This window comes from Humulus lupulus, chromosome 6 (assembly GCF_963169125.1).
Source record: "Humulus lupulus chromosome 6, drHumLupu1.1, whole genome shotgun sequence".
Taxonomy (NCBI): domain Eukaryota; kingdom Viridiplantae; phylum Streptophyta; class Magnoliopsida; order Rosales; family Cannabaceae; genus Humulus; species Humulus lupulus.
The window spans coordinates 219,355,107-219,427,195 of NC_084798.1; the positions used below are offsets into that span (position 1 = coordinate 219,355,107).

The window sequence follows — 72,089 nt, forward strand, 5'->3', positions numbered from 1 at the left end:
ACTCAGGCCACCACCGAAACATTACTCCGGTGATGATGTTTTGAAGCAATTAGAGAATTTGCTGATTAGACATCCTGGGAAACACAAAGAATTTGGTGGTGTGAAACGCAAAAGGGCTCCGATTGAACTTAATTGGTCGAAGAAGAGCATATTTTTCGAGCTTGATTATTGGAAGGAGTTATTGTTGAGGCATAATTTGGACGTAATGCACATTCAGAAGAATGTTTGCGACAGTGTCTTGGGAACTTTGTTGAACTTAGAGGGAAAATCTAAAGACACTGACAAGGCAAGACTTGATCTAGCAGACATGAAAATTAGGGAAAAACTCCACCTCCGCAAAGAGGGAAACAAGTGGAAGAAACCGCACGCCAGTTACACCCTCAGTGTCCCGGAGCGTCGAGTTTTCTGTGAATTTGTGAAGTCAGTTGAATTCCCGGACGGTTTTGCTGCAAACCTTTCGAAGAATGTCAATGTCAATGATGGCAAGATAACTGGGTTGAAATCACATGATTGCCACGTGTTGTTTCAGCAGTTGTTGCCCGCCGCACTTAGGTCGTTTTTGGTTCCGGAAGTTCGGAAGCCAATTATTGAGTTGTGCGGTTTTTTCAAAAAACTTTGTGCACGGACTTTGAATGTGAAAGACCTTGAGAAGATGGAGACAGACATTATCACCATTTTATGCAAGTTGGAAATGATATTTCCTCCAGCATTTTTCGATATTATGGTGCATTTGGTTTTGCACCTTCCGAAAGAGGCAATTCTTGGCGGTCCCGTGCACTTTAGGTGGATGTATCCCATTGAACGTTCGATGGGAGTTTATAAACAATATGTAAGAAATCGTGCACGTCCTGAAGGTTCAATCGCAGAAGCTTACGTGGTGAACGAGGCTTTAACCTTTTGCTCAATGTACCTGCGGGGGGTTGAGACTCGATTCAATCGACCTGAGAGGAATGACGATCGCGTTGAATCCCAACCAAATCGGGAATATTCTATTTATAAGGCTGTTGGTCGTCCATTTGGTAAGAAATCAAGTATGCTCCTCAATCCGCAGTTAAAGCAAAAGGCTGAGTGGTATATCTTGAACAATTGTGCCGAAATTAAGGAGTACCTTAGGTGTGTTTTCTAGTATTTTTTCAATAATGATGTTTGGTTTATATACCGAGTAAATGCCAAAATCATAGTTTTTTTGTTCATTTGTAGTGAGCATATGGATGAATTAAGAAGACGGGGGGGCTTGAATCTTGAAGTTCAACAAGAAACTGATTTTCCTCAGTGGTTCAAAGAAAGAGTATGTATATTAGTCAATTCTTTTCTGAAACCTCACTTAGTCAATCCAAAACTAACTTTCAATGTTAATGTTGATAGGTGAACGGTTTGCATGAGTCAACACCTACTGAAGTGAATAATGAATTGTATGCTCTCGCAAACAAATCAAGCGGCACCGTGTATTCATATCCAGGGATGATAATGAATGGTGTGAAATTTGTGACTCGTGGTCGTGATATGAAGCTTAAAACACAAAATTGCGGTGTAATGGTGCCAAGTGAGGAAGGAGTGAACTACTATGGAGTTTTGGAAGAAGTAATTGAATTGTCCTACTTGATGGGTTACAGTGTTGTCCTATTCAAGTGTAGATGGTTCAATACAAGTAGAATTAAAGTGGAATCCAATTTTACGAGCGTATATGTGAAAGAAGAATGTTATAAAGATGATCCTTTCGTTCTCGCATCTCAAGCGAAGTTGGTGTATTATCTTCGAGATGTGAAAAATGGGGATGATTGGAGGCTCGTTAATGAATACATTCCAAGGAATGTATGGGATTTCACAAATTCCGATGTTGATGATACTGAGACCACAAATGATATACCAATATTGCAAGAAGTTAATTCTTCTTCATTTCAGTTGTGGGTAGAACTTCCAATTTTTGATAATCTTCAGTATGATCGGGTTGATGTCAATGCCACTGAAGTGCACAACGTTGATGATTTGGTTGGCGAAGGTTCAGATGAATTTGTTGTCGATGATGAAGTTGAATTTGAAGACGACACGTTGGTCGAGTATGAAGACGATGAGGATGACGATAATGTTCTAGTCGATAGTGATAGTGATAGTGATGTTCGTAATGATGTTGTAGTTAGTGATGACGAGGACAGTGATATGTAATTTAAACAAGTGTATGTAACTTTTTATTTAATTCAATGAAAAGTTTATTTATTATCATTAATTAATGATAGTATTAGATATAGGTACACATGCACCTATTGGATGCTTTGGGGATAGTCAATGTATTCATGTACTGGTACTCATTTTTTCAATATATTTGATGAAATATGTTGAAAAAATGGGTAGTCGCACATGTCTGCTTACTATCTCCAAGGGATCTATTAGGTCGGAATAGGGTAGGTTGGGAAAGACAATAAGTAATAAAATGTTAATTCAATAACAAAAAATAATAGTGATGCACCTAGTGGATGCCTTGGGGATAGACAATGTATTCATGTACTGGTACTCATTTTTTCAATATATTTGATGAAATATGTTGAAAAAATGGGTAGTCGCACATGTCTGCTTACTATCTCCAAGGGATCTACTAGGTCGGAATATGGTAGGTTGGGAAAGACAATAAGTAATAAAATGTTAATTCAATAACAAAAAATAATAGTGATGCACTTAGTGGATGCCTTGGGGATAGACAATGTATTCATGTACTGCTACTCATTTTTTCAAAATGTTTGATGAAATATTTTGAAAAAGTGTGTAGTCGCACATGTCTGCTTACTATCTCCAAGGGATCTACTAGGTCGGAATAGGGTAGGTTAGGAAAGACAATAAGTAATAAAATGTTAATTCAATAACAAAAAATAATAGCGATGCACCTAGTGGATGTCTTGGGGATAGACAATGTATTCATGTACTGCTCCTCATTTTTTTTAAATGTTTGATAAACATTTTAAAAAACTGAGGAGAAGTACATGACTTCTTACTATCTCCAAGGGATCCACTAGGTCGGAATAGGGTAGGTTTGGAAATACCATAATGAATAAATGTTAATTTTATAACAAAAAACAATAGACATACATAATTTGAATTAGTTAATTAATGAATATTTTAATGTAGAATGGCCGAAACAAGTAATGACACAGGTGGTGGCTCCAAGAGAGGCAGGGGAGCTTATTACGGTGCCAATATCGAGAAGGAGCTGGCCATCAAAAAAGTTACTCATTTGAAAGTAGAGTTTGATAAAGAAACTGGAAAAGCTATTCAAAAGTACGGCAAGTGGTTCAACAATTCTATGGCTCGTTATTTGCGTAGCACCGTACCCCCAACTACACTAGCTTGGGAACAAGTAAAACCAGCTGATATCGAAGTTATTCGAAAGAGACTATCTGTAAGCATTCTTTAAACCTTTAATAACTCATTATTAAATATTTTGTCTATCTTCAAAATATTTTAACAAATTCCAATTTTAATTGTGATTTTAGGAAAAATTCATTTATCCAGAAGACAATCCAGTAATCAACGATGCCATGGTAAGACAAATGCAAAAACATCTGACTGATTGGCGCCACACGATGAAGAAACACTGGGTAGATGTTGGAGGAGAGGTGGACAATGAGAGAGCGAAGTCAAAACCTTTTGTGTCGATCACTTCTTCTGATTGGGCAGTTCTGTGTGATTTTTGGGTTTCTGATTCTCACCAGGTATGCCGTACATTTTACATTAATTTTTAATTATAAAATTACAATTTAGATTAATGAGTACTGTTTTCTTTTTGAAGCGTATATCGAAGAAAAATAAAGAAGCTCGAGCTAAAATGACCATACCAGGAGGACACGGTTCCAAATCCATCGTTGCCCATGTTTATGATCACGTAAATTATAATAACTTATATCCTTACATTTACGAAAATATTATAAATGTCACAATGTTTAAATAATTTGCTTTTTTAGATGGACCCATCTACTGGCCAGCTCCCGAGCATGATCGACACATTCGAGCACCTGCACAAGAAGAAGGATAAGTGGATTAGTGATGCAGCGGCGACAAAACATGTAAGTTGCATAACCTTAACTAATTTATGATCATTTAACTTTAAAAAAGTTTAGTAAATAATTAATAAATATTAATTATTAATTGTTGTTGTCAATTAGTAATTATTTATTAATTATTAATTAAATTTTTAACAATGAAATCTTTATAATCTATGTGCCAATATTTTTATGATTAATGATTGTGGACTAAGATAAAAAAAGAATGTAATTAATGTTGTCCCCGTATCAGGGAGCTTGTGGACTAAAGTAAATTTGGTCATGAAAATCCATATCTGAATCAAAAACATGTAAATATAGTTGATGTATATGTTTGGAGACGTAAATTCCTCATTAATGGAATTAACTGCACTTACCGTATATATCAACAACATCTTCATGATTTTGATTCAGATATGGATTTTCATGACCAAATTTACTTTAGCCCACTTGCTCCCTGATACGGGAACAAAATTAATTACATTCTTTTTCAGTCACTGGTCTGCAGTCATTAATGATAGGATGTTGGCAGATAGATAATAAAGTTATATTTTATATGTTGTTATATTAAAAATTTATAAGTTAGGTTTTCAAATAATGTTATATTGGAATTCGAAATACGTGCTTTTTATTGTGCAGAATGAGATGACCGAACGTCGAGCATCGCAGAGTACGGCCCCTGCATCATCTGCTGCTTCTTGTGTCGGCGATAATGTCGACGGTCATTTCCCGCCTGATATGGATATTGTCACGGATGTCCTTGGACCCCGCTCGCGTTATAAGAAAGGGTTTGGGGGGTTGCCTAGGTTGAAGGCAATTGGCGCAAAGAGGGCAGCATCTTCGTCAACTTCTCAAATGTCCGGGCAATTGCCACCTGAAGTGGACACCATTTTGCAGCAAAATCAGGACATTATGCTAGAAAATCAGAACCTAAAGAAGCATACGACTAAACTTGAGAGTCGTCAACGGCGTCAAGATCTCCTGCTCAGTGCTTTGTTGAAGCAGGTTGGTCAATTGGCTCCTGGTTTTACTGTTGACTTACCAGACCAGGATTCGGACGAGGACGATGATGCTGATGGGGGCGGGAATGATGAGGCGGCCAGTACTCATTTGTAGAACTTTTTTTCTATTTATTTAAAATTTAATTTATGAGACATTTATTTTACTAAATTACTTTTATATTTTAATGTTTGGTGGAGACAATAAATATTAATAGTTGTAATTTTTTGTTTATTTATTTATAAAATTTTAATTTTATTTTTATTTCTAATTAAATAATATTACTAAAAAATTAAATAATTATTAATATATTAAAATTGAAAATTATTAATTAATATTAATATATTGAAAATAATATTAATAATTTAATACAAATTATTATTTTAAAAATACTTTTACCGGCGCAAAATTACGTCGGCAAAGAGTTTCAATCTTACCTTCACATATACACTTTTACCGGCGCAAAAATGCGCCACTAAAAAATTAAACTATTGCCGGCGCATTATTGCGCCGCTAAAAGTGTTTTTCACAATATCGTGACAGATTTTTTTACCGGCGCATTTATATTTTCACCGGCGTATTTTTTCGTCGCCAAAAAAGTCCATTGCCGGCGCATTATATTTGCGTCGGCAAAAGTGACATTAGCGACGGAGATACGACGCAATTCTTTGCCGGCGCAAAATTGCGTCGGCAAAAACTCCATAGTTTTTGCCGGCGCAAAACCATACTTTTGCCGGCGCAAATTTGCGCCGGCAAAAGTCTCCTTTTTTGTAGTGATTTGTTAAATTCTTACAAATTAATTATGTTATTAGTATTATTATTTTAGAAAGTAAATGTTGATAGGGATTTAAGCATAAACTTATTACTCTTTTATTTATTTTATTTCATGTTTTTGAAAGGCTCATTGGGATAAAACTCTTCAGCTCAAATTTTTGCTTCAGAAAGCAATCTAAAGTTCAAATAGATCATCTCAGCTATGTTATCAAGTATGTTTTAATGGTTAAAACTTACTAAGTTGGATTCTAATTGTTTAAACATATTCAAATGTATATTCTTTTATTCTTTTTAATATTATACAAGTGTATGTTAGAGGAGTTTGAATATCTTAAATATTCATTCATAGTGAAGTAGGTTTTGGGATTATAATTGTGTGCTGAGGTGATAACGGAAGGTTGAGAACTTGCATGTCATAGTGAAGTAGGTTTTGTGATATATATAATTGCGTGTTGGGGGAGATATAAGAAAGAAAAATTGTTTGTTGTTTGAATTGATTGAATTATTTGAATTGATATTTACAGATGGTTAGGTTACAAATATAGAAGAAGTGTTGTCTGTTTTAAATCATAAAAAATAGTATGAATGATTTAAATTATGAAAGATTAAGTCAGCATTATTCATAAATTTTACTAATGGTGGCTCTTCTTTTTATCCACACCCATGCCAGACGAAGCATTTCCCTATATCAAACCCCATATAAAAAAAAAAAAACAATAATAGCTTTTTCATAACAACATTAACATAACAGAACATAACATAACTACAAAACAACCTATTAACATTCTGCTCATGAGGCTTAAATCAAGTGATGTTGTGATGTGTTTCATACTCATGAGTGATTTGAGTGTAAAGTCGATCCTTAAATTCTAGTTTCCATCTTCTAGTGGAGGATTAATTATTTGAATCTAAAAATGATACAAATTATACATGTGTATATGTATATATAATATGTATTCTACTCTCTACCCAGTAAAAGTCTAATGGTAAAGAGGCTAATGGTAAATAATGATTTTTTATGTTATACTATCATATGGGATCTTGCTCTTCCTGTCAGATTAGGCTCACTTTTTGGTTCATAGTAATATATAAATTATATGCCACGTTTTGTGAAATATATCTTTTTTCTGGTTTGTTCTATATTATTAAAGGAAATGCAGTATTATAAAATTAACAAGAAAAAATCAGCTATCACTATTGTGGACAACGAGGAGTACTTGCATTGAATTTTCTCATCAGTTTGTTTTAGGAAAAGTGGTGCCTAAGAAGGATATTGCTGAAATAACTAAAAGGTTCAACATCCAAGTCAGCAATTTGACTCAGGTGCGTTTCTTTATCACTCAGTGATTAAAATATGAATTAGTACCAGTGATAAGTTCAATAACACATCTTTTTTTTTTCGTGTGAAATCTTTTATAATTTTCTTGGTATTTATCTTGAATGAAGTTTATTTTTCTATTTAATAATTTTTACTATGCAAATATTGTTTGTTCTCTCATTCATTCGTTAGTATATTATGGTAAGATGTACTATTTACTTATAATTTGAAGTTGTAATTCATTGGTGCAGGGAATATCATAAGACTGACTTTTAACGTGGATGCCTAGATTTATTAGGAATAATATTGAGAAAAGAAACATGATTGAGTCTGCAGTGATTTGGAGAAGAGAATTATGTTGTCTTGTTGAGATTTGTTGTATTATATATTTTAAAGTTAATGGAATTATAATATTATAATGAATTTTTATTGAGAATTATTTAGTCTCATGGGGATTTGATGTATTATTTACATTTCAATTGTATGAATAAATGTTGTATGTATATGAATTTTTATTATGATAAATATATATTTTTTACAAGTTATGGTAATAATAATTAATTGTGTAAGTAATTTTTTATATTTAAATTTATATCAAACTTCAATTGTTAAAAATATAAATAAAAGTTTTAAAAAATATCTATTGAAAAAATATTATTTATATATATAAATTTAATGTTACGACGACACTTATTAACTGTTGGCGTTGCCAGCAATGGCGACACGTATTAACTGTCGGCATTGCCAGCAACGGCGACACGTATTAACTGTCGGCATTGCCAGCAATGGTGACACGTATTAACTGTCGGCGTTGCCAGCAATGGCGACACTTATTAACTGTCGATGTTGCTAGCAACAGCGACACATATTAACTGTCGGCGTATCCAGCAATGACGACACTTATTAACTGTCGGCATAGCTACCCCTACGCCGGCATAGGCAAATACGACAGTTAGTCGACTGTTGTTATTGCTCAATAGCGATAGTTAAAAACTGTCGGGAAAGCCTATTTTTGTAGTAGTGTTAGTTTCTCTCATGCACAACTATGGTGGCAAGTTATACGTTGTCAACACAACTGGCCACATACTATAAGAAAGACTCATATTACCAAAGGGATGGAATCCATCTGCAGCCATTCCAAGGCGCACATTCTTGGGCTCCATTGCAAACGCTGGATTATTTTGGTTAAAGTCCTTCCAAGCTTTCCCATCAGCAGGATGACGCAAAACACCATCTTCTTTTATACGTTGCTCGTGATGCCATCTCATATGTTGAGCAATGTGCCTCGATGCATATTTTTGCATTAACCTAGGGGTTAAAGGAAAATAACGCATCACTTTATGAGGCACTTTCTTGCCCTTGGTGTTCTTGTCCACCCACCGATCCTCCCCACAAACAGGACATTTGCTTTTTCCAGCATGTTCTTTCCAAAACAGTGCGCAATCATGCTTGCAGACATATGCTGACTCGTAGCCCAATCCAAATTTATACAACAACCTTTTTGCTGCATAATGCGATTTTGGAAGTTTATTTGGGGCTAGAAATACATCATGTAACAACTCCAACATTCCATCAAATATATTGTTGGGAATATTGCCCAACACTTTGAAACGCATCAACTTCACTAGGAAATTCAATGATGTGTAATATTGACAACCAGGGAATAATGGAGCCTCGATCTCAACAAACAAATCGTTGTAATGTTGCCCACCCCTGTAGTCTGTTGTAGGTATGTAACATCCCAAATTTCCTAATAAGGCTTAGTGCCTGGACTAGGGAGCTTTGAGAGCAATTAAAGAAATTATGTGAATATATGATTATATATTTGTGACTATATCAGTTATATTATTATATGACTAGTATTGCATGTTTAAGTGTATTAAATATGTGTGTAGGTCGTTTCTTATCAGAAAGACATTTTTGTAATTTTGACTCGTTAAGGGTATATTTAGGGGAAAAGTCACAACGGGACCAAATACCCGGCTTGGGGTGAGCCTAGGGGTATTTTGGTCATTAAGTGCATTACCGGGGTAAAGGGTAATGGGCATAAATGTTTGGTGATACATTTAGAGATAGTTGAGACTTATTTAAAGAAATGGTGAAATGAAGTGGGAAAAGACCAAAATGTCATCGAGGGCATTAAGTGGCAAGTTAGGGGCATAAGGGCAATATGGTCATTTTCCATATATATATTCAGAAAAAGACTTAGAAAAGAAAAATATTCACCATTTCTCTCTCTCTCTCTCTCTCTCTCTCTCTCTCTCTCTCTCTCTCTCTCTCTCTCTCTCCCGTAGCTCTCCCTCTCTCTTTCTTCTTGGGTTTTTGAAGAAGAAAAGCTTGGAAATTGGAAGCTCGGGACTAGGAATTGGTATAGCAGCAACCTAAGGTCGTTCATAGCAACTAAGGTAACGATTTAAACCTTGAATCTTTGAGTTTTCTGTGTTCTTGGTGTGTTCTTGAGATTGAGAGTTTGAATTTGGTTTTTGCGGATTTGTTGAGGGTTTTGAGGAGAAATTGATTGGGTTTTGTTGCTTTTAATGAGTAGAACTGATTTATGTGGCTAATTCTTGGTTTGGGAGTATTGAGGAATGGATTTTTGGAGTATTGGCTCGGGGAAATTCGTAGAGAAAATCCCAGAATTTCGAGTTTCTGGTATTAGTGCTATAGCTAGGTTGGAAGCGCTACAGCGCTAGGCTGTGTTTTTGGGGGATAATGTTTCTGACTATAGAGTTGTAGCCCAGTATGTAGTGCTGTAGTGCTATACTGTTTTCAGGACTTGATTTTTGATACTTTTTGGGGTATTTGCCTGGGGGATCGGGGAACGATTTCACCACCCCGTTTGGTGAAATTGGTGGTCCCGAGAGTACGGGATTAGTCCAGGGGCTCGATTATGGAATTGAATGTTGATGAAAATATTTTTATGGGTTGTGACTAGGTGGCCGTTAAGACTCAGGACAGGATCGTGCTCGAGGGTTGTGTTTATTTAAGTGCTTGGACATAAGGTAAGAAAATTGCACCCAATATGTGATATATGTGAATAGGTGTATGATTAGGGTTCGGCCCCGTTAAGGAACATAGTTATTACTGTGTTTGTACTTAATTGATTGAGGTATGATAAATTAGGTATGCATACTTGTGTTATATGGAGTATGGTTATTTGTATCCGATTATCTGAATATCTGATAAAAGCATTGACGTATTAGTCAATGGCGGCAATAGCGCATTGAGCATTGGTCGATATGGCTGGGCCACCCAGGAACGTACTATTATGTTTGTCCAACTCTATGGTCGTTGGAAATTGAGCGCCATATTCGCTCGGCTAGAACTATGGCTAGTTATTCAGGGCTAGGGCAAAGGGCCCCTGGTGGCTCTATGGTCACTTAGCTAGTGCCTAGGACATAGGATCCAGGTGACTCTATGGTCACTTAGCCAATGTCTAGGGCATAGGATCCGAGTGACTTTAAGGTCACTTAGATAAGAGCATAGGGCTCGGGTGACTCTAAGGTCACTTAGATAAGAGCATAGGGCTTGGGTGATTCTAAGGTCACTTAGATAAGGGCATATAGCCGGGGTGACTCCATGGTCACATAGATAGGGCATAGGGCCCGAAATGACTCTATGGTCGTCTATATAGGGCAATGGGCCTCAGCATGATTATGTAATCATTTATTTATAATTGTATTTGATAAGGGCTAACCAGGGCGTTACAACTTGGTATCAGAGCGCCAAGGTTTAAGGGTTCCTGAAGACTGGCCAGGCATGTACATTCGCCATTAAAGATAAGCTCAACTCAGGGTTCAGTAATTTCCAATGTGGTTAAGTGTTTTAGCTGCTTAAATGAATGTATATCCCTTATCTGCATGCTTGATTAGGAAGCATGAGATTATTTGATAGGACCATGCCCCTTGACTACAGTATCCATGTTAAAGACGTGCTTATTAGCACTATGAATGCTAGTAAATGCTAAGAATCCACTTATTAGCGTTGTTATTTGTATATATAGGCCAAGAAATGTTTATTAACACTGTTAGAACTGGCAAAGGTTCACGAGCATGCTTAGTAGCATTGCTAATTGATTATAAAATTCGGAATAGACTTATTTGCATTGGTAATTTTCTAGGAATGTCAAGAAAATGCTTATTAGCATTGATTATTTGTTGATGAATGCCAGGAAGTGCTTATTAGCGCTATGATTGAATCTAAACTGGCATGCTTATAAGCATTGAATTTGGATGTTAGATCGGTCGTTGACCGTTAGATGGCAAGAGGTATAGTGATTACTTACTTGACGGGTCGAATTAATTAATTACTGCAGTTAGAAAGCAGTTAGGCTGGAAGTATGCTTCCAGGGTCGTTAGATGAGTCAGCTAGCCAGGAAATGCAGGCTAGGGAAGACGATAACCAGGACCAGGCCCATCCGCCAGTTCCTGAGATCTTATAGCGATTGCTCGCTGATATGCAAGCTAGGTTAGAGAGGCAGGATGAAGAGATGCGCCTCTTAAGACTGCAACAGGTTGCGGAAGGGAATGTTCTGCCAGTAGTACCACAGGTAGTGGTACCGACAGTAGTGCCTCCACTAGTGGTTGAGAATAAATGAGAGCCTTTGTACGAAAGGTTCAGGAAACAACACCCTCTAGTATTTGAGGGCAGTTTAGACCCAGGAAAGGTTGAACAGTGGATGACAATGATGACCACTATCCTGGATTTTATGAGGGTAGGTGGGAATGAGATAGTGGCCTGTGCCACGTACATGTTTCGGGAGGATGCCCGAATATGGTGGGAAGTAGTTTCCCAGACTAGGATTGTGAACACCATTGAATGGGAGGACTTCAAATCTCTATTCAATGAGAAGTATTACAATGATGCATTCAAAGCTACAAAGGTAGAAGAATTTGGCAGATTAGTTCAATGGAACATGTCAGTGACGGAGTACGCACTGAGGTTCGATAGATTGGCCAAATTTGCTGTGGAATTAGTGCCCACTGATGGGACTAGGAAGGAGAGATTCCTTCAGGGGCTACAGCCTATGATAGCCCAGGATATTCGCATCACTACTGTGCCAGGAGTAACTACTTATGCATAGGTAGTGGATAAGGCGCTTACAGCTGAGAGCGCGGAGAATAATATCTGGCGCAAGAACGCGACCAAAAGAGATACAAGGAGGATGGGACCTCCATTTATAGGTTTTGGTAGGGGCGAAGGCCCTAGTGACCAAAATAGGAAGGCTCCAGATGCCTTTTCAGCTCCACGGCCAGATAGGAGGCCACGGGGCGTGCAGATTGGCCACCAGGGTGGCAGTGAGACTTGGAAATCTTTCCCAGAGTGCGCTTGATGTAGGAGGCACCATTTTGGGGAGTGTAGGGTGAAGGCTTGCTTCGTCTGTGGGGTCGTGGGGCACATCAAGAAGGATTGCCCGAAAGCTAAGAAGGAAGAGCCCAAAAAAGTGGACCGCTTGACACTAGCACGAGTGTTCACTTTGGCTCAGGCAAAGGCCGAGGCTATTCCCTCGGTAGTTTCAAGTCAGCTTTCTAGTGCTGGAACCTCTTATACAGTTTTGATAGATTTTGGAGCTACGCAGTCTTTAGTTGCTAGTAAAGTTATTGATAGACTGTGTAGGTCCTGTGAATATTATAATCTGAGATTTGGTACCTTACTGCCTACTAGGGAGTTAGTGGTTTTCCAGAGATGGGTTAGAGCCTTACCAATGTCAGTGGAGTGCAGAGAATTATCATTAGATTTGATAGAGTTAGCTATGAATGATTTTGACATGATATTAGGTATGGATTGGTTAGCCAAATATGGGGCAACAATAGATTGTAAGAAAAACATGGTAACTTTTGAAACTGAGGGTGATGATCCATTTGTATTTGTTGGCACTGTGCATGGACCCCGTATACCTATGTCGGGGTCCATGCAATATATTTTAAAATATATTTTCTATTTCCACTAACTATTTTAAAAAACGGTATGCCATATATTTTTAAATATATAGTGTATATGTGTTTAGATGCCAAGTAGCACATATTATAATTCTCATTATCATGTTTGATGGTTAAGTAAAAAATTATATAGTAAATTTAAATAAAATAAAACTTTTACAATTTTCAAGATAATTACACTAATTTTCATGCCCCTTTCAGAATTAGATAGTACCATCATAGTTGAATTACTTCTAATGACATTGTCACAATGTAATCACTTTGTTAAACAATCACGTCTAGCTTGGCAATTCTCTCTAATTACATCTAATTCCAATTATCATGTGGCTTCTTAACACACTCTAAAGAGCTCATTTTCAAGGTGATAGCTTTTCCTATTTGAAGTAAAACGTTTAAATTTTCTTTTATAATAATTAAAAATATATATCTAATTATTTTGTTCTATTAATTAATTGAAAAACTATGTAAAGCATCCTTCTGAAAGAATTATTTTTAATAATAATATTCTTTAAACAATTTATACAACTATTATTCTAATGCCTAGAAAAAATTACCCATGATTTATAGGAAACATTGCAAATGTGCCCTTTCTATAGCATTCGGTTCACTTTTTAAATATTTTGTTGACGTAACATTGATGTGGAGCTTATGTGATGTGATTTGAGAGTCTAGAGGGAAAATACATGCATAAATAGTGGGTCTAATGACAAATTCTTGGGTAAATAAATGGTTATATTACAACTTTGTTTGTAGCGTGTGACCACAACAACAAATTGTTTAAAAACCCGAACGAAATGTAACAGAATGAGCACATTTGTGATTGTTACTAAAATACGAGGGAATTTTTGCTAGACAAAAAAGTTTAGGGGGAAAAAATCTACCAAATTTATAAATTGGGGGAAAATTTCTATTCACCCTTAAAAAAAATATGAAAGACTTATTAAAGCAAAATTGACTGACATTGGTAATTCGAGAAAATTAAATCATTCATTCTAACTCATTATTATGCCATCATCCTTGATCAGTTCCGTTTATATATTTCACTCTCAACCTATCTTGGTTTTGGATTTTGGCTAACGTAAGCATGGGCGGAATTTTTTTTTCCCTTTCAATAGAAAAAACTAGTGTCGAGCCCTATCAGTGTTCATATTCAACTTTGCCATCTGTCAGCCTCAATTCATAATCTCATTTATTAGCCTAGTCAATAACCTTATCTATTATGAATTAATCAAGAACAAGAGATCCCAAAGATCGCTATGAAAATTCATTTACATGAAATAATTTCTTTTGATATATTTAAAAGTATTTATAAAACACACATTACATGCATGCATAGTACATATAACACATTTAAATTGCAATGTATCTAAGATTTATCTTGCTTATGAAAAGGCTTGATATCTCACTGTCTATCACTACGCTCTAAACCACCTTTGTTTAAAAGTGGAGGAAACTGTAGATTATTCCTCTTTTTCAAACCAAAAAGCATTATTTAGATAAAGAGAGATAACGAAAGCGAAGGGCATGGGACATTGTGTAATTTCATTTTTACATAAAGTACATGAATTATATATACCACTAAAGATAAAAGAAAATGTACTTTAACGACTAGGGTGAAGTTTCTAATCAATGAGAGAATTGCTAAGGGGCACCGGTGGTGCCCAACACGACAATGAGGTGACATGTCGCTATTGTTAAAATTCAATATTGAATCCGACATAATTTAATTTACTAATTATTATAAAGTATCTCTAACCAATTAGAAGGTGACACCTCTTGTGGTGTTGGCCATCTTAATGTGTCAAATAGAAACACTCAATCAATGAATACTATAAAGTGGAGCAAGTATTAGTTGGTAATTAATGATAAAATATATAGTAGTAATTAATCAGAAGAAAAAGTAGTAGCACATGTGACTTTATTAAAAATAAATGCGCTCAATAATTGAGTTGTGGTATATATTATTCTGTGTCAAAAAGCGTACCTACCCGCTTATTACACTTTTAAATTAATTATTAAATATCATTCAGAAAAGTTTTTATATTTGATTTGTATAATCAGATTTTTGCCGGAAACAATCAATCAAATAAACATGATATAACTAGTATGAAAAGTTATGCATGATTTGATTAGTATAGTTCCATAAAAAAAATAACAGGATCACAACTTATTAAACTTTATAATCAGACTGTTACTTGGATCCAATCAAGCCATTCTCATGGTTGTGAATGCCCCCTATCCAATTGATATAATGTCCCCATTAACTTTTCATACGGTTCTTACAAGTCTTTTCTTCTTAAAAATACAACTTTTTATTACAATAATATAGCCTCTCAAACATATACTTTACATGCCCAATATATACCAAATACGCTAAACATATACTATACATCTATCAAAATCTTATAAATATATAAAAAGGTATAAAAGACATTTTGTTAACAAGAATCATAATTTGTTTGGGAGTATATTTGCAGCAAAACTTCCTAAATACTTAAACTTTTTTTTTAGGAGAATTGTACCCAAAGTCCCAATGGCAAAAGGTATAATATATATATATATATACATATGCATGTGTGTGAGTGGTCGATAAGTTTTTCAACATGACGTACATTCCGTTTAAATCCAAATTCGATCTGAAAGGGAATTATTCAGCTAAATTAAAATTAAATCAATCGAGAAAATTTAGTATTAATTGGTCCGTGTAATGACTACTCTTTCTTAGCCTGCACTAATTGAATTCACAATAATACATTTCTAAAATATTTTGATGGATATTAGTTATGATTTCCCGTTATAAATATTATATATAAATATATTTATATGAATGAATCTCTATAACAATAGAGAATACCCTTAATTAAATATCAAAATAATTGAGAATCACTGTCCAAAGTTAAATTTTATCATTAATTCTTGATTGTATTTATGTTGGTTACTTAATTTTCCTAGATCATATCTCTATGTATAAAAAAGGAGTTCAGCACCGCCAGGACTCTGTACGAGTTGGACTGGAGTTGGAAGGGAGCGATATTGACGAATTTGGTGAATTTCTTGAAGCACTCCTTCAAGGGGAGGAGTACTCTATATGTTTTTCTACATCATTTAAATATTATATCTTTAAACACATTTTATTAATAAAAGTAAAATAAAATAATTGAAAAAGAAAAAAGAAAAAATAAATATATACTAAATGGGAGAGAGAAAACATATAAAGAAAAATAATAATATTAAAATATTATATAAATGATATGTAAATGTTATGTAAATGTATATATATGGATTAATTGAAGTTTGTGCATAACTATTATTAATATATGTATAAAAGAGCTGATGGAATATATTTTTGTGAGTTTTAGCTAAATATTATAGAGAAAGTGTATTACAAAATACATCACCAAAACATAATTTTTTTATAATTTACCACAAACTTTTACACTATACCATACATTAGTTTCTCTATTTTTTTTCCTACATCATTTAAATATTATATATATATTTTATTTATTTTAAGAAATAAAATAATTAAGTATAATAATATATACAAACGTTTATAAAAAAATAATAAAATAATTATAGCTTGATGAATAGTGTTTCACTACATATAAATAAATACTATTTATTTAGGTAAAAAAAAATATAAGTTTACATCACCCATTGAAAGACAATTTATTTATTTTTTTCTCTACATTATAAAGAATAAGATATTTTACCTCATGACACATGTGTCCAAATATTTCAATCAGAAAAATATATAGAAAATGAGCTTGCGAGAAGTAATTGGAACTTAGTTAGTGAGTGGCCTCAATTATAAGTTGACAAGTACTCACTTTTAAATAACAAAAACTTTAATTGAAATAATGTCACTAGAGGTACAATAGATCGTTGCATTAATTGCTTTTTAGTTGATTGAATAGACATAATTTTATTGATTCTTCATGACAAAAACATATATCAATTATGAGGATACATACAGAGAATTATGGTGATTTCATTACTAGAACAATAAATATTGGTGGCTTCCACCATATATATATTCTTTATCTAGTTATTTATTACTTGATGTCACGTGATGCTGATATGCAAGAGGGGTTTTTGGTTGAGATTTGTTTAGTTTAATTAAGTTGTTTATTGACTTTTAATATTAATATTAGTGCCTATTAGTTATTAAGCATCTAGGCTGCCAATTGATGCTAGAAGTAGTGACTAGTAATTATTTATTTTTTAATACCAATATTAGTGCGTAGTTTTGTAGATTAAATATCTAATAATTAAAAATTACTTAATTAATTTCTCTCAGTGAGAAAACATACAACAAAAAGTAAGCTAGAGGTAGACAGAATTAATGTCTAATAATTAAAATTTACTTAATTAATTTCACTGATTTAGTACCTGCCGAAGGCCTTCCACATATCAATAACCAAATCTTTTCAACTTGATTTAGTGCATTTTCTTGAGCCTTTTATTTGGGTTATCGGTGTGTAACTGAAGTGCTCTATTTTTCTTGTTTTCCAATAACAGAGAAGGCATGATGTTGTGTGTGTCTCACACAATCAAGACTTGTATCAAATTTATATTTACTTTGTTCTCTTTAGTCTTTCAAAAATTCAACTTTATTTATCATTGTTATACATTCTTGTTGTTGAAATCTCTGCACTGTAAAATGGCTCTTAGATGATGGGAATTTGGCTGTTTAACTTTCTTTTGCATAAAATTTCACATGTAAAATGGCTGATTATGAAATGAAGAAGCCACTACAAAGCAAGAGACGCACTAATTAAGAATCACAGTGTCAGCGTTCCTATATATGTATCCCTACATCAAAAGATAAAGAAGTTGAAAAAGACAGCGACAGCTCCTCGCCTCATGTATTGTGGTTAAACCTATAAAGACAAGAGAAAAAATTATATTAAAAAACATCACATTTAAGCATGGTAGAACAAGAAATTTAAAGGTGAAAAATGCAATATTTGATGTAGTAATCAAGAGACTTACAAAGGCAAGTTAGAAATAACCAATACCCCAGATAATATACATTGTCTCGCATTAAACCAAATTAATAGTTTTATTATCACTTGTAAAAAGCCAAAGTTGATCATAAACTTTTACAGTATTTTTTCCAATGAAGTTATTTATATATACCCACCTCGATATATATGAATTCATAATATAATATGGATAAATACCCAAATTTCTCTAATCTAATTGCATGGCTGCATAGTTTATATATAAAACAAAGGAGATGGATTACAAACATCATAATTCTACAAACCAAAAAGAAAACATTTTCATAATGACATCTAGACGACTTAAAAATAAATCAGCTAAACTAGTGACAAGTAAAGACCAGCTGTCTAGACAAAAGAATAATAAAAAACAAGATATTGAATCGAAAAATAATAAATTTTTAATTTAACTAACTCCTTATATAATACAAAATATTTATTAGTCGATTAATAAAATGTTAGACTATCAAATTGATATATATTGCATATAAATCAGCATCAGCATCATAGAGAGTTGAAATAGTATTGAGGACAAATTAACAAATTTGTACAAAAGAATAATGACTTTTAGAAAAAACAGACTTTGAGTTAATCTATAAATCAAAATATATTAACTGAAATAAATTGAAAAAAAAAAGAAAAGGCTACGTGGCATACCAGTGATCTGTGTTTAGGTTAGGTATGTGTTGAATCTTGGGCCAATCTTCCCTTGTTCCTTCCTTGCACCTAAGCTCTAACAGAGAACAACTTGCTATCATCAAAGCAGTAAGAGTCTGGGGCAATCCTTCTGCTGGCAAGCACTCTAGCTTTTTCAAGTAATAAAGTTTCAATTGTCGAAGTGAGGTGAGGTGGTGAAAACTTTTTCCGTTTAGAGCTGTAAGCTTATCAAATCCATGGATCCAAAGATGAGTTAAAGAAGGTGGGAGAAACCATTCTTCTGGAAATGAATCCACCACTCCTCCATAATTCTTAAGATCTAACTCAATCAACGATGGGAGTCTTTGTAAATTCCATTTCATGCGATTTTCCTTGAGCATATTACATGATATGATACGTAGACTTTTTAAAAAAAAGGGTAATCCCATTTTCGAAAATGACTCTAACCTTGAACAACCATCTATGTTCAACCATTCAAGAGAGGGATATGCAACGTCAATATGAGTACTTAATGGAAATATAGTCACCAAATCACCACATTTCCTAATGTCGATATATTCCAAAGATGGAAAATTACCGATAGGTAATGCCACATTTATCTTCCCACAACTTCTTAAAGAAAATTGCTTCAAACAAGGAAAAATCTCACACTTTTGGCCATCTGTATTGGTAAACGACCAATCCAGTCTACTTATTCCTTCAAGCTTTAGTACTTCTAACAGTGGAAATGGCATGTTCAAAGAAATACCACAAAACTCATCATGCATATCAAGACATGAAATATAAAGATGTCTTAGTGAACTTAGTAGTCGAAATGATAATAGGGACAAGCAACAGTTTTTGGAGACTAGATGAAGTTTTTCCAAATTAAAGTAGGATGGATGTGTTACCCAATCTGGTAAGTTTGTGCCGTTATAATTGAGTATTTCGAGTTTCTTCAAATTTTCATGTGGTTGGAACGCATTAAGTACTTCTCTTTCCTTTATTGAATCACTTGCTTCATCATTCCATCTTAAAATAAGCTCAGTGAGATTCCTTCTGTTCTTCAAGTTGCCTTCCAAAACATCACTCACTTCCTTCACATATCCAAGGCCTGAAATTTGCAAGCTTCCATGCAAATTCTCCGACTTACCCAACTCTTTGATCCTGGACCCATCATTTTCATACAAAACAAAATCACTTAATGTCTGAAGATTGATCATTTAGAAAATCCTGGGCGACATCTCCTTTAAACTTGTTCCTCTTATCATAAGATGACACAGGTTGATTAGCCTAGAAATGTTGGTAGGCAACTGTGTGAGTTTTCCACAATGTGACAATACCAGTGTTTCCAAATTGTACAACACACAAATTGAAACTGGTAATTCTTCAATGTTTGTACTAGATATATCCAAATACATGAGATACTTTAAATTCTCAATCGAAGAAGGCAATTTTGTGATATTAGACTCAGATAAAGAAAGTGCTCTTAAGCATTCTCCATCTCTTACCACCATTTGAAGTGTTAATCTTGCATCAGAGAGTGAATATATATTTGATAATGGTAAAGCCAACAAGCTACGCAAATACTTCACTCTAGGTAAATTATCAAATTCTATTGTATCTTTTAAGTCTTTCATGTATGATAGATAGTGAGTCTTGCTACTAAGTTTGTGCAAGTCTTTACAACTATCATACATAAAACAACACCGACCTGATACATACATAGCTAGATCATGCATAAGATCGTGCATAGAAAGAGAACGATTCCTTGTGTTTCTTTGAAAAAATGATCTTGCTATTAAAGCCTTCAAGTACTTTTCTCCAACATCTTCAATTCTTTTTCTAGGTTGAGATTTCAAAAGACCTTCTGCCATCCATATTAATATTAGTTTTTCTCTATCATCATCACCAAATTCATAATCTTTGGGAAATATTGAAAGATAAGAAAAACATGGCTTTAAGTAAGGAGGCAGAAATCGGTAGCTCAACCACAATGCTGGAACAATTCCGATATCGCGACAGTTGGGTAACTCCCACACGTCACTTTGCAGTACATGCCTCCACTCGTCAAGAGTTGAAGTAGATCGTAAAAGACCAGCCATCGATTTTACAGCCAAAGGAAGGTCCTTGCACTTCTTAACAATTTGTCTTCCAATTTCTTGCAACTCAGACAATACCATTTTATTAGAGCCTACATTATCAAAGGCATGATCTACAAATAACTTCCAACATTCATCATCAGACATGTTTTTAAGCTCATAAGTTTGAACATTCCTCGTCTTCATCTGCAACGCGACATCTCCATTACGTGTGGTGGCAATAATCTTGCTTCCTTGTGCGCCAGATTGAAAAGAGCTTTTCAAAAGATCCCACAACTCGTATTTTTCGTTCCACACATCATCGTGAACAAAAAGAAATTTCTTCCCTGCCAAAGAATCCTTCAAGTCTTTTTGAAGTTGATGTTGCTCATTTGTTGCGCATCTTTTTCCTGTGATCTTCTCCAAAATAATCTTTATTATTTTGACAACATCAAAATCATCGGATACAGTTACCCATGCTTTCAAGGCAGAGTGTTCTTGGACAATGGTATCGTAAAATACGTTCTGCGCAAGAGTAGTTTTGCCAATGCCACCCATCCCTACTATAGGAATAACTTAGATCCTAGGGCCAGCATCATCATCACACAACAATAACTTAAGAATAGCCTCTTTATCACCCTCTCTTCCATAAACTTGTGAATCATCTAGCAAAGGGGCATGTGTTCTATGTAATGTTGTTTTCTGGTCAACTTTTTTCAAACCAAGGTATTCTGTCTGTTCTAAAAGATCCTTTAGAGTATCAAGGATCTCTTCTATTTCATATTTCACAGCACTTATTTCAAATGGATTATTAGAGGCAAAGTTGAAGGGCTTACTTCCTGTGCTTTCGAGTTCATCTTCCTCCATTTTGAGTCGCAGAGCTTCAGTACTGAGCTTGTCCATCATGTGATCTGCTTCATACAGTACTTCTTTAAGCTCATCAAGCCAATTCTTCACGTTGTTGTCTCCAAGCTGCTTCTCCTCAGCATCGTTCAGCAGGGCATTAGCTGATAGCAACACAATCTTCAACCTTTTGAGCAGCTTAAGATTGAGTTTGTTTCCTCGAAAGAAGTCAAGGACCTCTTTGGAAGCAAGTCTGTCAAAGAGGACATTGATGAAACTTGAGAGAAGAGCTCCCCCCACCATTAAGTCAACCATGGTTTCTGTTCTTGAGGGAAAGAGAAAATGAAGAAAGATAGAATTAGCGTATGGCAAAGAAGGTTAGAACAAAAGGAGTAGTGGTAATATTTGATATGGTGTTTAAATTTAATATTCTGACAAAGACATTTACCTAATTAGCACGATAATTTTTTCTCTTACCATTGGTGATGGTTCCAAGAAGATGCCAAGAAAAGTTTACAATGCTTTTCATAAATAAATATAAACACAGACACAGAAAATAATACACTTTTGTATATTTGTATCATTAGTTGATATAAGATGACAGGTTAGGTACGTTGTTGACCATTTTATAGTGAAGATAAATTATTATTATATGAAATGATTCCCTTCCTTTAACAATATTGTTTAGTTCGACATAAATAAATGATTATATATCCCCTTGCTGATATGCATTATTAGAATGAGAATGAGATTTGAATTGGGGGTCTTTGTATTTTCTATATAAAGAAAAATGAAATTATTTGAATATGTAATCCATTGTTCTAAATGGTTCCAAAGAGATGAAGAAGGCAAAGACTAGAGTAGAAATTGTAAACCAAATCTCTACTGTTATTAGATTATGGTATGCTATAAGAGAGAGTGCTTGTGGCTTGTAAAAAGGAACAAAAGAAGGTGCTCTTTCATTGTGATCATCCTAAACTTGGATGAACAATTTATACTTGTTTATACAAAATGATTACACCACTTTAATCTCAAGTGTTCCTGATTGCATCAAGATCAGACTGTAGTTTGTTTACATCATCACTATGTTCATATTGCAGGAATTTCTTTACCTCTTTTGAATTTCGGATGATATGGTTTTTATTTCTTGTTCACTCCCCTCAGCATTTGAAGATTTTCCTTGGTTTCTGGGGTATTTTCATAACGAGAATCTTGAAGACTTTCCTCTTCCAAAGGGATTTTGAGAACTTTCCTGTAAAAAATCACTTATGTGTTGATATATCCAAGTTACATTCATTTATAATGCTGGGACCAAAATGAGTCATGTCATAAATAGTTTGAAACCAAATCTATAGCTACATGCCTTGGCCAAGTACACAGAATTAAGCCAAGTGATTTAACATTGACATCTTACCATTGAGAGTTCAACTCTTTAAGATGATTCACTACAAAAAAACCTCATCTTTGCCGGCGCAAATTTGCGCCAGCAAAAGTGAGGTTTTGCGCCGGCAAAAGTCATATAGTTTTTGCCGGCGTAAATTTGTGCCGGCAAAGGTCGGCAACGTATCCCAGTCGCTAATGTCACTTTTGCCGACGCAAATGTAATGCGTCGGCAATGATATCTTTTGGCGACGAAAAAATGCGCCGGTAAAAAATTTTGTCACGTTGTTGTGGAAAATACTTTTAGCGGCGCAAAAATGCGCCGGTAAACGTTTTATCTTTTAGTGGCACGTTTTTGCGCCGGTAAAGATGTATATATGCAGTGAGGGTTGAAACTTTTGCCGACGTAATTTTGCGCTGGTAAAAGTATTTTTTAAATAATTTTTTTATTATATTACTAATTTTATTTTCAATATATTAATATTAATTAATAAATTTCAATTTTAATATATTAATAATTATTTAATTTTTTAGTAATATTATTTAATTAGAAATAAAATTAAAATTTTATAAATAAATAAAAAAAATTACAACTAATAATATTTATTGTCTCCACCAAACATGAAAATATATAAGTTGTTTAGTAAATTAAATGTCTAATAAATTAAACTTTAAATAAATAAATAAAAAGTTCTACAAATGAGTACTGTCAGCCTCATTATCCCCGCCCCCGTCAGCATCATCGTCCTCGTCCGGATCCTGTTCTGGTAAGTCGACGGTAAAACCATGAGCCAATTCACCAACCTGCTTCAACAAAGCACTGAGCAGGAGATCTTGACGCCGTTGACAACTCTCAAGTTTAGTATTATGCTTTTTTAGGTTATGATTTTCTAGCATAATGTCCTCAGTTCGTTGCAAAAGGCTGTCCACTTCAGGTGGCAATTGCCTGGACATTTGAGAAGTTGACGAAGATGCTGCCCTCTTTGCGCCAATTGCCTTCAACCTAGGCAACCTAGGGAAATGATAGTCAAAGTATTTCATGACTGTTTGTCTCCCTAATTATTACTAACTGATAATAATATCCTATCTCTCGCAAAAATAATTATTTATAGGGATATTTGTGGCTAAATTACTCAAACTTACAACTTACCAACACTTAAATGACACGTGGCACCACATGATTGGTACACATTATTATTATTATTTTAAATAATTTTTCATAAAAAAATCATTTTATATTTTTAATTTTTTTAAAAAAATCTAATTTATTGTTTTTCAATTTAAAAGTAACAAAAAATAATTTTTTCTCATTTTAAAAAAAAAAATCAAATTTGTTGCTTTTAATCAATTATTTAAGATTAAGTAAAAAAAAATTTAATGTTAAATTATTGCTTGGATTTTAAACAAAATTACTTAATCTTTAATTGAAAAAAAGTAGACAAAATGATAAATAGGAAGATAATAATAATAATAATAATAATAATAATAATAATAATAATAATAATAATAATAAATTAAAAAATTTGAGGATATTAACAATAAAAAATTAAATTTAAAAAAAAAATGTATTTTTCATACTTAATCTTAAATTGAAAAAATGTTTGATTTTTTTATTAAAAAAATGTAAATTTTATTTTTTGTTAAATTGAAAAATAAATTGAAAATTATTTTAAGAATAATAACAATGTGGACAAATCATATAGTGCCACGTGTCCTTTGACCAGTCAACTTTAACATTTACTTATTTATTACTTTTATTTTAAAATTAATTTAATTATACATTAATTTCATTTTGTAATTTTTTATTAAATTCTTCAATTTGTATTAGATTATTTACTTAATCAATAACAATTTTATAATATTTATATTTTACTTAATTATATTTTATTAAATTATTTAAATTTTTAACTTTTTCAATTATAAAACATCTAATATTAATGTTAAAATTAATTATTAATTATTATGATTGATAATTTTATTTTATTTAAATTATAGTTAAAAATTAATTTTTTTGATTAATTTTTAATTATTCTTAAATTTTTATTTAATTAATTATTAAACTTTTATTAAATTTATTAACTCTAACAAAATTTGGGGAGCATAACGACAATATATTCAAACTATCCCAAAAATTGAAAAACCTACAAATTAAACACATATATACCCAGAATATTCCCATATCATACAAAACATATAATATACATTAACAAATACATCAATTTACATATATAAAAATATTTAACCACAAAAAAACATATACCAAAACTGATTTTTTTATTAATACAAAAAAAAATTATTAAATACATATTTACAAAAATATCACATTTAATATAAAAAAATTTAAAAATATAAGCATACATTATTAATCTGGTTATTTTAAGTTCATACTTTTACTAAAATACATATATCGCAAAATACAATATAATAAATATTAACAAGCAAAATTAAACAAATACATATAACACATTAAAATAAAAAAAAATACACATTCAAGTCTGTTTTTTTAATTTTACAAAAAAAATTAATAAATATAAAATACATATATTATAAAAGTAACTTAAATATAGTTATTATTAAGAGAAACAAATACATATAAAGCATTAAAATAAAAATTAATGTTAACGGCTATATTTTTTGTAATTAATGTTCATTTTCCTAAGACTAACAAAATTTGAGCAGCATAACAGCTATATTTTAAACTATCCCAAAATTTTATAAAACCTGCAAATTACACACAAAAATATGCACAACATAAACGCATATTTAAAATTTCTAAAATATTTTAAAATTTGATTTTTAATTGCTAAAATTTAATCTTATTATAGTACCAAATCTAATCTCATAATCTTAAGATTAATCAAATACTAATTAAATTAATTTTTAATTATGAGATTATATTAGATCATCTAATGTAATGATTTTTACTATACTATCATGCACAACATAAAATTTGATTTTTTCTTGTACCTCTTTTTCTAAAATTTAAAACAGAAAATAAAAATAAAAAAACAAAAATTAAATCATATATAAACAGAAATAAATAAATAAAAAATAAGAAAATACAAAATAGAAAAAAAACATAAATATAAATATAAACATATACATATACATTTTAAAACATAAAAAACATATATAAATATATATATACCGGTTTAAATATATATTAGTTTAAATATATAATATATAATATATATCAGATTATATATAATATATAATAAATCTTAGTTTATATATATAATATATAACATAGATAAATATATATATATATATATATGTTAGTATATACCTGTGCAGCGTGGTGGTCCGGTGGTGGTGGGGTGGTCCGGTCGGCCGTGTAGTTCGGTGGTGGCGGGGTGGTCCCGTTGGCGGCGTGTACAACTTAGAAAAAAAAATGAGAAGAAAATTTATGGGCAAAACAAACTAACAAACAAAAAAATAAAATAAAATAACTTACCCTTGAGAGAGATGGAGCCGTTGAAGAAGAGAGGGTATGGGGAAGAAATGATAGAAATGAGAGAAAATGAAAAAAATTGAGAAGAAGACTCGGGCGGCTGGGTTATAATGTTATGACTTTTGCCAACGCGTTTCGTTGCGCCGACAAAAGTATAAAATTGTGCCGGCAAAAGTCTACCAGAGAAACCCTAGTTCAAAACGACGTCGTTTAAATAAACATACTTTTACCGGCGCAATTTTTGACTTCTGCCGGCGCAACGAAACGCGCCGGCAAAAGTCTGGCCACCTACCTCCTTGAAAACGTGCACAACATTAATTTCACGTTCTCTTTTGCCGGCGCATTAGGTGAATTGCGCCGGCAAAAGTTCCTTCGTAATATATTATTACACTTTTGCCGGCGGAACTCGGAAAATTGTGGGAGCCATTTATATATATAATTATATATTTGTTGTGGTTGAAAGGTTATGACTTATTGAATCAAATGGAACCATATATTCACAAGGTATAATGTTAATTAATAGGGATGGGATGCTGGCTTAAATATTGTGGTTTTTACCATACACATGCATATACTAATAGATACGGTATACCAAGTAACTGTCTACCTTTTTCAAAAAGAACTACATCTCTGTTAGCTTGTATATGTTATTCTTCTCATCACTTGGTAATTTTTAAACTTGTGTTAATTAAATCCTGATATTCCTCAATAAAAAAATAAAATGGAACGAAATTACCGATCAATATTTTCTGGCTGAGTCGCGGACAAAGTCACTCTCTTTAAAACGTTTCGCGGCTCTGCCCTATGTGTGCATGACAGTCTATCAACCACGCCGTCCCCAGAATAAAACAGCCTCTGTACGATTCCTCCCTGCACCGAGAAGATCGTTCTTGTACACCCTTATAAAAGTGCTCTGAGAAAATTCGTAGAACCAAGAAAGAACAAAAAGAACTCTGCTTTTTTCAAAATTGTTCGATCTAACTTATACACAGAAGAAAATCCCCAAAACGTCTAAAAACGTTTTTCCATTAAATCAGAGGAGGATATAAACAGCTAAAAAACGTTTAACTTCATTTAATCAAAATAAAAACCATTTTTGTTTTATTAAAATGAACATTTTAAAATTATTTTAATTAATAAAATGATAAACGTTTAGATACCTTTGTTGAAAAAATTAAAACTTAAAAATACGACACCACACACCCGCCAGCCAGCTCAGCTCGGCTCGTTCGAACGGACGGCAACGCGCGCGCGTGTGGTGGTCAAGTGTGTGAGTCCTCTCCCATGCGCACAAAACTGGGTACCCCTTGGGGCACACCCCAAGACATAGCATTTGCAACTTATATACACTCCAAGAAGAGTGTTTCAATTCCATGTGAGACTTTTCCCATATCACACACAACTCTATAGTTTCAATTTTTTTAATAATTCATAAAAAGTTCCAACAATCCTCCACTTGAATTTTTAAAAAATATTTTCTCGAGCAATTTCAGAATCTATAAGATTGTGCATAAACAAATGTATCTTTCGATTTGAACATTTGCGTAGTGAATACGATTTAGATTATACTCGAGTGACACGTAGTCTTGAACTCTATTTCTAACATCGTACCACGCACCAACCTTTCAAGGGTGTAATAAAAAAAGACCGTGCGTTAATGGTCATGCACGTCTATCCCAGTATAGTGAATGCTCTAGAAATTTGCCCAAATTCCATAGGAAGCGGCCCCACTTCCACATTCACATAGGTGAGTCTATCAAGAGTACTCCTGTAGCTCGGTACTCCACTCCACATAGAGTATAGATCTCATTAAGAGTTTCTATTAACTCATCCTCTCATCGCTTCAGGAATTCATGCTTCTATTTGCTTTAATGGAAATAGCATGATTCAACTCATATCACTTCACAACTTGTTATTACCCATGAACCTAGTTCTTGGGATCTCCAGGCTTTAGGTTGGGTTACCATTATGAGTGATTCATCATTTTAAGGGCAATAGCCTCATTCCCTTCGATGTTTTATGGACTTTCTCTCTAGCCAATCCTTTCGTCAAAGGATCTGCTAAGTTATCATCAGTGCGTACATGATCCACTCTAATAGCTCCTGTTGAGAGAAACTCTTTAATAGTACTATGCTTACGACGTATCTGTCGTCTCTTACCATTGTAATAACGGTTCTGAATTTTCGCAATAGCCGCGATACTATTGCAGTGGATCAACACAGCTGGTATCGGTTTTTCCCATAAAGGGATCTTAGCTAGCAGGCTTCTCAGCCAACCTGCTTCTTCACTAGCTGTAGCTAGTGCTATCATTTCAGACTCCATGGTGGACTGTGCCAAAATAGTCTGTTTCTTAGATTTCCAAGAAACAGCTCCACCAGCTATACTAAAGATATAGCCACTTGTTGCTTTGGAGTCATCAGACAGAGAGTTCCTGTAACGCCCTGGCTACCCCAGAACAGTTACGGTGAACGGTGGACCGAAAATTTGACTCATTGCCTGAGTCCTTTGGTCAAAAACGTGCTCTAAGTGTAATTAACAGGTTAAGGTATAAAACCAATAAAAAGGAAATGGAGATTTTATTACAACTGCTCTGCAGAGCTAAACAAAACGTTTACAAGCTGTTCTCAGTACAAAAGGGTCACTACTGTTGTAAAGTTACAATCCCGCCGACCTAAGCGGCAAAAATAGGGTAAACCCCCTAGTTCCTCTGAGAACACCTTGACCGTGGTGGTCAAGCGGCCGCATATGTACACACCACCACTCAGCTCTCTACTCAAGGTTAGGTGAGCTTTTCTTTCCCTTTACCTGCACCACATAGCACCCATGAGCCAAGGCCCAGCAAGAAAACATAACATTTTATATAAACATTATCAAATGATTATCATTATAATCACACTGAGCATAAAGCTTTCAAACAAATGGGTAAACACCACATGAGGTCCTGATAAACCACACTGAGTGACTGACAAGCAAGTCACTAATTCAGATGGAAGAGTGGCTGATAAGTAAGCCACTAGCCTTCAACAGGTTCTGGTAACCTTACTGAGTGACTGCCATGCATGTCACTAACTCAGATGGGAGAGTGGTTGCTGAGTAAGCCACTAGCCTCCAAGCGCTTATTTCATTCATCGACCCTCGGGGTCGGTCTGGCATTAATGGTCTTTGAGTCATTCAATGCTGATGATCGATCAGATCAAATCTTGTTGGCTTGCGTGACACACGCTAAGGCTGTCCTGACTAATAAGCCAGCTCAACATGATCAGTGCCCAGTACCACCGCCGAACCTGACTAATAAGTCACAGCTTCACAGTTGATACTAGCACCCTTGCCAAACCTGACTAATAAGTCAGTGCCTTGCACAAATGGGCAACATATGCTAAGCATTCCATATACAATCCATGTCCATATTCTCACATTCAACATGCCTCAGGAATATCCATGCATGTCACACTTGGGGTGCAGTTTTCTTACCTCTGGTCCGAGCTAGAACAGATAAAAGAATGACCCTGAGAACGATCGACCTTTTGGTCCTTTAGCAGATACCTGGTCATAACCAAATTATGGGATTCCATCAATAAAATGAATAATAAAAGGTTCCCAAACCAAAACCTAACCTCCGGGACCTCAAACACTACTCAACCGGGTAGTAGGTTCAATCCCGAGGCCTTAGGCTCGCATCCCCGAGCCAAAAAGCCAATTCTGGCCAAAAATGCCTTAAGGGCCGCGGCCCTCCCCTGCTGCGCCGCGGCGCGCCCTTCAGACAGAAGGGGCCTCCCCTGCCAGACGCCAAGGGCCGCGGCGCTCCCCTGCTGCGCCGCGGCGCTCAGCCCAGAATTGCTAAGTCGGCCACACGAACCAGTTTTCTCCCCTGAGATCTTTCCTCTCAAACCAGCCCTTCAAACCCTCTCTAAACTTCTTCCAAACACACAATTAAACCCCCAAATAACACCCAAGGCTCACCCTCATCAAACCCCAATAAAAAACAACATGAGAACTCCCTTTAATCCTCACTTTCCACATCAAATTCTAAAGCTGAATTCCTAAAACGAAAACAGAGCAAACATGGAAACTAAGGGCTACAAACTTACCTCAAGTTCAGGTTATGATGCTCTTCCACTGTGGAACACTCTCCCAAAGTATCAAGGCTTAGCTCCCAAGCTCAAACCTTCAACAAATTCACAAAACTCACAAGGAAGGAGAAGCAAGATGAAGGTACGGGAAGAGAAGAAGCTTACACTCTGTTTTTACTCTGTTTATCCACAGCCTTCCAAGCTTAACATATATCCAAGCCAAAAGACTAAAATACCCCTAGGTCTTTAAAAGTCTCTAAAGCCAACCCAAGGGAAATTTTGGTACTTTCCACCTATACCGTTAATCATAATTAACGCTTCCCAATTCCCGCTAATCTCAACATCCTCAAACACCAATAATTCACATCCCGTTACCCTTTAATCCCCGGTAACACTCTAATCATTAAAACACCCCGAGACTCACCCCGAGCCCCGAGCTTAAGCCCGTTATGACCAAACCGATATTTAACATTTCCTTGATCGTCCCATGCCAAATGGCTCGAACAAACCCACATCATAATGTGGTCTCAATTTATATCACCAACATGCGTTCAAATAACCAATTTACCCTCAACGGGCCAAATTACCATCACACCCCTGTATAAAGAAATATGGACTCACATGCATGCATTTCACATCATATCATAATATAATCAACATATACATGCATTTAATCAATTAATAATACAATTAAGCAAGTATGGCCCTCCCGGCCTACTGTTCACACCGTTAAATACATCGGAGAATTTGGGGCTTTACAGTTCCAGTCTACATCATTATAACCTTCGAGAACAGCTGAAAACTTCTGATAATGTGATCCAAGGTTCATGGTTCTCTTTAGGTATCTCATGACCCTTTCAATAGCATGCCAATGCTCTATACTAGGTCTGCTAGTAAATCTGCACAATAATCCCACGACTTAGGCAATGTCGGGTCTCGTACAATCAGTGGCATATCGAAGACTGCCATTGATGCTCGCATAGTCAGATTGTCTTACACCGTCACCAATGTTCTAAAATAACTTTACACTTGGATCATATGGTGTGCAGGCATGTTTACAATCAAAGTAATTGTATTTCTTTAGAATCTTCTCAATATAGTGAGATTGATCCAAAGAAATTCCCTTTTCGGACCTAGTAATCTTAATACCAAGGACTACATTTGCTTCTCCGAGGTCCTTCATATCAAAGTTAGCACACAACAGAGATTTCACAGCATTCACAGCATGGATATTCGAACCAAATATGAGCAAGTCATCCACATATAGACATACAATAGTGCAAATGTCATTATCAGATTTATAATAAATGCATTTGTCACTTTCATTCACTTTAAATCCATGTGAGATAACTAAATTGTCAAATTTCTCATGCCATTGCTTAGGTGCCTGCTTAAGACCATACAGAGATTTATCTAACTTGCAAACCTTATGTTCCTGGCCATGGATTACAAACCCTTCCGGTTGATCCATATAGATCTCTTCTTCTAATTCACCATTAAAAAATGCAGTCTTAACATCCATTTGGTGTACTACTAGATTGTGAATGGCAGCTAGGGAAATCAAAACTCTAATGGATGTTATCCTCGTAACAGGTGAAAAGGTGTCAAAGAATTCTATGTTTTCTCTCTGCCTAAAACCCTTGGCTACCAAACGAGCCTTGTATTTTTCAACAGTACCATCGGGTTTCAATTTCTTTTTCAAGATCCACTTACAACCTATAGGCTTACAACCAGGAGGTAAATCAACTAAGTGCCACATTTTGTTAGACTCAAGAGACTCCATCTTATCATTTATGCTTCTTGCCAGAGGTCAGCATCTAAAGAGCACAAGGCTTCTTGGAGGTTAGCAGGATCCTCCTCTAATGTATAGACACAGAAATCATAATCATAATCTTTAGCAACTCTAGTTCTCTTACTTCTCCTAGGTTCTGATTCTCTATCCTCAATATTTTCATTATTCCTAATCACAGGAATGTTGCTAGTAGATACACCCCCACTATTTCTCAATTTAAAAGGGAATCTATGTTCATAAAAATTAGCATCATTTGATTCCACAATAACATGCGCATTTAAATCATAGAACCTATATGCTTTACTATTAATTGCATATCCGATAAATACACATTCATAGACTCTACTTGCTAGTTTAATTCTCTTAGGATCAGGAATACGAACATAAGCCAGACAACCCCAAGTTCTAAAATAGGACAGGTTAGGTTGCCTATTTTTCAAGATCTCATAAAGTGAAACTTTACTTTTAGACTTAGGAACTCTATTCAGCACATAACAAACAGTCAAAAGAATTTCACCCCACCAATGAGATGCAGCACCAGAATTCAATAAAATAGCTACAACAGATTCAGTAAAAGTTCGATTCTTCCTTTCAGCTTTACCATTCATTTCAGGTGAATATGGTGCAGTGGTTTCGTGTACAATGCCATGTGAATTATAAAACTCAATAAAGATGTTTGAATCATATTCAATTCCTCTATCACTACGAAACCTTTTAATTTTCTTATTGAATTGATTCACAATTTCAGTCACAAATAATTTGAACATGTCAAGCGCATCACTTTTATTTTTCATCAAGTACACATAAGTAAAGTCAGAACAATCATCAATAAAAGTGATAAAATAACGTTTACCATTCCTAGTTAACGTTCCGTCAAGTTCACAAATATCTGAATGAATTAAATCTAGTGGCTCAGATTCTCTAGTAACAGACTTATGAGGAGTCTTAGTTATTTTTGCTTGACTACAAAAATCACATTTTTCAAAATCGTTATCTGACACTTTAGGAATCAGTCCTATGTTACTCATGTTCATAATAATGCGCTTATTAACATGACAAAGTCTAGCATGCCAAACATTAAAATCACACAACATATAAGCAGAAGGAGAAACTTTATTGGATTCAACATTTAACTTAAACATGCCATCAGTAGCATAACCCTTCCCAACAAAAATACCATTCTTAGTGATGGTGTACAAATCAGCCCCAATAGTTTGAGTAAACCCAGCCTTATTAAGCAGAAAACCAGAAACCCGATTCTTTCTCATCTCAGGAGTATGCATTACATCTTTCAGTAATAAAGTCTTTCCTGAGGTAAACTTAAGCTACACATTTCCAATCCCAGCAACAATAGTGGTGTGGGAAACTCCCAACAACACTTTCTTATCATCAGCAGCAGTGTATGTTTTAAACATAGCACGATCATAGTAGACATGGCGAGAAACGCCAGTGTCTACCCACCACCCATCTGATCCACCAATAAGGTTGATCTCAGAAATCATAGCTGTAAAAGCTTCTTCAGTCAAGTTAGCCTGCGGAGCAGTGCTTGGCTTGTTCCTACACTTACGTGCCATATGACCTAGCTTGTTACAGACGTAACAAAGGAATTTTCCAGAGTCATTCTGTTTAGGTGGAGGCTGCTGCCTTCCATGTTGGTTCCTGTTATGGTTCCAACTCTGATTGTTGTTTCGAGGATTGTTATGGTTGTTGCGGTTGGAATTTGAATTCAAGTTACGGTTGGAATTTGAATTCGAGTTGTGGTTTTGACTCTTAAAAGTTTTGCCATTTGGCTTCAGAACCGCAGGTGTGGGCTTCTTAGTAATGCTGTTAGAGACAACAAGCACCTCTTCTTTCTAGTCTTGTTTCCTTGCTTCCTCCTCGATACGAAGGCGGGTGATCAAACTTTCTAAGGAAAATTCCTTAGTCTTATGCCTGAGAACATTTTTAAAGTCCTTCCAGGAAGGAGGTAATTTGTCAATTAAAACAACAACTTGAAACTGTTCATCAAGGGCCATACCTTCTGAGATAATCTCATGAGAAATTTTTTGAATTTCGTGAGATTGGGCCTCCACAGATTTATCGTCCACCATCTGATACTTCAGGTAGTGACTAACAGCGTATTTTTTAGTCCCCACCTCCTCTGTATCGTATTTCTTTTGCAGCACCTCCCAAATCTCCTTTGCTGACTTGTCTGACTTATAATAGTCATAAAGATCATCAGATAAACCGTTAAGAATAAAATTCTTACAGAGGAAATCATTTTCCACCCAGGAGTCCAAGTCCTTTTGTTGCTTCTCGCATTCAGTCTGATTGTCCTTGTCGGTCGAGGCTTCAAGGACAACCGGCTTCATAACAGTGAGCACAAACGCAACCTTCTTCATGGTCAGATAAAAAAGCATCTTCTATTTCCAACGCTTAAAGTGCAAACCCTCAAAACGAAATGACTTGTTAATATCAACAGAGGTAGAACCAGAAAAATCATCGGTCGTAGCCATAGCAGAACAGAACGTCTTAAAGTTGATATTCCTCAATAGAAAAATAAAATGGAACGAAATTACCGATCAATATTTTCTGGCTGAGTCGCGGACAAAGTCGCTCTCTTTAAGACGTTTCGCGGCTCTGCCCTAAGTGTGCACAGCAGTCTATCAACCACGCCGTCCCCAGGATAAAACAGCCTCTGTACGATTCCTCCCTGCACCGAGAAGATCGTTCTTGTACACCCTTATAAAGATGCTCTGAGAAAATTCGTAGAACCAAGAAAGAACAAAAAGAACTCTGCTTTTTTCAAAATTGTTCGATCTAACTTATACACAGAAGAAAATCCCCAAAACGTCTAAAAACGTTTTTCCATTAAATCAGAACATTTTTCCATTAAATCAGAGGAGGATATAAACAGCTAAAAAACGTTTATCTTCATTTAATCAAAATAAAAACCATTTTTGTTTTATTAAAATGAACGTTTTAAAATTAATTTAATTAATAAAATGATAAACGTTTAAATACCTTTGTTGAAAAAATTAAAACTTAAAAATACGACACCACACCACCCACCCACCCGCTCAGCTCAGCTCGGTCGGACGGACGGACGGCGGCGCGCGCGCATGGTGGTCAAGTGTGTGAGTCCTCACCCATGCGCACCAAACTGGGTACCCCTTGGGGCACACCCCAAGACATAGCATTTGGAACTTATATACACTCCAAGAAGAGTGTTTCAATTCCATGTGGGACTTTTCCCATATCACACACAACTCTATAGTTTCAATTTTTTTAATAATTCATAAAGAGTTCCAACAAATCCAGTCTCAACTAAAATGGTTATTTACTCTTCCTGAAATTAGGTTATTGATATATACACAACAATCTAAAGGGCATGCAAAAGTGGAACAAGATAAACTTGCCAAAAGAATTCAAGACACAAGCTGAGATGGACACTTTACAAAAGTATGGACACAATGAAGATGGGGAGGTTATTGGTTTAAGAAGTTTCTTCTATAGATTAGTCTTGTATTTTTATGAAAAATATTTGCTGGGATCTAGATGACTTATTGAATTCGTATCTATCAATCTTATTTGTATTATTTGATAATGTATTTTACTTGTTTGTTATGTTTTGCATGTTCTTTCTTTTCTTTTTGTCTTGGCAAGAAAAAATTTCATGAGATTTTATGCATTGACACACTGGTTTTTCTATCTTGGTAATTACAAATTTTCATACATTATGTATTCATACTTGTTCATGAATTTTTTTGAAGTTAGCTTGCAAGATGTGTTGTTTTTAGATCTGAAATTGTTAGGCTTCATCATGAAATTCTATCATGCTTATAGAAAATGCTCCACTGAGTTCGCTCTTACTTTTGATCTCATCTTTATTTTTCGAGACTCAGATTTTTGGCTCAAGAAACTCTACCTTGTTTATATTAAATTTAGAGTGCTATGGCTTACTTAATTTACTCTCTTAAATCAATGGATGAAATTGAGTGAATTCCAAAACTTACTTTAGTGCTTCTTAATTTACCCTCTTAAATGAGAATATGTGTGTTTTTTTATAATCTTTTTGATGTTTTTTTTCTTATTATTATTCAGAAATTCTCTTTCAACAACCTAACTAGGTCCTTAAGGATTGCTTCTTACAGCTGATTGTGTGGCAGCTTCTACTTGGCTTATTGTACATTTGAAATTTGTGAAATAACGACCTTTGTTTTTATTTTTCTAAGCGTCTTTGAGCAATACGAATTAGGATTCAAGCAACAAGATTGTAAGGCATATTTGTGTCAAAGGTGGAAGTTATATGAGTTGTTATGATTGTTCTTTATTCATTTTGACGTTTATTTATTGTTCTTCGATAATTTGTTGTGTAAATATGAGTACAATTTGTATATGTAAGTTTAATTTTGGAAAATTAATAAAGATATAATTTTAGGTTTATATATAATTAATTTTTGGTTTGAAATTTATATTATATTTGGAATGTTATGTTTTGGTGTTATCTCATTTGATTCAATATTTATGTAATTTTTAAAATATACATACCATGAGTGACAATATTTTTAAGCAATTTCTTTTAAAATTTTGATATATTTTTTAGTGACACATATTAACTGTCGTTGTAGAGAGCAACAGTGCTAGTTTTTGACTGTCGCCGTAAGCAGCAATAACGATAGTTTTTAGCTGTCGGCGTAGCTAGCAATAGTGACAATTTTTATTTGTTGGCGTATAGCCAGTAACAGTGACAATTTTTAACTGTCAACGTTTTCAGCAACAACAACAGTTTTTAACGGTCGACGTAGCTAGTAACAGTGACAATTTTTAACTGTCAGCGTTTTCAGCAACAACCACCGTTTTTAACTGTCGCCGTACCTACCCCTACGCCGACATAAGCAATTACGACAGTTAGTTGACTGTTGTTGTTGCTCAATAGCGACAGTTAAAAACTGTTGGGAAAGCCTAATTTTGTAGTAGTGTGATGTTTCTTTGTAAAAAAAAAAATTGACTCATGTTAAATTTTATTTCATTCATATTCTTATTAATATTTTATTGTTTTTATTACTCCCAATCAAACCATCTTGGGTTTATGTATTCTTGTTTTCCTATGATTATCCTAAATATATTCCTTGATACTTAGTCCATAACTTAGTTTGGTTTGAGGATTTAGATTTAATCGGAGGACCAAGACTTTGTCATAATACTAGCTCGAACAGAATTATAATGTTTCAAGACTTTTCAATATGAATCTTTTTCCCCATATATATATATATATAAATTTTTTATTGGTTTTAATTTTTTTTATTTATTTTAATGTTAACTTTAACGAAATATTCTTATATTTAACGATAGTTTGTAAACACTTAAACTTAAATAAAATAAAATTAAAAATTAAAAATTTAAAATAAGATATTTTTGAGATATTTTACAATAATAATTATTTAAAAATAATACATAATTAAACAAATTAAAATATGATATTTTTGAGATATTTTACAAAAATAATTATTTAAAAATAATAAATAATTAAACAAATTAAAATATGATATTTTTGAGATATTTTACAATAACAATTATTTAAAAATAATAAAATCATATGTTTTATAACTTAAATAAAATTTAATCAAACTTAAACTTACTTATTAGAATAATATCATATTAAACATATAATATAATATTCTGCAACAAATTGCTTTTTTTTTTTAAAACTAGGAAGAAACTTAAATTTAAAATTCACGTATAATATTTAATATTACATTAAACATATAATATATAATCTTTTATTGACCCTCCCAAATTCAAAAACTACAACAAATATAAACTTAAACAAAAATAAATAATTTATTTAAATAAAATATAATATTTATTTAAAATTTATATGACATTAATATAAATTTAATAAAAATAATTAATATATTCTATAAATAAAACTAAGCAAATTACACGTTGAATATATCTAGTATATATATATACACACACGTAATTCTCCAAAACTTACTGACCACACACACCTCAATCTAATCTTTATGGGGGCATTTGATGACTTTAATGGTCTAGCTACGTTTTTTATGGTACAGGACTTAATTATGATTGTCGATCACAATATATACGATGAAATTAAGAAACTTAATGGGAAAACTTTGTTTTTATGCTTAATGGATGGTATTATTTAAAAAAAATGCTAGACATTTAAATATTTCAAAATAATGCTACTTTATGGTATTTAAATTTTCTTGTCTTTTCCCTATTTTTTTCTCTTTCTTGGTTCACTTTCTCTCACCTCACGGCACAACCAACACCACCACCCACGACAACGACGGCACGACTAACACCAGAAAAACCTTCATAACTTCGGTTACCTTGTAAAGATAAACACAATACCAAAAGTAACATACATTTTGAGGATTCTTGGAATATAAATTTGTGGGTAAGTAATTATTTCTCAAATATACTGATGTTTTTTTTACTTAAGACACTAAAATACTGAATTTCAAACAAATCTCGACATGATCAAGTAACAACCAATTTCTTGATATTCCAAAAAATAACATTGAAATGTCTTTTAAGCTACACATAGTATTGCCATAAATCAATTTAAAGTACCCAACATCACATAATATATCATTTTATATTTGTTTTAGGTTATCAACATCATTTAATAAATTATAATATAAGTAGGACCTTAATTTACAATTCAACCACATATAAAATACTACACCTAATACGGTATTAGTCACCTTAAATTACAAGTCTTATATATCTAAAAACCAAAAACCATATGTGTAATGAATAACATTTTGAAAAGTCTATTTTATATAAGCATTTGGAAAATTCCATTAAAATTTGTGGACTAACTGAGAAAGTGCTAGGTCAATGATTGCAAAGGCAAATGATAGTGTATGATAGGACACACTTTTTAACCTAATCGAAGAAATTTAAGCTTGAAATCAATAATGGAAGCCAATGAACTTCTAGTTGAAGCAGTCAGCATTGCTCTTAATTTCTATAGCGGTCCTGATGATGTAGTGATAAATGTTAAACTTGACTACTAACATATGACTTTGGCCGTGAATAGCACTACTCAAAACAATATTCTTCTGAATACATTTTCTTACAAGGCTAACGACTTGACTGAAAATGTACTTTTCATTCTAATAGGGATATGTACATAAAAGATCTCTCAACTTAGTTTGAGGGAAACAAGTCCATATCCCTAACTACAGTAGAAAAATTGTGTCATTCTAGTCTTTTGTATTTTGTGCTGCCCTTGTTATTACGGAATAATTTATCTACAACATAGAGTGATGGAACAAAAAATAACTATACTAAAACACGTCTCTACACATATTGTCTAGAGTCGGAATAGAATCAACATGTTTGGTATATTTTTTCAATTAAAGAAATTTATAAATATTCTTGTATAAATTGCAAGATTTCAGAAGACCTGATCGTGGATATTTTTCTCAGCTATAAATGCCTTGCCATTATTTTTTTTGTAAAGATTAATTTGTTCACACTAATCATTGTATTTATCCTAAGTGCACTTTTATTTTTGTATCTATCTTGTTCTTTGTGTAATAGGTAGCATCTCTTGTGAATGTGTTCCCAAGGGTCTTCAAGAGAAGATTTCTTCAAGTCTCATCACTTCGGGATGAAGAGAGCATCTGTTGTTCTTTGAAGAGACTTAACATTTCATCTAAACCCGCGATTTGTAGAGAGAATTACAATAAGATTGCAGCAATAGTTTACGAATGAGTCTTCTTTTGTTTAAGTGAATATATTTTTGTACTTGTTGATTCTTTAGTAATTAATTAATTTGACGTGGCTCCATAGAGATAAATTATCCGAATTGATTTCTGAACCACATAAAAATTTCACATAAAAATTTCAAGTGTTGATTATTTATTTTTTTCGTTTCTGGTTCATTACTGTATTGTGACAACTTGTCGAGCGGTAATCATAGAATCATTTTCTGTACAAATAATTTATTCTACATTCCGCAAATATATTAAGTTCTTCTAATTAAATACTAATTGGTAATTATTAAAAAATGAATTTCACAACAGAATAAGTGTATTAAGACTTTTCAATATATATATATGTACGTCATGCTCAAAACCTTACTGACCACACACACCCCAATCTAATCTTCGTGGTGGCATCTGTAGACATGAATGGTCTAGCCACGTATTCGATGGTACAAGACTTAATTAGGATTGTCACAATATATGCTATATGAAATTAAGAAACTCAATAAGACTTTTCAATATGATCAAATCTTCTTATCCATACATTCTGATGCATATGGGAGTGGTCACCGCAAAACTCTAAAGATTACATATCGCTATATATCCTAAGAAAATGTCCAAAACTGATGGCCTCACGACTATCATCTGTTACACTATTTTTCTAGTTGTGGTACAGAAGTTTTCAACAAGCATTTTGAATTATATTTGTGTTTAGGAGGGTAAAGCCAAAAATATATAGAAAAATAATCTACTGGGACAACTTAATATTGAAAATTATCAAAAGAAATTAGAGGGGCTGGTCCCCAAACGTCCATAAAACAAAATTTATTGTATGCTAATTTGGCTTATGCTATATCTTAAGTAAAATTTAGTACAAATTTTAGCATGTGTAAAAAATAACTCACTTTTGAGAACTCTATTAAAGTGATGATTTCTTTTAGAATGTGTTGTAATATAGAAATGCATCAAAGTGATGATTTCTTTAATTTATTGTAATTAAAGGAAATTAGCGGCAGGAAGGTCCGCTGCTAATAAGGTTGGTGTCCGCCGGTAATTAGAATTAGCGGCGGGGATCCGCCGCTAATGTCCTGCCGCTAATAACATATTATTACCGGCGGACAGTAGCAGCGAAGCCTGCTGCTAATACCTATGTCAGAGGCAACATTATTAGTTGCGGGATCCACCCGCTAATAATATTTTTATTATATATTTTAAAAAATAATTTGAAATAAATTAATATTTATTAAATTTAAATATTTTTAAAAATAATTCATAATAAATTTTAACAAAATAACCAATTAATTAATTTAAACATAACTACTATTAAAATCAATATATAATTTTAATATTTATCAAACTAACTAATATCACTATAGTCATTAAAAATAAATAGACTATCAATTTAATCAAAATACATAAACTAAGAACTAAATAAAATCATTAAGGTCAATATTGTAATTATCCGCATCTCAACATTTTGTTGTGGCAGTGGCGGCGGCAGCTGTTGTGTCTGTGGCGGTGAAGGAATATAAGGCTGTTGTGAAGATCATTCAAGCATGAGGTCCCCAAACTGATCCCATGGTTGTGGCTGTATCGGGGTGGGACTCTTCAATGTTCTCGACTCATGAATAATTTTCAGCGGGATTTTTTTTATGACTGTGTATATTGTAGTTGTTTAAAGGATCATGCAAATTTTTAGAAAATTCCGAATAGTTTATAGTACTGAAAACTAGATTCAAACATATTGTTTTCCACGTGCATAAAAAAATTAGTCATGCGTGCAACATGTTTGAACCTAATTTTCGATATTGTACAACTATTTATAATCTTCTAAAAAATGCGCCGATGTTCTAAATATCTATAATATACACGGTCACAAAAAAAAATCGCACCGAAAATTGTTTAAAAGTCGAGAACACTGAGAGCCCCACCATTTTTTCTCATTTCGTTGAAGAAATTCAATTTTGAAATCAATAATTAATGGAAGAAGAACCAATGATCTTTTAGTTGAAATATTCAAGATTCCTCTAAATATCTATACCTGTCCCTGACATGTATATATGGTAGAATACATACTAAATTGACAATTGAAATATGACTAGTCTCACATGCATCAAAACAACTGGAAAAAAATATTGGCAACTTCTATCGTGTAACATTTTCCGATAAAGGCAGATGACTTGACTTATTAACATATATTTTTCATTCTAATAGGGAATTAATTAGTTACTAATCAGTGTCATCTTCCAGTTGCGTTTGAAAAGTAGCTAAAATGAGTTTAAAGCTTTTATCCTATAAATAGAAGAGCACAAGTCTCAATACTTGCTCATCTGAGTGTGAAACATAAAACCACTAAATGGGATCATCAATGCCTTGCTTCAGTTGCAGTAGTTTTGTTTTAAATGTCACATATATCCTTCTCTTTCTTACATTATTTCGTTTTTCTTTCTCGCAACCAGTTTGCCGTGATGAAGAAAGGTCTTCATTATTGCAGTTTAAGGAGAGTTTTATTACTGACTACTCTGCTTCTGTTGATCCTCAGGCATATTCAAAGGTTGCCTTCTGGACCAACAAAGAAGAGTCAAGAAATTGCTGTATGTGGCATGGTGTCGAGTGCGATGAGATCACAGGTCATGTCATCAGCCTTAATCTCAGTAGCAGCTATCTCTATGGCTCTCTTGACTCTAATAGTAGCCTTTTCAACTTGGTTCACCTTCAAAGACTTGATCTTTCAGACAACGATTTCAACTACTCTCAAATACCCAATGCTATCAAACGGCTTTCTAATCTCACCTCTCTCAGCCTAGTAGATTCTTTCTTCTCTGGCCAAATCCCTCAGAAGTTTCAGAACTATCCAAATTGTTAAATCTTTCTTTGTGCGATAACACTGATCCATTCGGAAAAAGTCTTTTGGAACTAAAGAAGCCCATCTTCGAGAGCTTGACTTCAAACTTGACAAGCCTTGAGAAACTTTGTCTCAGCCATGTTTACATATCATCTACAGTTCCTAAATCATTGGCAAATTTATCTTCTTTGACGTCCCTATTCCTGAGGGATTGCCATTTAAAAGGTGAATTCCCCGTTGATATTTTTCAGCTACCGAATTTACAACTTCTTACTGTACGGTTTAACGAAGATCTCAGTGGAAGATTACCTCTAGTACTTAACCAGAGGAGTTCTCTCAAATCTCTGCTATTGAGCGGAACTCGCTTTTGTGGGGATCTACCATCACTAGCTGAGAAACTTGCGTCTTTGACTAGGTTTGAGGCTAGCGGCTGCAACTTTTCAAGAGCGATTCTATCTTCAATAAGTAAGTTGAACCAACTCATTTTGCTCGATCTTTCTGAAAATAATTGGAGTGGCTCTTTGGATTTTGAGATGTTTATTATCTTGAAAAACCTCACCATGCTTGATCTTTCCCAAAACAATCTCTCACTGATTTTTAGTTCTGGGATAAATGAAAATTTTCCACAATTCACTGAACTAGACTTGTCCAATTGCAACTTAAGAACCTTTCCTCATTTTCTTATGCATCAAAAAAATCTCCTGATGTTGCATCTTGATCATAACCATATTAATGGTCGAATACCGAATTGGATGTTGGAAGTAAGTAGAAAAACATTGTTCACTTTATCCTTTGTTTGAAACTCTTTAATAGGGGAACTCTCATCTGCAATATGCAATCTAAGTTCTCTGAAAGTCCTTGTCCTTTCCAATAATAAGTTGGGTGGTGAGCTTCCACATTGCTTCGGTAAGTTTAGTAAGTTAGTATCGATAGTGGACCTTAGGAATAACTCTTTTTCTGGCAACATTCCTGAATTTACAAAGGGAAACCAACTAAGAATCATTCATTTAGGTTACAATCAATTTGAAGGAAAACTATCGAAATCACTTACTCATTGTAAGAAGCTTCGTTACCTCAATGTGGAAAGCAATAAATTGAATGATATTTTCCCCTATTGGCTGGGGACTCTCCCAGAGTTAATAATTCTTCAGCTGCAGAAAAATGAATTCCGTGGAGTTATAGAAGAGCCCAGAACAAACCTTCATTTGCCAAAGTTGCGTATTGTAGATATATCTTACAACAACTTTGTTGGAAAACTGCCGTTGAAATACATTCAGAGTTGGAAGACCATGAGAAGTACAAGCCTTGTCGACTACTCTTCTTATATGATGACAATCCCTTTGCTAATCAGAACAAATAATGGTTGGTCAACTTACGAATATTATTTCGACATTACAATAGCAATCAAAGGCGTACGTTTACACTATGAAAAGATCCAAAATATTATTGCAGTGTTAAATCTCTCCAACAATAAATTTGATGGAGAAATTCATAAAATCATTGGAAACTTGGTAGGGCTTTATGCTCTTGATTTATCCAACAACCTTCTCAAAGGGGGCATTCCAACATCACTGGCTAATCTAACAAAGCTCGAATCCTTAGATCTTTCTCAAAATTCTCTTTCAGGAGAGATCCCAAGTGACTTGGACCATCTCTCTTTCCTTCAATACTTCAATGTTTCGTACAACAATCTCTCAGGGCCTATACCAGACACCCATCTCACCACATTTGATAGTAGCTTTTACGAGGGGAACTTGGGATTATGTGGCATTCCGCTGCCAAACTTATGTGGAGACTCTAAGCCAGCATTGGAACAACCACTTCCTTCTTATGAAGAAGAGAGAAATTCTCCTTTTCAATTTGGTTGGAAAGTTGTGGCAGTAGGATATGGATGTGGATTCTTAATTGGGTGGTTCGTTGGAAAAATTGTCATTGCGCAAAAGCCCAACTGGTTAGTGGAGACCTTTAGCATAAGGGGCTGATGCGAGAAGGAACCAAAATGTTGTTGTGTTGTTTATATTTGTAGTAGTATATTATGGTTTTGAATAGTCATCGCATTTCTTGTACTGTATTAATAAGTATGTGGTCGATGCGATATATGCGCACCTTTCTATATTGATGTACTAAACCATATCACAAGTATATTTTCTTGTACTGTATGTGTTCCAGTTTAGCCTTTATTATATGCTTTAAATATTTTGTTACTTTCTTCTTTCCTTCATTGTTTCATACGATATTTAGTTAGTTCTTTTTCTTCAGCTTTCTATCAGTTCTCCCATTCAATATTTAATAATTAATATACAAACAAAATGAATTCATCGAATATATATTAGCATGATTCTTTCCTTTCAGCACCATATTCAACTTTAACAGACATCAGAAATACGTATAGTACGTCTTTATTATTACGAAGCAAAATCTAATTTTCAAGAAACAAGCATCGAGACCAAGATATTTGTTTCTCAAATCACCTTAAACGTTAATACTTTTTTTTTTTTTTAAAAAAAGTACTATATATATGCTCATTTCTAGATTATTGGTATAAACTCATACGTACTTCTATCACAAAGTAATAGTTAATCTATTTCTACGACGCTTCTTTAATCTATTAATGATAACTACACCAAAACGAACCAACATAGACTCAAAAGTGACTACTATATATTTGTTCGCTTCCTCATTTGTTTACTTCTTCAATTTCTTGTTTGTTCAACACCAAATAAAGATGAACACAATTTCGTACAAGCCTATTAAATTTCCTACTAAAATTTGAATATACAATCTTGAAATATTTTTCTTTAAACTATTATAACTAATCAGTTAAATTTTAAATAATAAAAATAAAACATATTTAGATATAAGTGCATTATATATTAGGAACTACTCTTTACAAAAATTAACCGTTCTCGCTGAGAAGAAGAAACTCAGTTAAACATTGTTACATATTATTTTGATGATTTATTAAAGTTTCAATATATTTTTTTAAGACAGAACACTTAAAGTCTCATGAAGGAAAAGCGTTTGGCAACGAATGGGTGAGAAGAGCAACCAAATGGAGCTAATTATCGTAGAGTTTCTTTTCCATTTATGTTTTTATAATTAATTTACAACATAGAACAAGATTACTATCATAGAGTTCAAGAGAATATTACTTTATAATTATCAAATGTCCAAAAGCAAGAGTAGTGCCACGAGAAATTGAGTAAGATGGCCACTTTATTGTGGTTTACTCAAAACCACAACTTTTACAAACTAAAACTTCTTCGGTGTCAATATCAAAGATTAAAATGGGCATCATATATTGATATTTTTCTCAGATGTTAAATACAATTTGAAGTGTTATTCATTCATGTGGTTTTAAAGCTTATTAATTACTACTAATAATACTTGCTCAACATTAGTGAGTAATTGAATTAATTATTAATTTTGAATTGTGCCCTATTATAATTATCATAATACATTATATATTATAATGATTTTTTACTTGCATTATAATTATGCATTATGAAATTAAATTAATAATTGTTGTAGTGAATAAAATAATAAAAAAGAGGGCATATATATTGCAATATATTTTATTTTCTTAAATTAATTGCTCATTATACTATATGTAGTCTCATAAATTATATATCACTTGAACAAGAAATAAAATGACAAAAATTTATTGAGAAGAATATAAATGTGAATATAGTTATTCAAGAAGAGTTTGCATAGCAATTCATTACGCACACATGCGATGAAAATAGTAAAACACAATATTCCCACATCAAACGAAATAGGTAGAACGAATGTTATCATATATAATCGGTTGACATATGATAAAATTTCACAACATCATGATTAATAACTATATATATATATAAATATGAATATTAGAGTCGACATAGAATCGCCCCGCCCTGATAGAGTCGTCTATAAAATTATTATTTCTTGTAGTGTCTCTTGTTAATGATTTCCACCCACACCTCTAGCTGGGGGTGGAGGAGCTCGTTTTGGGGAACAGTCCAGAGCACCTCGTTCTTCATTATCTTCTTTACTATAAACATGAGAAAGAGAATATATAATTATATTCCTTACATTTATATACATGATATATAAAAAAAATTATAAACTAAGGATAATTGATAGCATTAATACCTAATGTTACAACAATTAATGATTTTGTTATTAATTGTTAACTCTATAGAAAAAATATGAGCATTTATTCCGCTAATAAACAATAATTCAACTATAAATATTAGGAGAAATAATAATTCATTCAAATTGTGTATTGAATTTAGAAAAATATACCTACAGGAGCGGACGGGAGCGGCAAAGGAGGGATGTTGAGACAGAATAAGAATAACAAATAAAAAGCGTAAGACCATCCATAATAGCTGCCTCATATCTTGATATTATTATGATTTTTTGCTAATTGCTTATATTCCCTTGTTTATCAATATATATATATATATATATATATAAAGTGATTGAGATATGAGATGATGGAAACGACGTCGTCTGTCAATGCAGGAAGTTCAGAGGAAATTAATGAAGCCATGGATTAAAAAGAAACCATGGAAAGTTGTGGCAGTAGGATATGGATGTGGATTCTTAATTGGGTGGTTCGTTGGAAAAATTGTCATTGCCCGAAAGCCCAACTGGTTAGTGGAGACCTTTAGCATAAGGGACTGATGCGAGAAGGAACCAAAATGTTGTTGTGTTGTTTATATTTGTAGTAGTATATTATGGTTTTGAATAGTCATCGCATTTCTTGTACTGTATTAATAAGCATGTGGTCGATGCGATATATGCGCACCTTTCTATATTGATGTACTAAACCATATCACAAGTATATTTTCTTGTACTGTATGTGTTCCAGTTTAGCCTTTATTATATGCTTTAAATATTTTGTTACTTTCTTCTTTCCTTCATTGTTTCATACTATATTTAGTTAGTTATTTTTCTTCAGCTTTCTATCAGTTCTCCCATCAATATTTAATAATTAATAATTAATATACAAACAAATGAATTCATCGAATATATAGTAGCATGGCTCTTTCCTTTCAGCACCATATTCAACTTTAACAGACATCAGAAATACGTATAGTACGTCTTTATTATTACGAAGCAAAATCTAATTTTCAAGAAACAAGCATCGAGACCAAGATATTTGTTTCTCAAATCACCTTAAACTTTAATACTTTTTTTTTTAAAAAAAAAAAAGTACTATATATGCTTATTTCTAGATTATTGGTATAAACTCATACGTACTTCTATCACAAAGTAATAGTTAATCTATTTCTACGACGCTTCTTTAATCTATTAATGATAACTACACCAAAACGAACCAACATAGACTCAAAAGTGACTACTATATATTTGTTCGCTTCCTCATTTGTTTACTTCTTCAATTTCTTGTTTGTTCAACACCAAATAAAGATGAACACAATTTCGTACAAGCCTATTAAATTTCCTACTAAAATTTGAATATACAATCTTGAAATATTTTTCTTTAAACTATTATAACTAATCAGTTAAATTTTAAATAATAAAAATAAAACATATTTAGATATAAGTGCATTATATATTAGGAACTACTCTTTACAAAAATTAACCGTTCTCGCTGAGAAGAATAAACTCAGTTAAACATTGTTACATATTATTTTGATGATTTTATTAAAGTTTCAATATATATTTTTAAGAAAGAACACTTAAAGTCTAATGAAGGAAAAGCGTTTGGTAACGAATGGGTGAGAAGAGCAACCAAATGGAGCTAAATATCGTAGAGTTTCTTTTCCATTTATGTTTTTATAATTAATTTACAACATAGAACAAGATTACTATCATAGAGTTCAAGAGAATATTACTTTATAATTATCAAATGTCCAAAAGCAAGAGTAGTGCTACGAGAAATTGAGTAAGATGGCCACTTTATGGTGGTTTACTCAAAACCTGCACAACTTTTTCAAACTAAAACTTCTTCGGTGTCAATATCAATATCAAAGGCATATTGATATTTTGCTCAGATGTTAAATACAATTTGAAGTGTTATTCATTCATGTGGTTTTAAAGCTTATTAGTTGCTACTATTAATGCTTGATCAACATTTTTGAGTAATTGAATTAATTATTGATTTTGAATTGTGCGCATATATAATTATCATAATACATTATATATTATAATGATTTTTTACTTGCATTATAATTACGCATTATGAAATTAAATTAATAATTGTTGTAGTGAATAAAATAATAAAAAAGAGGGCATAAATATTGCAATATATTTTATTTTCTTAAATCAATTGCTCATTATACTTTATGTAATCTCATAAATTATATATCACTTGAAGAAGAAATAAAATGACAAAAATTTATTGAGAAGAATATAACTGTGAAAATAGTTATTCAAGAAGAGTTTGCAGAGCAATACATTACGCACACATGTGATGAAAATAGTAAAACACAATATTCCCACATCAAACGAAATAGGTAGAACGAATGTTATCATATATAATCGGTTGACATATGATAAAATTTCACAACATCATGATTAATAGCTATATATATAAATATGAATATTAGAGTCGACATAGAATCGCCCTGATAGAGTCGTGTATAAAATTATTATTTCTTGTAGTGTCTCTTGTTAATGATTTCCACCAACACCTCCTGCTGGGGGTGGAGGAGCTCGTTTTGGGGAACAGTCCAGAGCACCTCGTTCTTCATTATCTTCTTTACTATAAACATGAGAAAGAGAATATATAATTATATTCCTTACATTTATATACGTGATATATAAAAAAAAGTATAAACTAAGGATAATCTATAGCATTAATACCTAATGTTACAACAATTAATGATTTTGTTATTAATTGTTAACTCTATAGAAAAAATATGAGCATTTATTCCGCTAATAAACAATAATTCAACTATAAATATTAGGAGAAATAATAATTAATTCAAATTGTGTATTAAATTTAGAAAAATATACCTACAGGAGCGGACGGGAGCGGCAAAGGAGGGATGTTGAGACAGAATAAGAATAACAAATAAGAAGCGTAAGACCATCCATAATAGCTGCCTCATATCTTGATATTATTATGATTTTTTGCTAATTGCTTATATTGCCTTGTTTATCAATATATATATATATATATATATATATATAGAGTGATTGAGATGAGAAATGATGAAAACGACGTCGTCTGTCAATGCAGGAAACTCAGAGGAAATAAAGCCATGGAAAGCCCATAGATTTATATAATAAAAAGAAACCGTGGATCAACATTCAAGTCTGCTACAATATCATCTGTGCTTACAAAAATCTTAAATAATAATAATATTAAATTCACATATACTACGATTACTCACATGTATAGTCCAAATTGTAGTATAATATTAATGAGTGGGACACTATATCGATTTAAACAGGCTCTCTCTTCGATTCCTCTCAGCGGTCTTCGCTGGAGCTATGGCAAAGGGGCAAAAGAAGCAGGGGAAAGCCAGGAAGAAGGTGGAGATTTCGCCGGTGGTGAAGGCGACGAGAAAACGAGGACCTACCTCTTCGGACTTGGTTCTCAAAACAAAATCGGTGGATGAAATTTTGGGAGTTACTGCGCTAGAAGTTTCTGCTGATGAAGAAGATGAACGAGATAATGATGATTCTCTGTTTTCAATGGAGAATGACGGGAGTAACGTTTCGCCGAGTGATGCTTTGGATCGACTCCATCCGGAGCAGGAAATACGTAAGGAATTTGGCAGTTTTCTAGAGGCTACCAAATGTTGTGCATTGAAAGTAAGCTCAGGTATGCAGTGTTCTTCCCCAATTTTAGGTTCCAGTCAGAATCTAGATGGTAATTTTGGGAAGAAGAGGGCAGAGGAAGGGACGTCTAAATCAGTGGTAAAAATAGATCTGGCTGATATTGAGGATGAGATCCTTTTTTGGAATTCTGCATTAGTGTGCTATGTTCTAGGGGCCAATCCTCCCCTCAATGTTTTTGATGGATATGTTAGAAGGAAATGGAAGGATAAAGGGGTGGACAAGGTTGGGCTACTGGCTCCAGGTGTGTTTTTGGTTCGGTTTCAGGCCATAAACACTAGAGACGAAATTCTTAATGGAGGCTATCTGTTTCTGGATAAAAAACCAGTGGTGATGAAGCCATGGGATGCCTACTCTGATTACTCAAAAGATGATGTATGCTCGGTTCCGATATGGGTTCAACTACACAATTTGGATTTGAAGTATTGGGGAGAGCGATCTTTATTCAAAATTGTTGGACAACTGGGTACACCACTGCTGCTTGATCAAATAACCAAAGATAAAGACAGGTTCAGTTTTGCTAGGGTGTTGATTGAAGTACAGATGGGTCAAGAATTTCCTGATACCTTATCATTTCTGAATGAGATTCATCAGGAAATTGAAGTGAAGGTTAAGTATGAATGGCTTCCTGTTGTCTGTGGTAATTGTAGTGGGATGGGCCACCACTCTTCAGTTTGCAGGAAAAAAATAGAGACTAAACAGATATGGGTACAGAAAAAAACTGATATGGGTAAAGCTCCAATAGCAAACGATACTGGGGAAAATGGAGATGGTTTTCAGAAAGTTAAAAAAGGATGGAAAAGGGTGCAAACTGAGGCAAGTGTGACAGAATTGGCTAATAATTTTCAGGTTCTTGAAGATTCAGGTGAATGCTCAAAGATAAATCAGGACAGTGAGGTGCTATTAGGAGATATCACTGGGGGAGGGGGAGTACCTCCTATTCCTCATGGATAGGATCTTAAGCTGGAATGTTAGGGGTCTCAACAACCACAATAAACAATGTGAGGTTAAGAAATTGATCTATAATCTAAGGGTGGGGTTGGTTGGGCTCCTAGAAACAAGAGTGAAAACTCGGAAGATAGGGGAAGTTTATGTGAATATGTTCAAGGATTGGTGTTTCTCATCGAATAATGCTTGGCATCCAGGTGGTCGGATTATGATCAGTTGGAACCCAAGGAAGTTTACTGTGAATATTTTATGGTGTACAAGTCAGATGATGCATTTGGAAGTATGGGCTTTGGGAGATAAGGAGAGTTTTTTAGTTACATTTGTATATGCCTTGAATGATGAAGGAGGTCGAACCAGATTATGGAATGACTTGGTTAAGATAGCTTCAGGATTAAGGGATGCATGTCTAATACTTGGTGATTTTAATGATATTTTAAGTCCTGAAGAGAGAGTTGGGAAACGTACAAAGAGCTGTAAGTCCTCAGCGTTTAGAGACTGTGTTGAGGGATGTAAATTAGAGGATGTCAAGTTCTCCGGATGCTTCTTCACATGGAACAATAAACAAGGAAAGGAAGACAGAATATACTCTAAAATAGATAGAGTAATGGCGAATCAAAGATGGATCAACAGATTTCCAAATGCTGAAGCTGTTTTTTTAACTGAAGGAAGCTTTGATCATAGCCCAGCAATGTTATCTGTGTATCCCGAGGTACAATTGGGGAAGAAGCCGTTTCGTTTTTTTCGGATGTGGCAAAACTTGGATGGATTTCAACAATGTTTGAATAGCTGGAAGATACCAATCTTGGGTACACCAATGTATCAATTAGTAAGTAAATTGAAACGGCTTAAATGTGAGCTGAAAGAACTGAACAAAAATGGCGTAGGGGATATTCAAGCAGCAGATAGACAAGCGAATGAAGCGATGATGCATTGGCAGCAGATGCTGCAGTCCCAACCTTTGAATGAAGAGTTTATAGCAAAAGAGCAAGAGACTAGATGCAAATATCAAGAAGTTCATAAAGCTTATATTTCTTTTCTGCACCAAAAAGCTAAAGTACAGTGGCTTAAAGAGGGGGATGACAACACAGCGGTGCTTCATGCTAGCATTAGAGCAAGGAAAACTAATAATCGAATTTACTCTATTCGGAATATGGCAGGGGAATGGATGGATGATCCTAGGAAAGTCACTGAGGCATTTTTAGAATTCTATAAGGAGCTTTTGGGAACTCAGTTGGCAGATAGGCGGTCAGTAATTACTCATTTAGTGAGTAAGGGACCTGTAATTTCAGAGGAAAATCATCAATCCCTGATGAAGAATTTCACTAAAGAAGAGGTAAAGGAGGCATTGTTTAGCATTCCAGGCAGCAAAGCTCCAGGGCCTGATGGCTACTGTAGCTATTTTTTCCAAGATAATTGGAAAGTTTTAGAGGAGGAAGTCTGTACAGCAGTCCTGAATGCCTTGCACACAGGAAAAATTCTTAAAGAGCTGAACTCAACAACTCTCACACTTATCCCAAAATCCAAGTGTCCAGACAATGTAAGTGATTTTCGACCAATAGCATGTTGTAATGTGATTTACAAGGTGATGACCAAGATGATATGTGCTAGATTGAGGAATATATTGCCGAGTTTGATTTCACAAAACCAAAGTGGTTTCATTCAAGGGCGGTACATTGCTTATAATATTATGGTCTGTCAAGATGTGGTTCGGCACTATGACAGGAAGAATGCAAGGCCAAACTGCATGATTAAACTGGATCTAAGGAAGGCGTATGACACGATAGAGTGGGGTTTTATTGAAGAAATGCTAGAGGCTTTAAATTTCCCAAGGAAATTTATAGATTTGGTTATGGTATGTATTCGAACACCGCGATATAGTCTGATGTTTAATGGCACACTTCATGGGTTCTTTGAAGCTAAAAGGGGGCTAAGGCAAGGTGATCCAATGTCTCCCCTTCTATTCGTGTTGGGCATGGAGTACCTCTCAAGAATCATGGCTCGGGTGGGACAGAAAAGTGAATTTAAATTTCATGAGCGGTGCAAAGATCTCAAGTTAAATCACCTGTGCTTTGCCGATGATGTGCTCATGTTCTGTCATGGTGATTATAAGTCCATTCTTTTGCTACTGCAGGGACTTAAACTATTCTCTCAAACCTCTGGATTAAAGGCCAATGAAGAGAAATCAGCCATATATTGTAGTGGGATGACAGAACAGGAAGTGCAAAGAGTGGTGGCCGTTTCTGGTTTTACAAAAAATAGATTTCCATTTCGATATCTCGGTATACCAATCTGTGCCAGGAAGCTAGCTGCTGTTGAATGTGAAGGGCTGGTAGAAAAAATGACTCAAAGAATTAAAGTTTGGAGTTCAAGACATCTTTCTTTTGCTGCTAGGATCACCTTGATTAATTCAGTGCTCATTACAATCCACTCATATTGGGCACAAATAATGATCCTTCCAAAGCTGGTTTTGAAGAAAGTAAATGCTATTTGTAGAGCTTTTTTATGGAAAGGAGTTGCGGACTTCAATGGCCCGGGTTATGTTGCTTGGGAGGACCTTTGTAAAGCTAAGAAGGAAGGTGGATTGGGAATAAGGAAAACTTTGATTTGGAACAAAGCTGCTATTGGGAAATACGTTTGGGCAATAGCAACAAAGCAAGATAATATGTGGGTCAAATGGATACATAGTGTGTACCTGGGGAGCAAAAACTGGTGGGAGTATACAGCTCCTACAACAAGCAGCTGGTATTGGAAACAGATAGTAGAGCTAAAAGAGCAGATCAAAGACAAGATTCAGATTCAGCATTTCAGAATGGGAAGATTCAGTATTCATCAAGCTTACAAGGATTTAACTGGGAATAATAAGGAAGTAAGATGGCACAGAGAAGTTTGGGGTCGTTTTAGCATACCAAAACACAGGATAATCTTATGGCTTGCAATGCTAGATCGGCTTCAGACAAAGGTGAGACTATATAAATTCAATATCTGCAATACCACTGAGTGTTTACTTTGTGGTTTGGCTGAGGAGAAGGTTGAGCATTTGTTCTTTGACTGTCATCTTAGTAGAAATTGTCTGGACAGAGTTAAAAATTGGTTGGGTTGGAAGATGGCAGGAAGTTCGATTAAGCAAGTCATTCGTTGGATACCTAGAGCCAAGATTAGTGATTTTAGGAAGAAATTTTTTGCTGCAACCATTGCAGCGATAGTATATCATATATGGAGAGCTCGGAATGAAGTTTATTGGAATCATTGTATCCCAACAATTGAGACACTAGTGAGAAGAATTAAAAGTGAAGTGAAAATTAGACTTACAAATACATGGAAAAAAGAACTTACACAGCAGGATAGGGATTGGGTGGAATTATTGTAATTAGTTATACTAGCTGGGTTGTTATTAGCCTTGCTTAGATCTGTAAATTTGAAGTTGAAGTAATACATATTGAGCTGATTGATCAAAAAAAAAAAAATGAGTGGGACACTCCACTTTACTATAATTAATTGCGGTCAAATTATTCATGCATTATGTCATCTTCCATGCAGTTGCCCATGAGATGGGAACTAAAGTTTTCTTACTCTATATATATATATTATATAGTGAATTTCTAAGACCACATCAATTATGTATATTTAGTAATGACTATTGTTATTTGGTTTTTTAAGTGTCTAATACCACATGAGGTGACACCCTATTATTAGTTAGTGATACCCTATAATACTTATTAAATTCAAACAGAAGAGACCAAATATTAAACTACACTAATAGTAGTATGCCAAGTACTTATGTTGTTGGGCTCCAGCAATTCTCATTCAATTATATATGCATAGAAGTCTTTCTCCCAATATTCAATTACGTAGTTGTCGAATACGCAACAAAGCAAAAGTGTTAACTATTTGCCGCCGAACTATATGTACTACCACCACATTTAAGATAATTAAATATCATATATGTAAGAAAAATCTTTATGATAAATACAAAAAATAAGAAAAGAAAAGTGGGAAAATTCTACAATATTGGAGTCATTTTAACCCTTGATTACTACAAGAAAAGATATTTTTCCTCGTGCGTTACAAAAATATGCTGGCAAAAGCAAGTTATTTACGTGGAGACTTTTGTTGTGGGGTTATTGTAAGGACTTTTTTTTAGAAGCATACTATGAGATTTGTACACAACTCATTACAATAATATTTCATATTACTATATTATTACAGATAATACTAATTTCATATTTGTATACAAATCTTAACCATCTTTAGATTTTAATTAATAAGATTATTTTTATTTATGATTTTATTTTATATTTCTTTTAAATATAATTTATTGCTAACATTGTGAAATTAGGGACTTGTAATCATAACTTCTCATTTTAGTAATCCTTTCACATTGATATTTATTTCAAAAAATCATCTCATATCTGCCAAAAACTAAATAAAAATTACGACTATTTCACATTGGCATTCATTATTTTCTGATATTATTTTATTTCAAGACTGTATTTTTTATTGATTATTGATTGTTGTTCATTGTTATAAACAAATATTTTTTTTTCTAAACAAACATGTTTATTATTATTTTAACGTCACTATTTTGTTTATTTTTCTAAACTGAATAATATATTTTTATTTTAAATTTAATGTGTTCGTTATTATTAGTAACAGTTTTGTTTATTTTTATGTTTATGCTCATGACGTCATTTTTTAATTTTTTGGATTGTTTTGTATGTTAATATTTTTTCCTTTTTATGAATATATAGATATGTTTATATTAATTTTTATGAATATTTCTTGCTATGAATATAGAGTTGAGTTTATGTTTATTTTTTGAAAAATATTGTTTATTTTGTCAATGTTGAATTAATATATTGTCAATCATATAAAATAAATTAGAGTAATATTTAATAATATATTTTTATAATGACATGGTAGGTCAGTTCTACACAACCGACCTACCATGTAACATGAGAAGTCATTTCCCACACAACCGACCTATCATGTCATCTAAAAAATTATTAAGAGATACTCTAAATTATTTTATAAATTTTTTTTATTTAAAATTATAAATACTATTAAATTAAAATATTTTCTTGTTTATAAAAATTAGATTAATTTGTTTTAATTACAAATAATTTATTAATTTATTTATATTAAAAAAATTATAATATATGTAATATTAATAAGTATATTGTTTTATACTTATTTCATATTGAAATAATTATATATATGTATTGTTTAAATAAATTAATATATTTAAAATTTTAAAAATGTAAAATTTATATTTGTTAAAATTACTTTATAATTATATTTTATAATAAAAAGTATTTTAATTTAATAACATTTACAATTTAAAATAAATAAATAAAAATTTGATAAAAGAGTAGTGTCTTAAATAATTTTTTGAAGGAGATGTTAGTTCGATTCTATGTCATTATGCAAATATATTATTAAAGATAGTCTAATTTATTTTTACATTATTAAAAATTTTAAATATATTAATTTTATTTAATTCATTTATTTATTTATGCTTCAAAACATTATAATGTAATATTAATAAATATAAATTTCTTATATTTATTTCATACACTAATAGCTTACATATATATATTTATAGTTTAAATAAATTAATATATTTAAAAATTATTATAATGTGACATGATAAGTCAATTCACATAGTAGCGACCTACCATGTCACCAAGGTAGAATATGGTAGGTCGGTCAAATTAACTGTCGGCGTTGGGTCAATAGCGACACATTTTAACTGTCGACATTGGTCTCTAATTAATTGTCGGCGTTGGGGTCAATAGTGATTTTAAACAAGAGTTAGGCTCTGAATATAAGAAACTAAAGAAAACTAAATGATTATAAAGAACTAAACTTAGGAATAGGAATACATTGATTGATCTTATGGATTGATCCAAACCTTAATACCAAAATCACACTATTTCTCACTTCCCAAGTGTTTAGAAAAGCTTAGAATGATAAAGCTTTTATCCCAAACCCAAGTGTATCTCTCTATAATAATACTAGCCCTTTAGAGGCTCTGATCGAATGCTTAAAGAATGAAGAAAATGGTTGAGCACTAGGTCATATTTATAGAGTTTGAGGAATGAAATTATCCTATTAAAATAAATACTTAAATCCCAAAATAAATATGATTATGACAAGTGTCGTGCTCTTAATGGTTCTGGAAGGTTCTAGAGTTTCTAGATCTTTTTTTATTTAAACTTAAATTCTTAAATAAACATGATTATAACAAGTGGCATGCTCTTAATGGTTCTGAAGGGTTCTAAAGTTTCTAGATCTTTCTTTTATTTAAAAATACTTAAATCCTTAAATAAACATGATTATGACAAGTATCATGCTCTTAATGTTCTATCTAAACCTTAGGTTATAATAAATATATTTCTAGGAACAACAATATTAATCAAACCTTATGTTATAATTAATATTCTTAAACTATAGGTTAAACTTATAAAATTAATAACTGTTGCTACGAGTTTCCAACTAAGACCAGACTTGAACCAAAATCCACGGAATTTAACATGCTACTACTATCTAGCTAGTGTTGACGCCGTTTTTCGTCAACAGTGAAAGAAGAGCACGTAAACAATAATCAGTAATGGCCAATAAAAATACGATAATACAAACGAGATTTTTTACGTGGTTCAGCAGTTAAATCTGCATAGTCCACGAGTCTTTGTTATTAAACTTAAGATGACCTCTGAAAATCCTTCAAGGATGAATTCTCCATAATTTTCTCTCAAAATCACAAAAAATCAAGTCTGTTGACGCCGTTTTTCGTCATCAGATAAAAGAAGAGAGCATGTAAACAATTAAAGACAATGGCCAAAAGAAATAAACGAATCAAACACACGGTTTTTTACGTGGTTCAGCAGTTAAATCTGCCTAGTCCATGAGTCTCTGTTATTAATCTCAAGATTATCTCTGAACAATTCTTTAGCATGAATTCTCCAGAGTTTTCTCTCAAGGATCAGAATTTCGGTCCTTTACAATGGTGCATGGCTTCTCTATTTATAGAGAAGGATCCAGAGTACTATCCCACATATTTTGGGTAGTTACTCTTTTGTGAATAAAAATAAATGGCTTTAAATGCCTTTAATCAGATAAAAAAGGAAATGTTCCTGAAGACCAGGGAATACATAACCAACTAAATAATATCCCACGATTCTTGGGGATTTACATCAATAAATGAGGATTACATCTCATGTTTACAATACTTGTAGATATTCAAGGTGGTTATAGCGTATCTCCAAGGCTTCAGCATCTCAGGTTTCATGTCATTGTGCGAGCCACTGACATCTCCCGAGCTAACATTGCTTTCGAGATGGTATATCGAGCTCAAGACCCATGCTCCGAAGTTCCTGAAAATGAAGGTGTTCTCGGAGCTATCTTTCGAGATCGAGATCATTTCGAGGTCACCGCATTCGAGATCATATATCATACTTTGAAGGCTCGATATACAATCCTAGATCATACTCTAATCTTCACGAGACCATTTATTGCGAACTCAGCTTTCGAGGTCATATTTACTATGGCTCGAAATCTGGGTATAACATCTTGCCCCCTCAAAAGTATTTGTTCGAATCCTAAGAGAAGGAAACTTTTGAACTACTTTCCCTGGGAACCGTACCGTCATACGCTCTTGAAAATGGACACGTGCCAGATGGGTATTGCTCACTTTAGGTACTTGAGTACCTTGGGAACACGCCCACGATTGTTCATCTGACAACTTTTCGGCGCCATCTTGTCATTGATCCCTATCCGTTCGATCTGTTGAGGATTTTAATCAACGCTCCTGATTAATTTAATTTCCCCACCTATATATACAAGACCCCCTCTTCGTCTTCTCCTTCACGTTTGTTCATCGTAAGCCAAGAAGGAAAAAACAAGAAAACCAGAGACTTTCTTAAGAAGCTTCTGTCCCGTGCATGTTTTCTCGACCCAAGAAACAAAGGAATCCTGGTCTGTTCGAGTCAGTGAGTTCTTTCTTGCAACCTCTTCTCCAAACGACGATTTTGCTGCAATCACCATCACTGTGTAAGTATGCCATTTTTGTTTTCAGCTTTTTACCCATACTGTTCTTGTTGTGTATGCTAGTTTACGTTCTTAGAATGATACGATAGGAGGTTTTGAACTGATGGGCTTTTATGCCTTCTAGATTTTCATCCTGGATGTTCGTCTCTGGTTTATACCCAGTTTTGTCGTTTGAACGAAGTTTCAACTTTTTGGGTTTTGAAAATTTTAGGCCATGTTTCTTGTACACTAAGTTTTCAGGTAAAAACCCTTGTTCTTGACAATTGCACGAAACCCAAAAATGCCCTTTCCTGGCTAACCGCCACCTTTCTTTCCCTTGAATTTTGGGATTTTCAAAAAATCATCCACGCTCCTTTTCTTTCCTATGGAACACACGCTCTGACTCTTTAGTAAGGGTCTTAATACTTAGTTTCTTGTCCTTAAATCTCCGAGTTCATCCCATCGAGCTAGTGATTCTTGCATGCATGGCCCTCACCATTTTTTCTTTCTCGTTAGATGTCACAGAATCCGAAAAGACGGTGGGGGTCATTACGAGCAATCCCTTACGAGCCCAAATCTCCGAGCCCGGAATCGGTCTTTGCCCGGAACCAACATCGGACTAAAGAATACGAGATCGCACGCGAGCAAGAAGACATTCGAGCCCACTATCGTTGCCAGATAGACGAGGTTATTGAAAAGAAGAGAAGAGTTCTTCGGGAAGCCATCTATTCGGAGCCCAACCCAGGACCTAAGCTAGTTCCCCTCGACCCTACGTTAAAAGTCACGGTTGCATACCACCCAGGGGAACTCCAGTTTTCCTTAATGGCGGAGCCTTCGTCTTCGCAGCCTAGGAGGGAGATGTTTGAAGCCGAGTTCTACCAGAGCTCGGTTACCACCACCGACCAAATAACTGATATCTTGGCCCTCCATGGCCTTAGTTCGTTGGACACACTGAAATGTCGAGCCCCAACTAGGCATGAACGGAGCTGTTTCGCCCCTGGGGGCCACGGTTCCAGTGTAAAATACGCGGCCTGGAGCCAGGAACATATAAGGGCAGGAGCTTTGCTGCCCCTGAAGTCCTTTTTCGGAGACTTCATTGATTTCGTTGGGTTGGCTCCATTCCAACTCAACACCAATTCATACAGGGTTCTGTTTGCCCTGAGGACCTTGTTCCACGAGCTGGAGTGGACAGGGCCTTCACCCCAAGAGATTTTATATCTCTTTTGTTTGAAGAGTAATCCCTCCCGAGCTCGGGGAGGAGATGGTTTTTACTGTCTTTCGAGCTACCCCAAAGAGACAAAGATCTTTGAAGATCTTCTGAACCACCCTCCTGACTTCAAGAAGGCTTTTTTCTGGACAGACGGTCTGTCCCCGTCTCGACATCGTTCATTCAGGCGGATTCGTAAGTATTCTCGTTACTTTCTATTTTTGAGTTCGGAATTTTAGCCCTTAAATCCATATTTAGTTGAAGTGCATCTCGCCTTTCAGCTAACTTTCAGCGTCCCACCCCTGACGAGACAATGAAGGGGCATAGAGAGACCTTGCTCCGACTCCCTTACGGCAGGAGATCTCTCTAATTCCTATTACATGAGGACAAGCTACGAGCTTGTGGGTTATTGGGACAGGGCCAGTCATCCTCTGACTGGTCCAGTAAAAAATATTAACGCTGGGAGGAAGTGCCACTGCCCACAGGCACCCTTCCTCCGAGGAGAGAAAGGAGGGCATCTCTCCCAATTTGCTCGAGAAGTCCGCGGTCGGGGAATGAGGCCAATGACGAAGCCTCGAGTTCGGACTCAGATGGAGGTAAAACCCTTCCTACTTCGCGAATGTGGTCCCCCACTTTATTAAAACACAGGCCCAATAGACTAGTCTCGTGCCCACAGGATAGATACCACTTCTACATATGGAGTTGGGTAGATGACTGTGTCCATAGGTTTGATAGTGGGCTTGGGAAATACGACACTATGTACACCACGGACGAGGTGTGGAATGGGATTGTTGTGCAGTATGGGACCAATGATTATAGGGACCTCTCGAGGTTATCACCAACTTATAGGGAAGGCACTCCCCCCGCCTCTTCTGAAGACGGGGGAATTTCATGGTCCCCAAGCTCGAGCTCGGGGGAGAGTCTCAGTTAGGTTTTTTCTTCAACTGGTTTCCATCTTTTTTCAAAGTTATTATTATTGTTTAATTCACTGTCATTGTGCAGGTGCCATGAATCCCGACCTCGACGCCGTGCTTTTTAACGATGGGGGAGCTGGCGCCCAGAAGAGTAAACGCCTGAGGATACCAAAGAGATCCGACCGACCGTCCAAGGTACCTAAACAACGCGAGACGACTCCCACGGCCCAGACCACTGCGAACACCTCCAAGGAACCGACTGCCCAGATTGATGGGTCAGGCCCGACTGCATCCATCTCGCTGCCTCCCACCGAAACCCGGTTAATAGTTGTTCGGCCCTGAAGAAACCTTCTACCTCAATGGTTCAGCTGCCAACGGCTCGAACCCACACTGAGGAGTATGTACTTGATGGTGCCGCTGGGACAGAAGGGGCTGTACTCAGCTCGGACGTCCTTTCTCTGGTAGGTCAGAGCTTTTCTGGCTTTGGTGCCGACCACTGGGATCTCGTGCGCAAGGCCTCGGACTGCAACACTCTTTATGAGAAGAGTATCGAACTCACCGCTGCGGTAGCCTTCTCAACTCTATTTTAAGTATTTATGCCTCAATTCGCAATTCTGATTCGTTTGTGTTTCAGGCCCTTGTTGTTTCAGCACAGCTCAACTATAAACTGACCAACGAGGTGCAGACGAGCTTGTCTCTGGCTCAGAAGTCGAAGGATCTCGAGCTTAAGATGGTTGACGAGCTCAAAGACTCGAAGTCTGAACTTGAAAAACTGAGGACCCGTCTCGAGGAGCTGGAAAAGTCAAATGCTGAGCTCGAGAAGGCCAATGCCAAGCTCAAAGAGGAGAAATCTGCTGCCCTCGACCTCATGGAGAGCGAGAAGGTCCGCCTCCTGAATGAGTCTAAGGAGCAGAAGGAGAAAGCGGTCGACTAGGCCATGTACAAGCTCTGGGCCGACAATGCCGACCTCGACACCAGCTTCTTGGGTCCTCTCGAAGCCACATATGTTGAGCGGTGGAATGCCCGTCTTTTGGCAAGTGTAGCTGCTCGTGAGGCGGCCCAGCAGGATAGCCATGCTATTCGTCCTGGAGGGTCTTGTGATACTGATGCTGAGAAGGCCAAGGATACTCCTCTTCCTTAAATCCGATCTCGGAGAAATCAGTTATAGGGGCTGCGTCCCCTCATTCTTGTAACTATTTAAATTTGTGCCCACGCGGCTGACACAATTTCTTTAACTATTCCTTTTATATGCTTTACATTTCTTGGCTCGAAATATTTTGCATACTTACATTGATGAGCTAGTTATGTTTATTTAATTCATACAAACATAGTTTAGATTTAGGCTCGAAATTTGATGCATTCATGCATAGTTTATTCGAACTATCCGCTTCCAACCTCGTTATTTATCAAGGTCGGACATTACTTTAACCATGAACTGAAAAGTACTTATATGGCATGTAATATGAATGATTTGGTTATATCTTTTTTAGTCACTTTTCCTCATCCTCAGTGTTTTGGCTCCGAGGTTAAGAGTTCGAAACTATTTTTCTAAGATATTCCAGCCTCGACTTTGACCTATCTCGAAATAGGTTTAGGCTCCCATTTATCATCGATCGATAATTTGGCTGGTTTGTTCCAAACCTGTTGTGTTTGCACATCTGGTTAACTCCAAATATTTAGGTTTTTTGATGGTTCGGTTATATCCGAACTATCTAAGCTCGCGTATTTGGTCATGTCCAAATACTTTGTTTTTGATAATTCGGTTATGTTCGAACTATCTAAGATCGCGTACTTGGTTATATCCAAATACTTTATATTTTTGATAATTCGGTTATGTCTGAATTATCTAAGATCGCGTACTTGGTTATATCCAAATACTTTATATATTTTTTATTTTTTAAGCTGGTGGTATGTATACCAATGATGCCCCCTTAATATCCTATGAGTGTGACCATAGGTTATTAAATTAAGAGAGATTGCAAAAATAAAAATAAATTACATGTGAAACAAAGTAGACCTTTTATTTGATGAAATTCAAAAACAAACTAATATAGATAGAAAATCATGGTTACAGGCAACACTTTTCCTATACTATTGATAATAAGGTCTAAGGTGTTCGCCATTCCATGCTCGTGGTATCAGGCTCCCATCTAATCTCGCCAGTTTGTATACGCCAGGTCGGATGACTGATTCTATCTGGTACGGTCCTTCCCAGTTTGGCCCAAGCACTCCAGCCGCTGGATCTCGGGTTGCTAAGAATACGCGTCTCAATATCAGATCTCCCACTCTGAACTTTCGATCTCGAACCCTTATATTGAAATATCTTGTGGTTCGTTGCTGGTAAGCAGCATTTCTTAGCTGAGCCTCTTCCCTTTTTTCTTCGATCAAGTCTAGGGTTTCTTCGAGCTGAGTGTGGTTTGAATCCTGATTGTAAATTTGAGTTCGAATTGTTGGGATTTCGACCTCGATGGGCAACATTGCCTCGCAGCCGTACGCTAGAGAGAACGGGGTATGTCCCGTCGATGTCCGAGCTGTAGTTCTATATCCCCAAAGGACTTGGGGTAATTCCTCGGGCCATCGTCCCTTTGCCTCCTCCAACTTTTTCTTTAGAGAACTCTTGAGAGTTTTGTTAACGGCTTCGACCTGACCATTCGCCTGAGGGTGAGCCACTGACGAAAAACGCTTTATTATGCCGTTCTTGTTACAAAAGTTGGTGAATAAGTCGCAATCAAACTGGGTTCCGTTATCAGATACAATCTTTCTTGGTACTCCATATCGGCATACTATGTTCTTTACCACGAAATCTAGGATCTTTTTCGAAGTTATGGTCGCCAATGGTTCAGCCTCCGTCCATTTTGTGAAGTAATCAACGGCGACCACAGCATATTTTACTCCTCCTTTGCCAGTTGGGAGTGAGCCTATGAGGTCGATGCCCCATATCGCGAAAGGCCATGGGGATGTTAACATGGTCAGTTCGGAAGGTGGAGCTTGGGGTATCGTGGCGAATCTCTGGCATTTGTTGCACTTTTTCACGTACTCGAAAGAGTCTGTTTTAATGGTTGGCCAGAAATATCCTTGGCGTATAATCTTCTTGGACAGGCTATGCCCCCCGGTATGGTCTCCGCAGAACCCTTCATGAATTTCTTCAATAATCTTCTTTGCCTTGGGAGGAGTTACACATCTGAGCAATGGCATGGAATACCCTCTTCTGTATAGCGTTCCGTCCATGATGGTGTAACGAGGAAGTTGATACATTAGTTTCCGAGCCTGATTTCGATCTTTTGGAAGAATTCCATTTTCGAGATAATCAACTATCGGGCTCATCCAGGTCGGCTCTGTCTCGATCATACACACATCTTCCTCGTCTGGCTCAGTAATGCTGGGTGCTGACAGGTGTTCTACGGGTACAACATTCAGCTCCTCATTTTCGGCGGAAGTGGCGAGCCAAGCTAAGACATCTGCATTTGAGTTTTGTTCTCGGGGAACCTATTCGATTGCATAAAACTCGAAAAACTCTAATGCGGATTTTGCCTTCTCCAGATAAGCTTCCATTTTTGTGCCACGAGCCTGGTATTCTTTTGCTATTCGTAGTCCCGCAAGTAAAGCCTCGTACTCAGCTTCATTATTAGATGCTTTAAAGCCGAACCTTAAAGCAGAGTGAAATTTTCTCCCTGCAGGAGTGATCAGAATAACTCCTGCCCCCGCTCCATTTTCATTTGACGACTCGTCGACGTAAAGTTTCCACAGCTCGTGGGCCGTGGTTGTTACCTCGTCGTCGGCTATGCTGGTGCACTCCACTATAAAATCCGCCAACGCTTGTGCCTTAATGGTCGTTCTCGGATGGTAGGTGATCTCGAACTGTCCGAGCTCAACAGCCTATTTAAGGAGTCGACCAGACGCCTCTGGTTTAGACAAGACTTTCCTTAGTGGTTGATCTGTTAGTACATGGATAGGATGTGCCTGAAAGTAAGGGCGGAGCTTGTGAGATGAGTGGATTAGACTGAGAGTGAGCTTCTCCATCAGTGGATATCTTGACTCTGCCCCCAGTAATCTTTTACTGATATAGTAGACGGGTTTCTGTATTCTCTCTTCTTCTCGAACGAGCACCGTGCTTATCGCGTGTTCGGTAGTTGAGAGGTATAGGAACAGTACTTCTCCCGTCTCAGGCTTCGATAGGATGGGCGGTTCGGCTAAGTGCTTTTTGAGCTTCTGAAAGGCTAGCTCGCACTCATCTGTCCATTCGAACTTCTTACTTCCTTTCAATAAGTTGAAGAATGGGAGACCGCGGTCCGTTGACTTCGAGATGAACCTGCTCAGAGCTGTCATCCTGCCAGTCAAGCTTTGAACATCTTTATGCTTCTGAGGCGAAGGCATATCGATCAGGGCCTTTATTTTGTTGGGATTAGCCTCGATCCCACGAGAATTGACAATGAAACCCAGAAATTTTCCTGAAGACACCCCAAAAGTGCACTTCTGAGGATTCAACTTCATGTTGTACTTTCTGAGCACGCCAAAGCACTCTTCGAGGTCATCAACATGGTTCTTGTCAAGTTGAGACTTTACAAGCATGTCATCAACATAAACTTCCATGTTGTTCCCTATTTGCTCTGAAAACATCATGTTTACGAGCCGCTGGTACGTGGCTCCGACATTCTTGAGTCCGAATGGCATGACATTGTAGCAGTAGAGCCCTTTATCTGTGATGAAGCTCGTATGCTCTTGGTCGGGGGCGTGCATGGGAATCTGGTTATATCCAGAATAGGCATCCATGAACGACATCAGACCATGCCCCGCCGTGGCGTCTACGAGCTGGTCAATTCTCGGCAGGGGAAAACAGTCTTTTGGGCAGGCCTTGTTGAGGTCCGAGTAGTCAATGCACGTTCTCCACGTCCCATTGGGCTTCGGGACCAACACTGGATTGGCCACCCAGTCAGGGTAAAAAGCGTCGCTAATGAAATTATTTGCTTTCAGCCTGTCAACTTCCTCCTTTAGTGCTTTCTTTCTGTCTTCATCCAACTGCCTTCGCTTTTGCTTCTTCGGGGGAAAGCTTTTGTCTATATTCAATGCGTGGCTCGCTACATTAGGGCTTATTCCCACCATGTCAGAGTGTGACCATGCGAAGACATCCTGGTTTTTCTTCAGAAAGAAAATTAATTGCTATTTTGATTCGTCTTGGAGGTGTTTCCCGACCTTCACCTTCTTTGAGGGATCAGCTTCCTCGAGCTGAACCTCCTCGAGCTCTTCCAAAGGTTGGAGGTCAACTTTTTCCTCAATCCTCGGATCGATCTCCTCATCAATTTCTAAAACTGTCCCATCTTTATTTTGTAAGACAATGAGTGCTTGAGCGCTCGTTTGTTTCTTTCCCCTCAAGGAGATGCTGTAACACTCCCTTCCTGCCAATTGATCTCCTTTCAATGTTCCGACCCCGCTCGGAGTTGGGAACTTAAGGGCTAGATGCCTTACAGATGAAACTGCCCCCAGCCGACCAGGGCGGGTCTCCCGAGCAGTACATTGTAGGCAGATGGTAACTCTACTACCACGAACTCCATCATCTTGGTCACCGAGACTGGATAGTCTCCCAAGGTCACAGGGAGTTCGATGGACCCCATACAGGCGGTTCCTTCTCCAGAAAAGCCGTACAAAGTGGTTGCACAAGCCTTCAGGTCGCGAAGGGAGAGTCCCATTTTCTCTAGTGTTGCTTTATAAAGAATGTTAATTGAGCTCCCATTGTCTATGAGAACTCGGCGCACTCTTTTGTTGGCAAGCTGAAGGGTGATGACTAATGGATCATGATGAGGGAACTGGACATGAGAGGCATCTTCCTCGGTGAAGGTTATAGGTTGGGTTTCAACTCTTTGGCTTTTTGGTGCCCTTGGTTCGGGTTCATAAGGAGACCCGTCCCCTGTCTTCAGCTCGTTCACGTATCGCTTTTGAGCATTTCTACCCCCTCCTGCGAGATGAGGACCTCCCGAGATGGTTATTACGTCCTCTCCATCTATCGGCGGAGGCCTGTCTTCTTCCCGAGATCGGGAGTTATTATTCTGTGCTGCTGGAAGTGCGGCTACTCTCTGGCTTGCAGTAGTCTGTCCAGTACTCTGGTTTTTGACATACTGCCGGAAATAACCTCTCGAGATCAATTCTTCGATCTCATCCTTCAGCTGTCGGCACTCATCAGTTGTGTGTCCGGTGTCTCTATGAAACCGGCAATACTTGCTAGAATCCCTCTTGGACTTTTGATTCCTCATTGGGTCCGGACGCCTGAAGGGGACCTGGTTGTCAATAGCCAGGTATATATTTTCCCGAGACTCGTTGAGCTCGGTGTGTACTTTGTATACGGAGTAATACCTTTCTCCTTTCTTTTTCTTTCCTCCTTCAGCCTCGGGGTTATTTCCCTCGCTCTTTTTCCTCTTAGAGGGATTCTCTGAGGTAGGCTGTGAAGCCGCTGGGTCAGCCGAGGTTGAGGCGGAGTTAATGTTTATCGTTGTAGTTTCGGTTTGCGAGGTTGCTTTTAGCGTTGACCTCACCTCCTCTACATTGACAAATCTCTGCGCCCGCTTGTTAAACTCGGTTATTGACCTCACCGGTTTCCCTTGCATGTCATCCCAAAGGGCACTTCCAGGTAATACACCAGCTCGGATGGCCATCAAGTGCCCACTGTCATCCACGTTTCGAGCTTGGGCGACCTCTAGATTAAATCTTGTCAGGTAGCTTTTCAGTGTTTCGCTCGGTTATTGTCGGACGTTAGTCAAAGTGGATGCTTCGGGTCTGACTCCCATCATAGCCCGGAACTGCTTCTTGAAGTCTCTAGAAAATTGATCCCACGAAGTTATAGAGTGTCTCTTGTACTTCTCGAACCAACTCTTGGGAGGTCCGGCCAATGATGTCGGAAACAACATGCATCTGAGCTCGTAACCTACATTACTGGCTCTCATAATAGTGTTTAATGTACTCAGGTGGCTACATGGGTCGGTTTTTCCTTCAAATGCTGGGACGTGAGGAATCCGGAACCCTTGAGGAAACTGAGTGTTAGAAATATTAGGAGCAAATGGCTCGAGCTCCTCATCAGAGTCCTCGTATCGACCACTCCCTCGTTCATTCTTCAAAAGCCTAAAGGCTTTTTCGAGCTGATCAATCCTTTCTTGAACTGGGTCCTTAGGTGGTGTCTGGAATTGATAGTCATTAATCGTGATCCCAGGCTCGCGTCTCCGTGAGGGATCTCTACGCCCATTCAGATGATTCCTTAGATCCGAATTTGTCTGATCTCCCTTTCCCCTGCTCTGATTCAGATGATTTCGCAGGTCAGGATGACTCTTGCGATTTCCAGTATTTTTACGACCTTGGTCGTGTTTACTGATGGACCTAGTCTCTCCGGACTCATCACTGGTGAAACTCATTGATCGGTCATTTCGTGGTGGATCCTTTCTACGTCGCCTTGTCTCCGCAGAGCGAGATCGAGACGTCTGACTTCTCTCAGATGGTGCGCCTCTCCGCTCCTGGAACGTCTCCCTGTTTCCTTGTCTTTCCCCTGTACGCCCTTGATCCTGATCTCGAACAGGTTTAGTGTTTCTGCGGGGAGGTGAAGGATATCTTATGGGAGACGGAGGGAATCGTATAGGCGACGGTGGTTGTCGCCCTTGCCTCGGCCTAGAGGGTCCAGAATTTGCCCGAGATGGGTCAGTCGCATTCGGTGCACTACCAGGAACCTGAGTCCGAGCCTCGGCAGGAGCTCGGTTGTTCTCAGTTCCTGCAGGCACTTCCACAGGTGGATTAGGCGGGACCCGAACTCGGGTACTCCTCTGAGGCCTAGAAGGAGCAGATGGCTCTGCTGGTGCCGGAGGTTGAGTCGGCCTCCTTGTGGCAGCATTTTTTCGTGGACGTCCACGGGGCCTCCGGGGAGGAACGCGCACGTCCCTTGGAGGGGGGACTTGGTTTTCGCGCGGAGGCGGGGGCTGAGCCACCTGCGCCTCTGCGGCTATCCTGGTCAACTCCTCGTTACGTTTGTTGGCTTCTGCCAACAACTGTTTCAACTGTCGATTCTCCAATTCTACAATAGGGACATAACGCTCAGGATTGTAGTACATGTCCTCATCCCTTGGTTGTGGAGGTGGTCCCCGGGAATCAGAGGACCCACTTCTTTCATCAGCATCCGGGTTCTCCATTGGTTGTTTTCCAGGGCGCCTTGGGTAATTTTATTCAGGAGTGTTCTGATTGTTTGCAGCCATGAATCTCTCAGGGATGGATGCTTAAGGCTTTCAATGAAAGCACCAAACTGTTGACGCCATTTTTCGTCAACAGATAAAAGAAGAGAGCACGTAAACAATTAAAGACAATGGCCAAAAGAAATAAACGAATCAAACACACGGTTTTTTACGTGGTTCAGCAGTTAAATCTGCCTAGTCCATGAGTCTCTGTTATTAATCTCAAGATTATCTCAGAACAATTCTTTAGCATGAATTCTCCAGAGTTTTCTCTCAAGGATCAGAATTTCGGTCCTTTACAATGGTGCATGGCTTCTCTATTTATAGAGAAGGATCCAGAGTACTATCCCACATATTTTGGGTAGTTACTCTTTTGTGAATAAAAATAAATGGCTTTAAATGCCTTTAATCAGATAAAAAAGGAAATGTCCCTGAAGACCAGGGAATACATAACCGACTAAATAATATCCCACGATTCTTGGGGATTTACATCAATAAATGAGGATTACATCTCATGTTTACAATACTTGTAGATATTCAAGGTGGTTATAGCATATCTCCAAGGCTTCAGCATCTCAGGTTTCATGTCATTGTGCGAGCCACTGACATCTCCCGAGCTAACATTGCTTTCGAGATGGTATATCGAGCTCAAGACCCATGCTCCGAAGTTCCTGAAGATGAAGGTGTTCTCGGAGCTATCTTTCGAGATCGAGATCATTTCGAGGTCACCGCATTCGAGATCATATATCATACTTTGTAGGCTCGATATACAATCCTAGATCATACTCTAATCCTCACGAGACCATTTATTGCGAACTCAGCTTTCGAGGTCATATTTACTATGGCTCGAAATCTGGGTATAACAAAGTTCTTTACAATGGTGCATGACCTCTCTATTTATAGAGAAGATTTCATAATACTATCCCACATATTTTAGGAAGTTATTCTGTATATGCAAATAAATTAAATGGCATTAAAAGCCTGCAATCCGATATACAAGGAAACGTCCCCTGAAGATCACGGGGCATATAACTGAACAAATAATATCCCTTGATTGTAGGGGATATAAAGTAATAAATGTAGACCGCGTCTCTTATTGATGACTCATTAGGATATTCAAAGTTATTATCCTATATCACCAAGGCCCCATTCACCCAGGTTTCTTATTGAGTTTCGAGCTATAACATCTTCCCGAGGCTATATGACTTCGAGCTCATACGCACGTCAGGCTCGGTGTCCTGATCCGAGGCCATCCCGAGAACAGATGTACCTCAGAGTCTGTCTTTCGAGCTTGTGAGGATTTTGAGGCTATCATCTTTGAAGTCGTCTCTGCTTCACAGGATCGATGCTTAGATCTCGGACATATTCCAGACTTTACGAATTCATTCCTTATGAATCCAGCCTTCGAGGTCACAATTTTCATGGCTCGAAATCTGGGTGTAACATCTTGGCCCCTCAAAAGTATTTGTTCGAATCCTATGAGAAGGAAACTTTTGAACTACTTTCTTCGGGTACCGCATCATCACATGCTTGAAAATGGACACGTGTCAGTTGGGTATTTCCCATTCAGGGTACTCGAGTACCTTGGAAATCTGCCCACGATCATTCGCCTGCCACCTTTATGGTACCATCTTATCATTAATCCCTATCCGTTGGATTTTGCAAGGGCATTGTTCAATGGCTTAGATTAATCCCCCTTTTCAATCTATATATATAAGACCCCACTCATCGTCTTCCTTTTATTTTTCGCTCATTAGAGGAAAGAAAAAAACCAAAACCAGAAACTCTCCCTGAGAATTTCTTGCTTGTGCATGTTTTCTCAACCAAAGAAACAAAGGACTGCCAGTTTTTTCGAGACCGTGAGCTCATATCTGCAGCCTCTCCTTCAGTCGATGATTTCTCTGCAATCGCCATTATTGTGTAAGTGTCCAATTTTTACTTTCCCTTATGCCAGTTTCTGTCCATATTGTTCTTGTTATTTCTGGGAGTGCGCTAATATATTTCCTTAGTATGATATACTAGGAAATTTTTGATCGATAGGCTTCTACGTTTACGTTCCCATACTAGGTTTAAATCTCTGGTTTCAAATCCAGTTTTTGTGTAGA

At 35.6% G+C, this 72,089-nt stretch overlaps 3 protein-coding genes and 2 long non-coding RNA genes across 5 annotated transcripts; 1 reads left to right on the forward strand and 4 right to left on the reverse strand.

Moving 5' to 3' along the window:
* Window positions 1-18,708: 18,708 nt before the first annotated feature.
* Window positions 18,709-19,923, reverse strand: LOC133786105 (putative disease resistance protein RGA4). Its single transcript, XM_062225321.1, has one exon. The coding sequence runs from the start codon at window positions 19,921-19,923 to the stop codon at window positions 18,709-18,711; it is 1,215 nt and encodes a 404-aa protein (XP_062081305.1).
* LOC133786106 (putative disease resistance RPP13-like protein 1) lies at window positions 19,924-21,339 on the reverse strand. The gene has a single exon (XM_062225322.1). It carries the CDS (start codon window positions 21,337-21,339, stop codon window positions 19,924-19,926), a length of 1,416 nt encoding a protein of 471 aa, XP_062081306.1.
* Window positions 21,340-39,252: 17,913 nt separating this feature from the next.
* LOC133786107 (receptor like protein 23-like) lies at window positions 39,253-44,874 on the forward strand. The gene is made up of 5 exons (XM_062225323.1): window positions 39,253-39,321; window positions 39,881-39,965; window positions 42,507-42,754; window positions 42,850-43,357; window positions 43,706-44,874. The coding sequence occupies exons 1-5, from the start codon at window positions 39,253-39,255 to the stop codon at window positions 44,872-44,874; spliced, it is 2,079 nt and encodes a 692-aa protein (XP_062081307.1).
* A 1,669-nt stretch (window positions 44,875-46,543) lies between these two features.
* Window positions 46,544-47,341, reverse strand: LOC133784529 (uncharacterized). Its single transcript, XR_009871391.1, has 2 exons — window positions 47,183-47,341; window positions 46,544-46,928 (listed from the first exon to the last, which is right to left on the reverse strand). It is a non-coding gene; the product is annotated as an uncharacterized LOC133784529 (long non-coding RNA).
* A 1,885-nt stretch (window positions 47,342-49,226) lies between these two features.
* Window positions 49,227-50,028, reverse strand: LOC133784530 (uncharacterized). The gene is made up of 2 exons (XR_009871392.1): window positions 49,865-50,028; window positions 49,227-49,610 (listed from the first exon to the last, which is right to left on the reverse strand). It is a non-coding gene; the product is annotated as an uncharacterized LOC133784530 (long non-coding RNA).
* Window positions 50,029-72,089: the final 22,061 nt, after the last annotated feature.

Excerpts from the sequence above, each read along its gene's own strand:
- LOC133786105 (XM_062225321.1), bottom strand. The coding sequence starts at position 19,923 with ATGATCAATCTTCAGACATTAAGTGATTTTGTTTTGTATGAAAATGAT.
- LOC133786106 (XM_062225322.1), bottom strand. The coding sequence starts at position 21,339 with ATGGGTGGCATTGGCAAAACTACTCTTGCGCAGAACGTATTTTACGAT.
- LOC133786107 (XM_062225323.1), top strand. The coding sequence starts at position 39,253 with ATGGAAGCCAATGAACTTCTAGTTGAAGCAGTCAGCATTGCTCTTAAT. Across the intron at positions 39,322-39,880 it reads TCTATAGCGGTCCTGATGAT|GTAGCATCTCTTGTGAATGT; the intron begins GTAGTGATAAAT and ends TTTGTGTAATAG. Across the intron at positions 39,966-42,506 it reads TCGGGATGAAGAGAGCATCT|TTTGCCGTGATGAAGAAAGG; the intron begins GTTGTTCTTTGA and ends TCTCGCAACCAG.